Raw genomic sequence first — 68,350 nt, forward strand, 5'->3', positions numbered from 1 at the left:
GAGAAATTTTTGGAATGGTGTCTTCATACAAAATGAGTTTCAGTTTCAATTCTTTGAGACTGGGAGATAAAACTTTGTGGTTGTGTTACTTAGGGTTATTTCATTTATAGAATGCAATGCTTCTTTTGTTGATATTTGTTTTCATATTTTTAAACAAAGTAGAAAGCAGTAGAATTGACAAGTAAAGTTAAGTATATATAAAACAGAAATAGAGAAATCTTTTTTATTTAAAAAAACTGGCTGACTGATATTCTGTGCGTGTGTGCCTAAATTCAACTGTTTGTCTTTATTTTGAACAATAAGTGTTTGGGCCTGTGATAATCTGTTTATACTAATTTTCTGTATCATTAACTCATCAATTAGTCCTTAACAATTGGATTTCAATATTATCATTTAAATTACAGAATGGCGGAAAAAGCCTGATTGAACAGTATCACAAAACCCCTGCTGCCAAGTTCCTACAAGCACTTTACAACCAAAAAGTGAAAAATGCAGTTTTAAAGACATTTATATTAGACCAAAAAATAACCAAGGACATAAAAAGAGAAAAGGGTGAGACAGAGGAGGTGGAGGTTAAATCAATGTCCGAAATCTTCACAAAGGACGGAGTCCCCAAAATTCTGTATATGTTCTAGGAGATGCAGGGTCAGGAAAAAACTAGTTTTGGTAAATATCTGGTTAAACTGTTTGGTGTTTGGCACACAGTGAGGAACATGAAGCCTGACAATGAAGATGGCAATGAAAATGAAGATGGCAATGGTAAAGCTGAAGGCGAACAGTGAAACACATGGAGGTGATGGTGAAAAACATGGAGCTTGGCAATGCAAATGAAGGTGGCAGTAGTAAACCCTGAAGGCGACAGTGAAAAACATGGACGGTGATGGTGAAAAACATGAAGCTGGAAAATGAAAATGCAGGTGCAGTAGCTAAACCCTGAAGGCGACAGCTGAAAAACATGGAGGTGACGGTGAAAAAACATGAAGCTGGCAATGAAAATGAAGGTGGCAGTAGTAAACCTGAAGGCGACAGTGAAAAACATGGAGGTGACGATGAAAAACATGGAGCTGGCAATGAAAATGCAGGTGGCAGTAGTAAACCTGAAGGCGACAGTGAAAACATGGAGGTGACGATGAAAAAACATGAAGCTGGCAAATGAAAATGCAGGTGGCAGTAGTAAACCTGAAGGCGACAGTGAAAAACATGGAGGTGACGATGAAAAACATGAAGCTGGCAATGAAAATGCAGGTGGCAGTAGTAAACCTGAAGGCGACAGTGAAAAACATGGAGGTGACGGTGAAAAAAACATGAAGCTGGCAATGAAAATGCAGGTGGCAGTAGTAAACCTGAAGGCGACAGTGAAAAACATGGAGGTGACGATGAAAAACATGAAGCTGGCAATGAAAATGCAGGTGGCAGTAGTAAACCTGAAGGCGACAGTGAAAAACATGGAGGTGACGATGAAAAACATGAAGCTGGCAATGAAAATGCAGTGGCAGTAGTAAACCTGAAGGCGACAGTGAAAAACATGGAGGTGATGGTGAAAAAAACATGAAGCTGGCAATGAAAATGCAGGTGGCAGTAGTAAACCTGAAGGCGACAGTGAAAAACATGGAGGTGACGATGAAAAACATGGAGCTGGCAATGAAAAATGCAGGTGGCAGTAGTAAACCTGAAGGCGACAGTGAAAAACATGGAGGGTGACGATGAAAAATATGAAGCTGGCAATGAAAATGCAGGTGCAGTAGTAAACCTGAAGGCGACAGTGAAAAAAACATGGAGGTGACGATGAAAAACATGGAGCTGGCAATGAAAATGCAGGCGGTGGCAGTAGTAAACCGGAAGGTGACAGTGAAAAACATGGAGGTGATGATGAAAAATATGGAGGGGTCAATGAAAATGAAGATGGCAATAGTAAACCTGAAGGTGACAGTGAAAAACATGGAGGTGATGGTGAAAAACATGAAGCTGGCAATGAAAATGCAGGTGGCAGTAGTAAACCGGAAGGTGACAGTGAAAAACATGGAGGTGATGATGAAAAATATGGAGGGGTCAATGAAAATGAAGATGGCAATAGTAAACCTGAAGGTGACAGTGAAAGACATGAAGGTGATGGTGAAAAACGTGAAGCTGGAGTTGTCAATGACAATGAAGGTGGCACTGAGAAACAAGGAGGTGATTTTGAAGAACATGCAAAAAAGGGAAGTGACATTGTAAATGAAGAGGTAAAGGGGACACATAGTAGAGACATTGAAAACGAAGAGTGCAGTAAGACACATCAAGGTGTTAATGAGAAACGAGGAGATGAAAAATATGTGGGTGGCATTAAGAAAAATGGAAGTGACAGTGATGTCATTCAGGATAACAGTTTTGACTTAATACACTCCGAATCCCACAATGGTGACTCTGATATCTTATATAACTCCGAATCCGATAGTGACAACTCTGATACTGACTTAACAGACTCTGAATTTGACAGTGATGACTCTGAATATGATAGCAAAAATTATGAACTTAAATTCAATGGTGTAAAAGAGATGAAGAAATTTGATTTTGTATTTTACATCCCTCTTAGACAGTATCAGAACCTTGGCACTATCGATGAAATGCTTCAAAAACGTTATAAAATGAAAATGTTAAACACACTTCTTGAAGAAGAATCCTCTAGAGTTATGATTTTGCTTGATGGCTTGGATGAATGGTCCTCTGAAAATGTCCCAGAACATAGCATCTTTATGGAATACACAATATTAACTACTTCGCGGCCATGGAAATTTCATACATTAAGATCAAGTGATGTGGAGATTGAACAGTCACTGAATCTGAAAGGGTTTGATTTGGGGATGTAAATTTGGGGAAAGGGTTTAAGTAGGCAGCCCTCAAAAATTAAATGTAAATAACATGCTAAAAAAACCAACCCCCCAAGAGTGTAGGGAAAAGCTGAATAAAAAAGTCTCTAAAAAAGTTTAAAACAGGTCCCAAATTTAAAATGCTACAACAACTGTTTTATGTCTAGGGTTTTTGATGGTAAACCCCCGTAAAACCCCCCCCAAAGATGTCCCATCTACCCGGTTGTTAGAGTTTTTTTAAACCGGGGAATGACATAAAAAACTCCCCAAACAAATACTAAAACTCATGGGGGGGAAACCCAGAAAGAAAACCTTTCCCTAAATTTTTAAAGCAAATAAAATAAAAATTAAAATTAAAACCCCCATTTTATTTATAAAGGGTGTCACAGTTGGCTTTTTGAGACCCCTTTTTAATTTTGTCCGAAGGATAAATCCTTGACATTTGACATTTGTATGTTTTGATGAACTAGAAATATCAGATGAAGTAAGAGAAAATTGCTTGAAACTTGGAATAATGACCGAAGATGAATGTCCAAGTTTATCTGTATCAGAACCACCAAGCTCATTGTTCTCTTTTATTCACAAATCAATGCAAGAATTTCTGGCTGCAGTAAATATTGGTATAAATTTCAATGCAAAAATGTGTTCATCAAATAGTACAGGAAATGTTGAATTAGTCAAAAAGTTTATTTGTGAGGTTTTTCAGAAATGTTCAACAGTAAATGACATATTAGAGCAATCAAATGTTATCATTATGCTATCTGGTCTTGAACCTAGATTAGCAACACATGTTTCAAAATACATATATGATACTGTGTCAGAAGACTCTCGTGTTCAGGAATACAGGAGAACAATAAGTGGTGACATTTATTATGGGGATTATGATTATATTACTGATATTCAAAAGCTTATGTTTGACTCAATGGAAGAATTCAATGCAACATGTAGTATAGGAAATAATCCTGTGTTTTATATTGGAGATTTGGTCATTTATCATAGTGATGATTGTGATATTGTTTGTTCAAGTATTGATCAGCATCAAATTGTTCCTGACTCTGTTCTGTCTATTAATGTAGATAACATCAAGACACAAAATGTTAAATTTACAAAATATTTACCAATGTTTCATCATCTTGAAAAAATTGAAATAAGGCTTAGTTCACAGGGTAATACCAGTGAACAGATGATTGATGAGATAAACAATTGTGTTTCTGAGACAATTAAAGTAAATACTTCAACATTAAAATCTCTGTCTCTTCATGTCTATTACAATCGAAAGTATTACCCAGTGTGTAAAACAGTAGTTTGTAACCTACCTAGTATAGTCAATCTTGTAGCAATAAGTATGAGTCTTATAAGAATGAGTCATGGTGATACTACTACATTTTGTAATTTTCTTGAGGGAACCAGTCATCTTGAACAAATACGTCTTTATGAGGTTAAATGTGAGTGTATGAAGCAGCATGATGTAAATTTATCAAAACATCAACAACTTCAATACCTGTATTTGGTTAATACTGTTAGTGTGATAGATGCTGATACTACAAACCTTGAAATATTTACATTTAATGAATTGAAAAATAGTTATTATGAGAAAATATTTGATATTATTAGAAAATCTTACAAATTAAAAGAACTTGACGTATTGTATGGAGAATATAAACAATAAATCTTTCAATTATATCATACCAACATAACCCAAAAGACTTGTCCACAGTAATTACCATTGTTACAAACACAATCTCAAGTAGGCTTGAGTTAGGTTTATTGTAGGTTAACTTGACAATATAATACGGTTCATCTTTAGAGATGAAGAGTTTTTAAAGAAGCATTAAGCTTGAAAGAAGTCAAAATTGAGTTTGACATCATGGGCAAAATTTTGTTGATAGTCTTCCTGAAATATTCCTCATTACTGTAGAAATGTGAGTGTAATGGAATGTTCCTATAACAGAAGATGGTGAGGAGTAATAAATGTTGATAGGTTTAACATTGATATCAACTAGGAAAGGATTTATTAGGAGAAGAAGGGAAATTGATGCTAAACCAGTATGTAAAAGAATAAGGAATCAGTTATTTTCTGTTAAAACGTGATGATTATTATGAGTTTGGCTTTTCAACAAAAAAAATGATATAGGTTACATGAAGTTAGCATAGTGTTTAAACTAAATTGTTTTATTTTATTAAAAGGGATGATAAATTTAGCTTTTCATTTTTGACAAAAAAAAAATATCTGAATTTTTAACACAGTAAGAAAGAATATATACATGCAGCTATTATAGTGCTTAATCTAAATTATTCCATGATAAAAGACATAAAAAAGTAGTCCTTTTAATTTTCAGCAAAAAAAAAATAAACAAAAAAATAATACTAAAGTTGCTTATTGATAAGTTAAATAATGAATGTAGTGCAAACGGATAGATAACAATCATCAAAAACAGTTAAACTGTTTATTAGATATTAATTTTCTGATAATTGTTATAATATTTAAATTGATAGAAGTAATATTCAAATGTGTAGTTTAATAAATATATGAAAGAAATGCAGTGACATATAAAGAAAATATAGGTAACTGTTTTTTTAAAGATCAGGGATAGTTTGTGAAAAGTATAATTTGAAAAATTATTAGGTTCTTCTAATTATTAATACATAAATAGATAAATAGATTAGCAAGTAAATAAATTAATGAATAAGTTAATATAATAAGTAATTTGAATGGAAATATCATAAAACAGAATTTTAATGTACAAGGTCAGAAAAAGTAAAAGATATATATAACATTCAAATACCAGTTATATGATATAATATATGATAGGATAAGGGAATTGTATATGTAAATACCGGTTATATGAGAAATATGTCAAGAGAATGGTATATATCAATACCAGTTATATGATGTAATATATGATAGGATAAGGGAATGGTATATGTAATTACCAGTTATATGAGAAATATGTCAAGGATATGGTATATATCAATACCAGTTATATGATATATAAGACAAGGGAATGGTATATATCAATACCAGTTATATGATATATAAGACAAGGGAATGGTATATATCAATACCAGTTATATGATATATAAGACAAGGAAATGGTATATATCAATACCAGTTATATGATATATAAGACAAGGGAATGGTTGGTATATTAAAATACCAGTTATATGTTAAATATGCAAAGGAAATGGTATATATCAATACCAGTTATATAATGTATAGGACAAGGGAATGGTATATATGAATACAAGTTATATGATATATAGGACAAGGGTATATAGAAATACCAATTATATGTTAAATATATGGTATAAATCAATACCAGTCACAAGATATCAAGGAAAATGGAATGGTATGAATACCAGTTACATGTATATGTTATATAAGACAAAAGAATATTATTTAAATACCTGTTATACAATATTTAGACAATGGAGTTATTTATATTAATACCAGTTATATGATATATAGGACAATGGAACGGTATAAATAAATTCCATACATATGATATATACTAGTTATATGATATATAGGATAAGTGAATGGCATTTATAAATTCCACTTATAGGATATATATATATGACAAGTGAATTTTATATATAAATGCCAGTTATATATAGCCTAGGACAAAAAGGAATGGTATATATGATATAAAGGACAAGTGAATGGTATATATATATACCAGCTATATGTATGCATGAGTTGATGAGTGTAGGGGAACAGTACATTTTATTACCAGTGATATACCTTTTTTACATTGAAATGACAAACATGTACCTGTTATATTTCAGAGAACCATTCATTGTCAGTTTTATGTTGTTAGAATGGAAAATTATATGTTGTTATAATTATGCAAAGCGATTAATGTGTTAGTTAGTTTAATTAGTTAAAGGGACTTTACTGAGGTGTTTAGCTCATCTGTCACAAAGTGACATGGTGAGCTATTGTGATCGCTTTTCGTCCAACCGTAAACCTTTATTTAAACAAAATCTCCAAATAAACCTCAAAATTGGCCCCACCCCGCGGTCATTGATTTTCCTTATATGTTTATATTAAAAGAAAAAAAAAATTATTTTAAAAACCCAAAGAGCTAGAGCTTAGATATTAAGCATGAAACATCTTCTGGTGAGTGACTACCAAATTTGTTCAAATAAAGCCCTGGGATAAAAATTGGCCCTGCCCTGGGGGTACTGATTTACCTTATATGTCTATAGTAGAAACTTAAAAAACCCTCTTTTAGATAGAGCTAGAGCGTAGATATAAATCATGAAACATCTTCTAGCGAGTCTCTACCAAATTTGTTCAAATAAAATCTCCAGGGTCCATTGCCATAGAGTTTTATATTCAGGTGAGCGATTTCAGGGCCATCATGACCCTCTTGTGTGACATAATAGGATTATTGTTATTGTTTAAAATGACCTAAAATGAAACAAGAACAAAAAAATTTTAATGCTAATAAGTCAATTTGGTTTATATCTATATATTGGTTTTCAATTTAATTATGAGTATATTTCTTTAGTATCATTTTTATATTTTTTCCATATTAAGTACCCAAATTGGTCTGTTTTGGATTTTCTAGTTTAATTCTTTTATGCTTTTGCACCTCAGTGCAGCTGCTTTAAGGGATATATGCAAGTCTCAGCTATACCTGAGGGATATATACCAGTTCCCAGCATAAGTTAGTTCTCAGTTGCCCCTCAGTTATATATACAAGTCTCAGCTATACCTGAGGGATATATACCAGCTTTCATATGTCAATATGCTCTTTCACACAGACAGCCATGTTTTATAAGTTTATATACTATCAGATATTTATGTTCATAGATAATTTATGTAACGGTTCAATTAGAACTTTTTAATTAAACAATTGGTCATATTTTAGTACTAAGACATTATAACATTATAGGTATACATAAGTTATATTTCTGCTGATGTTAACATAATTATGATATGTTAGTTTATATGTATTGTAAAACATATGTTACATGAAATAACTAAAACAATATGTTGTAATATACTGTCTAAAAATGCATCCTGGGTAATTAAAGCACTGGATACACTTCATTTGTGATGAATGTAGTTCAGTCAAATCTGTATGTATGGGTTCGGACGATGCTAAAATGAAGTTTTATGCTTTCAAACAGTAATGATATAACTATATTTTATTAACGGTATGTTAGTCTTTATGCTTGCTGATGTTAGTATATACCAATATTAAGATATGTTATATACAAACATATTTTACACATGTCTGTTTGTTACATGAAATTCTGATTGAATGTATATAGTACATAATTTATGTAAACATATTAGTACATGTAAATAAATGTTTATGGGATAATTACATACTATTTCAATCCTTTTATGAAGATAAGCTTATATTATTTTATAACAATGAATGTTATGTGACATACATACATTTTAAACAGTAATATACCTGTTTGTTTTAAAGGCCCATTAAGACTGAAAAAAATGCAATCACTTTTATTTTTAAAAACTTTCATTTTTTGTTCAAAAAGTTCTAATTCATTTTTTGTTCAAAAAGTTTCTAATTGGCCATATATCTAAGCCATCTTGTTTTTGTTTTTGTTTTTGTTTTTTTTGCATTTTGGCAACTAGTACAGTTATGATGAATAAGTATTTTATATGGATGTGAAATAACCATTTTGTTTACATTTTGCGACACTAATCATATTTTCTTTTCAAACTCATTTTTGTCAGGGGATAAGAATATCACATGTTGTAAATCTATTATTACAACATAACCAAACACATATTATTCGCCCTTTTTACAAAAAATAAATATCTATACATTTCTTACTTGTAATGTGCCTTTAAACTTGAAATATATATGGAGTAAATTCATCTAGTATATAAATAAACATATAATTACACGTAATTGTTTAATTACTAGGTATATGGATGTTTTTGTTTATTTTATATTTAGGTATGTTATGTCTTATTAACATATGCATCAAACATGTTTGTTTGTGATTTGGAATATAGATTATATCATTCAAGTACATCTGTATACCTTTATGCACATGTATATGATGACAAATTGTCCATATTTATACTTAAGTTAAGTTAAGATAAGTTTAATGTGGAATATGTCAATGGTACATACTTATATATTTTACATGAACAATTAACTTGAAATGTACATTGTAAAGTATCTAGAAAAGTAGACATAATTCTGTTTGTATAAATATAAACTTGTCTGAGAGCACTTATCAATTTGAAATATGCACAATTCTATTCTCTTTATTTATCAGAACTTTGTTTGTTTATTAGAATAAGTTTGTTTAATGAAGAATTGAAAGTAAATAAATGATAAAAACTGTTTAATTTGTCATAAGCAAGATGATGAAAACTAGCAAATTAAACAGTTCTATTCGGTATTACATGTATATTAATTATAACTTTGTTAAAGTGTGTCTTGATTTGTAATTCTATTAATTGATAATTGATAAATTTATTGAGAACTATATGGGATTTAAATTATAGCAATACACACTTCCTTTCAGCCATTGATTGACTAAAGATTATTTTTTGTATCATGTACAACAATAAATATAGGTATGTTTTAACTTGTAGACTTTTAAATTTCCTCACTGTATTTAGAAAGAATAGATACAACAAAAAATAACAACATACTGTTCTATTAGTGCAAATATAGTATGAATGTAAATTGTTTTTGATTTATTAAAAAAAACTTAATATGTTTTTTTTTAAATGGTGGCATGCATATCAGGTTAGAGAAATGTTAACAATATATAACTATTAGATTTTGTCACATAAACTTTATAGAGCACTGGGATATGTTTTTAATGTAATAGAATGTACTTTTAAATTAGTAAAATGTATTTGTTTGCTTGTTTTGATAGCATGAGTGTGTGACTGTTCGTAATAAAAAATATACAGAACTCATTTGTGCAATTATTTGTTTTTCCCTCTCCTACAGAACTAAATAGGCATATAACTTGTTAAAATTTTACTTTCTGATTTTTGATCTTCAAACATGGTATATTGATTTTTCATGACCAGTAGATGACCCCTATTAATTTTGGGGTCAAAGGTCAAGGTTACATTGACATTGAAGGTAAAACATTTTCTAATCAATAACTTAAGAGCTTTTAGGCTTAGAAACTTCGAACGTGGTATGATAATTGTTCATGACCAGAAGATGAGCCCTATTAATTTTTGGGTCAAGGTCACTTTGACCTTGTAGGTAAAAAATGTTTCTGATAAATAACTAAAGAACTTTTAGGCATAGGAACTTCAAACTTAGTATGATGATTGTTCATGACCAGTAGATGACCCAAATTTTTTTTGGGATCAAAGGTCAAGGTCACATTGACCTTGTAGGTAAAAACGGTTTCCGATCAATAACTTAGACCTTTTAGGCACTTCAAACTTGGTATGATGATTGTTCATGACCAGTATATGATTCCGATTGATTTTGCAGTCAAGTGGTCAAGGTCACATTGATATTATAGGTAAAATCGTTTTCTGATCAATAACTAAAGAACCAATCAGCATAGGAACTTCAAACTAGATATGATGATTGTTCATGACCCCTGTTGATTTTGACGTCAAGGGGTCAAAGGTCAAGGTCATATTTAAATTGAAGGTAAAAACGGTTTCTGATTAATAACTAAAAAACGCTTATGCCTAGAAACTGATGATTGCTCATAACTAGTTGATGACCCTTATTGATTTTGGTCAATTTTAGGTCAAAACTTTCCTGATCAGTAACCTGACAACTCATTGGCTGTTAGCCCTCAAACTTCATAGGTGCATTGTACTTTGCTAGTAGATGACTCCTATTGATTTTTGGGTCAAGGGGCCAAGGTCATATTGACTTTGTAGGTAAAAATTGTGTCCGATCAATAACTTGACGAGCCATAGGCTGTTGACCCTCAAACTTTGTAGATGCATTGGTCTTGGCAAGTAGATGACCGCTACTGATTTTGTGGTCATTGCTATAATGTCATAGTCATATTGTCCTTGTAGCTAAAAACGATTTCTGATCAATAACTTGACAAACCATGGGCCTTTGGTCCTTGAAACTTCGTCTATGGATTGTTCTTGGCGAATATATGACCCCTTTTTACTTTGGAGTCAAAGGTCAAGGTCACCTTATCCTGGTATGTCAAGACGGTTTCCTATTAATAACTGGACAACCGATTGACTCTTGACCTTCAAATTTCAGATGCATTGCTTATAGTCCACAATGGTATTTTGGGGTCAAGGGGACAGAGGTCAAGATCACATTGACCTTATAGGTAAACACGTTTACTGATCAATATTTCAACAACTCATTGGTGAAATTTGTAACTCCCGAAGACAGCGAAAAACATCATTCCTTTTTTATGTGACCTGAATTGTGTTCGGTGCGCCAAAGTAAAGCATTTTTTTTATTCTATAAGTCGCTTATAATGGGCAAAACTGTATCTAGAGTTACCATGAAGCACAGCAGAACATCCATGTATTCTCATAGAGACTCGTCTGTGAACCTTCAGTCGGAAATAGGTAGGCTTATTGATGAGTCATTGACCGAGAATACCAGCAACATTATATAACACAGCAATTTCTTTCTTTTCAAAGTTTTTTTTTATGGCAGGCAGATCATTGCAGTTGCCACTAAACGTGAAACAAATACATGTAACATAATATATAACTATAGTCTTAATTCATGTCTTTGCAACGATGTGCTTGTGTGCTTGTAAGTTAATAATTAGCTACATATCCTCTATATGTTAAATCACTAAAATTAATGACATGGTTGCTAATTAGAAAACTTATAAGTATAGGTGAAACGTTTGAATGAAGGCTCAAGACAACAGTTGCCACTAAATGTGAAACAAACAACATAATATGTAATTATACTAATGCATTTCTTTGCAACGATATGCGTGTTAGACAATAATTAGCTACATACCCTTTGTATGTTAAATCACTTAAATCAATCATATGAAACATTGCTAATTTTGAGTCTTATAGGAGTCGATTGCCTTTGACAGTTGAGGCATCAAAATTGCAGCTGCCTTTCATCCCTGCATGATACTAAGAGGCGACCAATTGGGTTCGCATGACCAGAGTATCTGCATCTCTTAGCTCCAACAGGTGAGGTTGTTTTGATCCCGGGTTTTTCTTTAAGTTTGTAACTCCTTAGGTAAGCACAAATCATCTTTTCAGTTTGGCGCCATATGACCTAAGTTGTGTCGTTGCGCCGTAAAGCCAAACAAAAACAACAACAAAATATGTTAGCACAAAGTTCAGCTCAATTTCTGATTCTATAAGTCACTTATAATAGGCAAGACTGTATCGAGAGTTACCATGAAACACAGCAGAACATCCATGCATTCTCATAGAGACTCGTCTGTGAAACTTCAGTCGGAAATAGATAGGCTTATTGATGAGTCATTGACCGAGAACACCAGCAACATTATATAACACAGCAATTTCTTTCTTCTCAAAGTTTTTTTATGGCAGGCTGATCATTGTTGTTGCCACTAAATGTGAAACAAATAACAGAATATATAATTATAGCCTTAATTTATGCCTTTGCAACGATATGCCTGTAAGACAATCATTAGCTGCATATCCGCTATTAATATATGTAAAATAACAAAATCAATGACATGAAACCTTGCTAATTAGAAAACTTATAAGTAAAGGTGAAACGTTTGAATGAAGACTCAAGACGAGCCCGGGGTTCTAAGAATACACGTCATTCTAAAACAAACAACTTTTTGAAAATAAATTTCAGCTTTACAAAGTGTTTGTCTCTCTCAGTACAAGAACATGGTATTTGAAGCTGCTTTTTCGCATGCATACATTACAGTTCTTAGAAAAAGCTAAATGTCACCAGCTAGGCTAATTCCTAACAAAACAAGAGATTTTCATGTGTACTAGCAAATACTTTTGTGTCCTTTTCTCGATATCAGAATAAAATATTTAAGATACCATTGCACTTATCTAACTAGTATTATTTACATAGACCAGACCTTCGGAAGTTTTCCATAAAATAACATGTGATAACAGCATCATATAACATAACAGCAGGTAAATTAACAGTTACTTATAAAGTATGGTGCAAATGAAAACGGTTCTGGACAGTATTTATCGCTCAACGGAAAAAGAATGCGGTGTTTAAATTCAGTGTTGTACGGTGCTCCAATATTCGAGTCAATAGGCCTTTTTTAAACATAAATATTCCCTAAAATTTACAATACAAACACACAATTTTGTATGGAACTTGAATTTATGCCTAACCATAATGTATACACGAGCTCGTAGGGTCATAGAACAAATACATTGTTGTTTTAGCACATGTTTTTGTGACAAGTACGAGTCATGTTGAGGTAGACACGATCTTTTGTAAACACTATTTCTTCGAAGTATGTAATTTTTTGTGAATTGACTTTGTGTTGTGCTAGATTAACGATAAATTGTTTCAAAAATTCGATGGAGTACTTAAACAATTGAAAAAATTTTGCAATGTCCAGCAGTAAGATATTTTGTAAGCTATTACCTGCAATTTGGTTATCCCGCCATTAATATTTTGTCCAGAAATATACGATGTCTCGGTCAGAAGTATGATATTTTGACGTTGCGCCGAAAAGTTGTGGTTAACGCCCTATCACCGTGAATTAGATGATAAAAAATGATATATACCTGCTATTATTTTCTCATAATAAAGAAAAGGCACAATATTGCCTCAAATAATCATTCGCAAAGAGTCTCTTCCAGTTGTTTATTTAACCCTTTTTTTTAAGAAAGTGTAGGAAAATATTTAGTGTTGTGAAATCTTTCGATAATTTAGTAGTGTTCGTTTACAATACGCATGCGCTGTAAAATTGGAGTAAATCAATATGGCGGAAAATAGCCCCGGATAATATTTTCTCAAAATTTGAAGAAATTGCGGTAAGTATCTTGAAAAGCTTGTAACTAATAGGTAAATTATTTTTTACTTGAATGAAATGTTAACATACCAAGTCAAAAACAATTAACTCGCTTAGGTAAATTACCAATGTTTTATCAATTGAAAACGAAAGTTGGATTTTGGGGAATTTCCGCATGAGGCTAATAATCTTAAATATCAACACACATTAATTAGACTTTTATTAAGCTCTTCCTTAAATGAATTTACAATATTGATTAATAATTGCAACAGCTAGTCCTATTGTATGGGGTATGATTATTAAATTGTGTGTGTACCGAAAACGAAAGGGAGAAGTCGCTAGCCGTACGGGCCCGTACTGCTAGCCAAAAGTTCTAGCCGTACGTGAGTCACGTACGACTAGCCAGGACACACTGTACTGGCTAGCCGTACGGCACTTTTCAAAAATATATGGAAAGCGAAAGTGCATAATTATGTTAATAATGACTTTAAGCGAGGATTTTAGTCAAGAGTGTTTGCTTTTTAGAGATTAATCGACGTCTTGGCTACAGTAAAGAATTTACTTTGTCATCTCAAGACGTCGAGAAAAAATAGCGTTTGGTTGCAGTTAAATAACATCAATTGAAATAGTTTACAAAATTTTGATAATAATCCTTTTTTGTTTCATTAAGTTTGATTTTTAAATTGAAAAAAAAAAAAAACATAGAAAATAATTGTTGTTGGGCTCTGATAATTGCGCCAATTACCGACGGTATAGAAGTTTGTCCATCGTCCATTATAAAGAAAAGTTTGCATTATTAAATTATTTTTCCTTTTCACTTTTCTTTTAATATTCTTTTTATTTATTTATTTATTCCCCCCGATCATTATTTATTCGATCCATGTGCTTAATTAACAGATTGAACAATTCATCTTTCATAAAAATCATAAGCATGAAAATTAAGGACGTTATAATATGCAACTTTGACACTTAACTAGATAGATTATACAACGCTTACTCGTATTCATTTTTGTGTGTGCAAAATTGCGGAGTATCTTTATTAAAGTGAACACACTAGGACAAATGCGGAGATTTGATTAAAATCGTTGTTTAAAGACACAAAATAACATATGCATTTTCGACTTCCATATAATTTTGAAAAGTGCCGTACGGCTAGCCAATACAGTGTGTCCAGGCTAGTCGTACGTGACTCACGTACGGCTAGAACTTTTGGCTAGCCGTACGGGCCCGTACGGCTAGCCACTTCCAAAACGAAAGTAGAAATATGGCAAATTATCTCCCCTTTGTTTATACATTTTATTGAAAAATATAAGCAAAATATAAGCAAATAATAATAAGAAAATAACGGGAACTATACCCCTCTTAATAAACGCATATAATAACAACTTGATTCAAATATTAGGCCAGCAGGGCATTTTTTGTCAAAATTGTAAAGGGGCCTGCATACATGTGAACTTTTTCTGGTGCCAAGTAGGGAGATTTGACCCTAAAAGTAGGTAGATTGAGTTTGTTGGGAGGGAGATTTTTGGAAACCGGACTTTTTGCGTACAGGAAGGTCTAAACACACAATAATTAAAAGCATTAACTACAAGTTCTTTAAAAACATTTTATTTTGCATGATAACTAATTAACAACCCAATGTTATCATTAAAAAACTTTCTTTATAAAACATACATGTTTTTTTCCCACTGCACTTGTGTTTTGATGTTTATGTAATTTACTCAACTTTCACACTTTACACAATTAGAACTGTCTTTATATGTCATGAATACATGTTTTTTGACTTCACTGTACACAAGTGTTGGCTAAATGGCATACACAGCCCATATCAGACACATCAGGTTGCTTCCCAGACAGAGTTGTGACGGCCAACCATACCTTGTGATACCTTGTGATGTTTGGGAAACTTTATTAGTCCCCTAACGGACTATCATGACACTAGCGTTGTCAGACCCATACCCAATGCATTGCTTCCATGGTATATTCTGATCCCTGAAACAGAAAAAAATATCAATTATCATACCTAATATATTATTCATGATTTCAAAATTTAAAACAGTTTAAATTGATCCTTTCAATTAGATGTAAATCATAGCCTTACAGAATGTTACATTTTGTAGACACCTGTCGTGGATGAGTGTTAATCCCCATGACAATTAACAATTTTCATTCAAAGTTACATAATTGGCATTAATTGACAGTGTATTTGTTTAGCAATAAACGGTACTTACCAGATTTTAATCTCCCTCGCATGTGCCTAATTACTGTTATCAGCAATTATAAACCCCGAAGTCAAGCTGTGAAAAACTGACAATATACAAACAAATTTGCCGATACCAAGGTCAAGGTAATTAGACTGTGTTACATTTTTAGTGAAATAGACAGACTGTGGATGGGTAAAACAAATCGATATCGGTAAACCAGTCAATAAATGTTTACACTGATCATGATTACTGAAACGCTTGTGTTGTAGAATTTTTATTGCTTTTGAAATGAAATATCGGTAGTTTGTAAACCCCGAGCGGTAGGGGGGTCTTAGTTGGCCAAAATCGGTAGTCTACCGCCCAAATCGGTAGGGTTCACATGTATGGGCCTGGACCTGTTTATTTTGTGATAAAAAGTACGATATTAGAAAAAAAAACAAAAAAAGCAACATATAACCAGGTATGACTTTACTTTTAGAACATGTAAAGAATATAACTTGTAGGGTTGGATATCGTTCTTCATGAAACGGTCCGATACCGGTACTGACGAAACGATACGGGTATTTTATCGATACTGATACTGATACTTTTACAATACCAAACCCGTTGCTGCAAGTATAAGAACTGAAGAGATATAACATGTAGTAATAGAAAATAAATATGTTACATTACTGGTCTTTCTGAAATTTCATGCTGTAAAGCAGTGTTTTTTTTTCACTTTTGGGGGAAGGGGGTCGGTGCCCATTGGAGGGGGAAAAATGCAATAGGAGGGGGATTTTTATACGGATCTAAAATATTGATGTGTCACATGATAAACTTGTTGGGATACCAGGAGTAGCTCCCCTTACCTATATGAAAAACCTTGCTTAACAGTAAGTCTTACAGGCATAAAATAAAGCATTTTTCGGCAGTTAGTTGCAAAAAAATGATATTCATTGCAGGCAAACTTGGGCTGCCATATTATAGGGGGAAATTTCAGCTTTGAGGGGGGAAAAAAACATACTTTTTTGAGGGGGGAATGGGGAGAATTTCGCCGAATATTTTGGTGAAAAAAAACACTGTAAAGTCAGGGCTCAAGCTAGGTTCAAAATTTAGGGAGAAGTCACTTCTCCCTCCAGCTGCTTTAGGGAAAAGTGGGGAGACTTTAGGGAGAAGTGAGGAGATTCATTTATCGATGTTTGTTGTATGTTATTGCAATTATGTTGACTCACTGTACATATCTTATTAAATGAATTGGATTTGTGTTACAACAGAATATTCAATTTTAATTTAAAAGTAGTTTGAAACAAGTAATAATAAGAGTGAGTATCATGTAATGCAACCATTGCATTAAATGAAGATAAAAAAGACATAGTTGATTCCTATCATGGATCATATCATGGGTGGATTAACAGTTATTCCCTTCTGATTTACTATTAAAAAGCTTGCGCCGGACATTAAATTCATATTCACTTATGTTGTAAAGAAAATGAAAGTAGATAACGAAAGAAACGGTCTTTAATTTAACTACATTTGTAATAAATACATTGTAATACGCCGTCAATTTTATCAAATTTAACTCGTCAACAAAAAAGGTTATCATAACTTTCATTTAAAATTACCGTTACAGTTATATGTCGAGCGGTCCTCTTAATTCTGACAATCATTCGATAGTGAAAATTTAATTGACGTTTGATCCGTCCATCATAAATAATTGTTACTGGTAGTTGTATGTTAGCGATTTAATGATTGGTTTAATAATGTTGCTGATTGGTTTAATAATGTCGCCTCGATTGAAACGTGAATTGCGATTGGTTTCTCGCATGTATCGGTAATCTCGCCGTGGGCGGAGTCTAATTTTTCCTCCAGTGTCTGTTAATTAGACTTTTATGACATGTTGGTAAACAAACGGATTAATGACATTTCGTGTTGATTGAGATGCATGACAGTCCCTTTTTCCGGCGGCGAGGGTAACTTAAGCAAACACACACAACATATTATTCACAGTTATTGTTGGTAATTGTCAATAATGGATCAATAAAATCGGGCGACTTCATCTTCGCTTTCATGTAGGATGTCGGCGAAGTCAGACGGAATTCGGCGACTATTTCACCCGGATCGCCCAGTAGCTCGAGCCCTGAAAGTATACTTTTCTTTTGTTGTTTTGTGTTTACTCTTTTTACAACATTTACACATGTTAATTGTAAAATACTTCTACTTTTTCATCAAAAGAACATGACATAATTTAAACACAGCAAAATATCTTATGCAGGACAGCAGTCTGCAGCTGAGAAGTCTACAAATTATTGTTTTAATCTTGATATCTCTACATCTGAAAGAATTTAAGACAGTTGGTTATCTATTATTCTCTTACAGCTATTATTATTACTGTGTAGAAATTTTATTCTGATGCTGATATTCTTTTTAAATCACATTATTGTTTACTGTAATAAATGAAATCACTGGATTGGTTGGCTTACTTTGCAATTTGGAATTACATGTAAGAAATTTCTTTAGATGTTTTTTCAAAGTCACTTATGTTTCCAGTCTCTTCTACTACAACAGCACAAACATATTTTCCACCAGTAATTAACTTAGAAATTTTGAAATACATGTATATGCACAGTCAGCACAGACTGTTTCCAAAATGACTTGTTTACATTTTCATGTTAACTCATAATATGAAAAAGGCAAAGCCTCTAAGCGAGCTCGATGTACTTTTACGTGAAATAGAATGAAATAAACTCAAATGCAGTGACGAGTGCGTGTGACGTCACACGTACTGTGTTAAATGTGGCCCCGTCCCTGTCGTGAAATGAATGAGTTTTGAAAACGTTGATAAAACTTTGTTTATTTTATTTCACTCTATAATTTTTCAAGCGAAATAAAGATTATTTAAAGTGAAATAAATGTAAAACTTAAAACGTTTGCGACATTAAAATAGCGTACTTGATTTGTTTGTTTTGCACGTGCTGTTTGGCGCTACATTGTGACGTCACATAAACAATACTTTAAACGTCTGTACAGAGTTAACGACTGAATAAAAGATATTGGTGTTCGGTTTTATTTTCTTAGTTAGACCATTTTCTTTCATTCTAGATAGTTTTCACAACAAATTTCGACAAAAATTGTTTTTATTTATCAGATTTCAAACAAAATGGCGCCTTCGATTTTCATTTTTTATACACAGCTTCCGTAATTCTGGTTGCCTGTCCAATTATGGTTCCCATAGACGTGCGCGGGTGACCAGTCTACACATCCGTTTTCAGTCAGAATTCCTCAGTTTTTACCGTTATCTTTAAATCCGAAAGGTTGCGATGTGTCCAATTTGGTACTGTGGATGAAAGTTTTCAAAACCATCACTTAGCAGGTACTCGCGTTACCGTATAGCTCGCTTTGCGAGCAGGCCCTTTGGGCCAGCTCGTCGAGCTCGCTATTAGTCCTTGTAGAAGTCATAAAGCAAATACCTATGCTTTACAAATAATAAGGATTTGGTATTTATTAATATTGAATTTACCCTTCAATTTTATACATCTTTTATTTTTCAATAGCATGCACCGTGAACATCTTGCTACAGAAAAAAAGTATTGTCCTTACCAAATTGCATAATTCCATACTGCTCAGATACGCAAAAATACTTAGCCAACATTTGCAAAAAATCCTACAAAACACTATATGAAATATGTTTCAATTGTTTAAAGTATCACAGATCTAAATGTGTAATACACACAAGTTGACCTTTGACAGGTGCATAATAGGCTATCCAAAAGAATATGCCTCCCTTTGATGTTGTTACTCTATCACCATCAAAGAGCCGCCGACATTCACACTTTTTGATTGAAGTTCTGTCAGCATTCTTTTGTTAAGAAAATGTATACATGTTTAATAATAGTTAAGTGTTACACCAAAAACAAAAGGAGGCATATTGTATTGGAATATTTCGGCCTCATTTATGTTAAAATCGTAATTCACGTGTGGATTTGTACATGTGGTAATGGATGAAAAGAACCTGGAAACATTAATATGTATTCATTATGAGTGTTTAGAGACTTAAACTGAAAAATGGATTTAATTATTTGTTTTAAAGCATTGTTTGAATAAACAATTGTCATATGTTGAATTTACATTGTCATTGCGGCAAAAGCTGTGTGCGATGTGTTTGGAAGGACTGTGTGCGATGTGCCGATGATTACTCAAGTATTTGATTTGTTTTCTCGTTGTTTCTTTGACATTTAAAACTTACAAACTTTTAGCAAAATCAGTTCAAATAATTATATTTTCCTGCCGAGTACAAAAATATTATTATCTTGAACATATAAGCGGCACATTTTATACTTTTACAAAAATATCGCCGCGTCACAAACTTCAAGTTTGCCGCGAAAGCCGTACTCGCCGCATGATAATAGTAATTCATGGTTTGTTTTACGTGTTTTTAGGCTGTTTTTATTTAAAAATCTTTATTTTTTTTGACATATTGACTATTAAATTATTTTTTTTTTACAAAAGTATCAAATCCAATACCGGTATTTTACGAAACGGTATATACCGGTAATTTACGAAGTTACTATTCGGTATAGGACCGATACTGGGAACCGGTGTCCAACCCAAATAACTTGTTACTTTTTCATTTACGGGCATAATTTAACGATTTTTTGCATGTATTATTATTTAAACTTTTTAAATTATATGACAAAAAAATATAGTACTGGACACGCGAAACCCTCACTATTCGCGTATTCGCGGCGAGTCCTCATGCTTTATAACGCAAGCGAATTCGTGGCAACTTGAGATAATTCCTGCTAAATCAACTCGGGGCGATTTTGCCGTGAACATTTGCAGTGATTCGCCGTGAATACTACATGTTACTTTGTATAATAAATGTATGTTGTACTCTATGAACTTGAAACCATTAGTATTAAAATAGACATGTACATGTATGAAAATTAATTAGTAGATCTACATGAAGTTGTAGTAAGAAAATCTTGTAATTTTTTGTAATTAAATTATTTTATTGTCGACCAATCAACTTGCATCTTGCTACTCATCACCTACTCATATCATGCACCTTTCATTTTTTACTCGTGAAATAAAAAGTAAAGAAAGTCTCAATTTAAGTGATAAAACAGTTACAATTTTCAACAATTATAATTAGTGTATTAGACGTAATAATTAGTTACACCTGTGAATCGGTAATAAATGTCGCACTGTATTGTTCTAAAAATTAAATAGAATATATGCGAAAGTAAACAACGGATTTTAATTACATCTGTATTATTATCTAAGTAACAATTGAACAATTTGTTATCGTGTGTTCTTTGATGTTACAAGTTTCAATTACATTTTGTAATTTTAATCTCGTTTTGTTATTAACTAATTTTCATCCAGCACCTGATTGCTTTGTTTTCGAATACAAAATTTATACGCTGTACACTGTACATGTTCAATTGCTATTAATAAATATACATGACATTCACAAAATTTTTTCGAACTTTTTACTATTTGTATATAGTGAAAATTAAAGACCCCCAGGCGGGACCAAGTAGTACATGACTGTACTTTCTAATACAAAAATTGCTGTAGATTCGCCGCAAATTACTGCGATACATCACGGCGATTTTCTTGAACTGCCATGAATTTGGCGAACTTGCACGCGGCAATGTTTTACTGCATAATGTCTCGTCACGTCATAGACTACACTCGCGGCATTACGCGACTTTTGCGGGTTTCGCATGTCCAGTACTGTACCAAAAAATAAATAAAAAAATAAATAAAACAAGTTTGAAAACAGCAAGTCATATTTGGTATCTTCAATTCGCCACGGATATGACTTTTATACAAAGCGTGCAATATATATAACTTAAAAAGTCATATTCCGTATCTTCTTTCTGCTACGGATATGACTTTTATTAGCTCACCTGTCACACAGTGACAGGGTGAGCTTTTGTGATCGCTTTTCGTCCGGCGTCCGTCCGTCCGTCGTCCGTCCGTCGTCCGTCCGTAAACTTTTACTTTAAATGACATCTCCTCATAAACCACAAAGCCAATTTCATCCAAACTTCACAGGAATGTTCCTTTGGTGGTCACCTTTAAAAATTGTTCAAAGAATTTAATTCCATGCAGAACTCTGGTTGCCATGGCAACCGAAAGAAAAAACTTTAAATATCTTCTTTTAAAAAACCATAAGAGCTAGAGCTTAGATTTTTGGCATGAAACATGTTCTAGTGAGTGTCTACCAAGTTTGTTCAAATAAAAGCCCTGGGGTCAAAATTGGCCCCGCCCCGGGGGGTCATTGATTTTCCCTATATGCATATAGTAAAAACTTAAAAAATCTTCTTTTAAAGAACCCAAAGAGCTAGAGCTAAGATATTTAGCATGAAACATGTTCTAATGGGTGTCTACCAAGTTTGTTCAAATAAAAGCCCTGGGGTCAAAATTGGCCCCGCCCCGGGGGTGTCATTGATTTTCCCTTTATGCATATAGTAAAAACTTAAAAAATCTTCTTTTAAAGAACTCAAAGAGCTATGGCTAAGATATTGAGCATCAAACATGTTCTAATAGGTTTCTACCAAGTTTGTTCAAATAAAAGCCCTGGGGTCAAAATTGGCCCCGCCCCAGGGGGTCATTGATTTTCCCTATATGCATATAGTAAAAACTTAAAAAATCTTCTTTTAAAGAACCAAAAGAGTTAGAGCTAAGATATTTAGCATGAAACATGTTCTAATAAGTGTCTACCAAGTTTGTTCAAATAAAAGCCCTGGGGTCAAAATTGGCCCTGCCCCGGGGGGTCATTGATTTTCCCTATATGCATATAGTAAAAACTTAAAAAATCTTCTTTTAAAGAACTCAAAGAGCTATGGCTAAGATATTTAGCATCAAACATGTTCTAATAGGTGTCTACCAAGTTTGTTCAAATAAAAGCCCTGGGGTCAAAATTGGCACCGCCCCGGGGTCATTGATTTTCCTTATATGTGCAAAGCAAAAACTTAAAAAATCTTCTTTGAAAAAACCCAAATAGCTAGACTTAAGATATTAAGCATGAAACATCTTTTAGTGAGTGTCTACAAAGTTTGTTCAAATAAAAGACCTGGGGTCAAAATTGGGCCCGGGGGGGTCATTGATTTTCTTTATATGTGTATAGCAAAGACTTCAAATCTTCTTTGAAAAAACCCGAATAGCTAGAGTTTAGATATTAAGCATGAAACATCTTCTAGTAAGTGTCTACAAAGTTTGTTCAAATAAAAGCCCTGGGGTCAAAACTGGCCCGGCCCCAGGGGTGTCATTGTTTTTAACTATGTGTATAGTAAAAACTTAAAAAAAATCTTCTTTTAAAAAACCCAATTAGCTAGAGCTTAGATGTTTAGCATGAAACATCTTCTTATGGGTGTCTACCAAGTTTGTGCAAATAAAAGCCCTTGGGTTAAATTGGCCCTGCAACGTTGGGGGGGGGGGCCTATATACAGGTGAGCGACCTCAGGGCCATCGTGGCCCTCTTGTTTAAATTAGAACATGCAACGAATATAACGTGTAACATTTTTAATACAGTATCAAATTTAACCATTTTTGGCATGTAATTTCATTTTATTATTATAAAATATCATATGAAGAAAAAACTTTATGAACTATAAGTCATATTCGGTATCTTCTGTCCTTCACGTTAACCCATGTACTGAATCAACCGTTTCCAAATGTCGCGTATTGCCAGGTAATATGCGGTATGTCTTAATACCGGAGATGACTCATATCCTCAGATATGACTTTATAAATATGACTTATATTTTACAAAGTAATTATTTTTTTATTATATTTTCTTGATAGTTTTATAATAATAAAATGATTTTACATGCAAAATATCGTTAAATTTGGTCCATAAATAAAAAAGTTATAAGTTATATTCGAAATACGTTCTATAAAAGTCATATCCGTAGCGGACAGAAGATACCAAATATGACTTATATTTTATAAATTGATTATTTTTTTTATTAACTTTTCTTGATACGGTGTTTTATAATAATAAAATGATTTTATATTCAATATATCTTTTAATTTGGTTCATAAATAAAAAAGTACTTACATAAATAACCACAAACTAGAGAAGGGATTTTCTGTGTGTCACGCAGTTACATGTACTGCATGTGCGTGGAAATAACTTATTATAGAACATAGCAAATGGAGGTGTGGAAACTGGATAAAAAATAATGTTTGTTCAATTAATGAATTTTTGTAAATCATTTATATGGTCACACGTTTACAATTGATTCCAATTATTTTAAATACCGGGTATTGAATACCAACCATAGGTGCTTGAAGCAAACTTTTTTATGTTCTATATGGGCTATATATACTGAGTATATACTATAATCTTAATATACATAATTATATATAATATAGGCCGATTATGTAAACTATTTGATAAAGTGACTAGCCCCTGTGATGCCAAATGTTTTCAAACATTTTTTTTCCAAAATGAAAATCACACCAAATTACCTCCCTGTGTCTCTAACAAATACTGCCGAATTTCGTTGTAATCTCGCACGTCTGCTAAGTGGGTGTTAACCCTTTCCCCATGAGCATATTGTGAAAAATGGCCAGTTTCACTGAAAAGCCTCCTCTTACAAGTCCAAACTGCTATGAAACTATGAAAAATGCTTCAATACTAATCAAACTTGGCACAAATGTTGACTGGAATTGCCTTTGTAACGACATGCTCAGTCTTAAATTTACTGTTACCATGGCAACGAGGGGACATCTCAAAATTGCCAAAAATCACTATTTTGCCTCGATTTTTTCCATCAAAATTTATTTCAAAGTGCTGCAACTTCTCAAGGGATTGAGATAGAGTCAAAGGCTTTTCAGCGTTGGTTACACGTTACCTTATGATCGACCTGGGGCCATTTTAAGCCTCTCACAAGTCCAAAATTTTCTTGGCGATAAGGGGGACTTCGCCCCCTTCAAACCCCCCAAACAGAAGGGGGTACATCCCCCTTCTGGCAACCCCCTGGTGTATTTTTTGGATGCGGGCGGCGCCGAAAAAGTGGTCCCTTTTTGAGCAACATTTCTCAAACAAAAACATGTTTTCGGCCCAAATAGGACATTTTTTCACTATTTCAGGCCTAAAAAAGGGGAGTGGGGGGTCGAAAGTGCGTTGTTTCGCGTATATATGAGGTAAAGGGTTAAGACCCCTCAATTCAGATTTTACAAGAAAATTTGTGTCAGTGTTTCTTTGTATGAATTAAATTATGATTATAAAATGTTAAACTATAATAATTATTCAGGTTGTAAACACTATAATTTGCTTATTAAACCCCGGTATATTTTGAACGGCAAGGACGGGATTTAACCTAATCCGTAACCTCATAATTGCAACAACAACACTGAAATTAGAATGGAAAATGCTTTAAACTTTATAGTTACTAGTCATTAGTTGTCTTTTATAGTTATATGATAAAAGAAATAAACAAATTGTTCAGTTTTCATAGTTTATTAGTCCCCTACCGGTTTACCGGAGGGGACTTTAGGTTTACCGTCCGTCTGTCCGTCCGTCCGTCCGTCTGTCTGTCAGTCCGCACTCACAGGACAGTAATTATGTGGCTAGAGGGACAATAGGTAACTGTTCTTTCTCTTTGATGTCATTCATTCCGTAATGCTTTTATGTGGCTATTTTCTTTTGTGTGGCTAAAAAGAACAATAGAGAGAACAATAGAGTAGCCACATTATTACTCTCCTGTTAGAACGTCCGTCAGTCCGTCCATCCGCAAAACTGGATCCCGCGATAACTTGAAAAGTACTGAAAATATTTTTATGAAACTTGGTATATGGATAGATGGCAGTATGGAGATTATGCACGTCATTTTCTTTTCTTCCTATGTTGAAAATTCTGGTTGCTATGGCAACAAATAGGCTGAAAATATGGCAAATGTTACACATAAACTGGATCCAGTGATAACACAAAAAGTACTGGAAATATTTTTATGAAACTTTACATATGGGTAGATGGCAGTCTTGAGATTATGCACGTCTTTTTCTTTTCTTCCTATGTTGAAAATTCTGGTTGCTATGGCAACAAATTGTCCATCCGCAAAACTGGATCCCGCGATAACTTGAAAAGTACTGAAAATATTTTTATGAAACTTGGTATATGGATAAATGGCAGTATGGAGATTATGCACGTCATTTTCTTTTCTTCCTATGTTTAAAATTCTGGTTGCTATGGCAATCATAATAAGATAGACTGAAAATATGGCAAATTTAACACATAAACTGGATCCAGTGATAACGCAAAAGGTACTGAAAATATTTTTATGAAACTTGATAATTTATGGGTAGATGACAGTCTTGAGATTATGCACATGTTTTTCTTTTCTTCCTATGTTGAAAATTCTGGTTGCTATGGCAACACATAGACTGAAAATATGGCAAATTTTTTTACACATAAACTGAATCCAGTGATAACTCGAAAAGTACTGGAAATATTTTTATGAAACTTGACATATGGGTAGATAGTAGTTTTGAGATTATGCATGCCTTATCTGTTCTTCCTATTTTGAAAAAATATCAGTTGCCTTGGCAACAAATAGGCTTAAAACATGGCAAATATAACAATATTTGTGATTAGTCAAAAAGAGCTGAACATTTTTATGAAATTGCATCTTTAATTCAAGAGTTATCTCCTCTTAAAGAATTTTGCTTTTAAAATGGTATATTTTGGTAACAGGGATGTTTCAAATATTAACTTAAGAGTGTCTTTCAGTCCGTCTGTCTGTCTGTTCATAAAAACTGTATCCTGTGATCACTTTTAAAGAACTTTTCCAACAAATTTTCTTAAAATAGAGAAAAATTGAAACATTAGTGAATGGCCAATGGCCCTTTAGAATGTTGATGGGGTTCTAACCGGTAGGGGACTTATGGATTGCTTGCAATACTATGATAATTGCTTGTTTATCTATAATCCTGATCGATGACACCACTAGTTTTTATACCCCCACAAACGAAGTTTAGGGGGGGTATATAGGAGTCAGCTTGTCGGTCGGTCCGTCGGTCGGTCCACATCATGGTTTCCGGACGATAACTAGAGTTTGGAGTGAGGTATTGTAATCAAACTTGGTATATAGCAACCTTATGTGGAAACCCTGGTTGGTATTGCATTTGGACCCCCTGGGGCCAAGGTCAAGGTCACCGTTACTAAAAATAGAAAAATGGTTTCCGGACAATAACTAAAGTTAGGAATGAGATATTGTAATCAAACTTGGTATATAGCAAGCTTACATGAATACCCCGGTTGGTATTGCATGTGGACCCCCTGGGGCCAAGGTCAAGGTCACCATTACTAAAAATAGAAAAAATGGTTTCCAAACAATAACTTAAGTTAGGAATGAGCTATTGTTATCAAAGTTGGTATATAGCAAGCTTACATGAAGACCCCAGTTGGTATTGCATGTGGACCCCCTGGGGCCAAAGTCAAGGTCACTGTTACTGAAAATAGAAAAATGGTTTCCGGACAATAACTTAAGTTGAGGAATGAGATATTGTAATCAAACTTGGTATATAGCAAGCTTACATGAATACCCCAGTTGGTATTGCATCTGGACCCCCTCGGGCCAAGGTCAAGGTCACCATTACTAAAAATAGAAAAATGGTTTCCGGACAATAACTAAAGTTAGGAATGAGATATTGTAATCAAACATAGTATATAGCAAGCTTTCATGAATACCTCATTTGGTATTGCATGTGGACCCCCTGGGGCCAAGGTCAAGGTCACCGTTACTAAAAATAGAAAAATGGTTTCTGGACAATTTCTAGGGTTAGGAATGAGATATTGTCATCAAACTCTGTATTTAGCAAGCTAACATGAATACCCCGGTTGGTATTGCATCTGGACCCCCTGGGGCCAAGGTCAAGGTCACCGTTACTAAAAATAGAAAAAATGGTTTCCGGACAATAACTAAAGTTAGGAATGAGATATTGTAATCAAACTTGGTATATAGCAAGCTTACATGAATACCCTGGTTGGTATTGCATGTGGACCCCCTGGGGTCAAGGTCACTGTTACTAAAAATAGAAAAATGGTTTCCGGACAATAACTTAAGTTAGGAATGAGATATTGTAATCAAACTTGGTATATAGCAAGCTTACATGAATACCCTGGTTGGTATTGCATGTGGACCCCCTGGGGTCAAGGTCACCATAACTAAAATAGAAAAATGGTTTCCGGACAATAACTTAAGTTAGGAATGAGATATTGTAATCAAACTTGGTATATAGCAAGCTTACATGAAGACCCTGGTTGGTATTGCATGTGGACCCCCTGGGGCCAAGGTCAAGGTCACCGTTACTAAAAATAGAAAAATGGTCTCCGGACAATTTCTAGGGTTAGGAATGAGATATTGTAATCAAACTTGGTGTATAGCAAGCTTATATCAAGATCCTGGTTGGGATTGCAATAAATTATAATAATTCTTTGTACACAGTGCTGTTGATACTTTATATTCTGTAGGTTGAGTTCAAATTTTTCTTCAGACCACTAATTTTTCAAGAGTCAAAAGTTGCTGGTGGGGGTATTAATCACCTTCAGTGATAGGTCTAGTTTTGTCTTTTTTGGAACACTTATCATAATTATTATTTACCCAGTATTTTTGACTTTGAATTGCAATCCAAGACCATAATTACTTATTTATATAAAATCTAACATAATCTTTTTGTTTGATTTGTTTAGATATTGATAGAGTGTCAGGATGGCACATCAACTTCAGTTAGAGAAGGAAAAATACAGACAGTGGGTAAAGGCTGGTTTAGGACTTGGATATTTAAAGGAGGGACTGGTACCATTCTGTAATGACATAGCTGACCAACAACATAAGGATATTTTACAAAACATTCGGTCTACAAAGTCACTACCATCAACTGTGACATGTGGGGGCTGTCAAGTTGAAACTCTCAAGCCAGACCATAAGCCAGTACCTGGGAATGCTGGAAACAAAATCTGTCCTCTTGGGCAAGTAAAATGCAGCTGTTGCTTTAAGGGAAAAATTGCTTGTCCGAACAACATATGTGGCGCCATCTATGACTTTATTGTGCAGCATCATGCCTCCACGCCACCTGCACCTAACTGGAAAAACAGCGATGCTCTACAGTGGGTGACAGATCCTTGGAGCATTTGTAAGTGTTTTATAAATGCTCCAGGGTACGAGCAGAAACAATCTGCTGGTGAAACTGATTGCACTGGGCTATTACATCTAATGATAAATAACCAGTATTTTCATAGCCACATTGGATGTGATGTCACAGTAACAAACAATCTTTTTACAAAGGTAAATTATTAATAAAGTGTCTTGTTTATCTTTTATTAGCTGTATTGTAATGTAAATGCTGTATATTCAGCATCCAAAGTAAAATTGAAAATGAAAATCTAAAGATTCACAACAAAAGTATACAAATTTACCAGTCTTCTTCAATGGTTTCAAAGGTACCACCTTTTGTACTTGGTGTGGAGGTTCTGAAAATTGCCGATATGTTTTAATTTCTGATCAGTTTCAATAAGATTTATTAAGCTTTGTTAAAAGAATTTGAACATCTTGAATGCTGGCATATTTTCCGAAATGATAAATTTCATAATTATTTTTTATACTCGCCGAAAAATTTCGGGGGAGCACATAGTCGCCGGGTTGTCCGTCCGTCAGTCTGCACTCACAGGACAGTTATTATATGGCTAGAGTAACAATAGGTAACTGTTCTTCCTCTTTGATGTCATTATACCCCCACAAACGAAGTTTAGGGGGGGTTTATAGGAGTCAGCTTGTCGGCCGGTTGGTCATTCCGTCGGTCCGTCGGTCGGTCCACATCATGGTTTCCAGACGATGACTAGAGTTTGGAGTGAGGTATTGTAATCAAACTTGGTATATAGCAACCTTATGTGGAAACCCCGGTTGGTATTGCATTTGGACCCCCTGGGGCCAAGGTCAAGGTCACCGTTACTAAAAATAGAAAAATGGTTTCCGGACAATAACTAAAGTTAGGAATGAGATATTGTAATCAAACTTAGTATATAGCAAGCTTATATGAAGACCCCGGTTGGTATTGCATCTGGACCCCCTGGGGGCAAGGTCAAGGTCACCATTACTATAAATAGAAAAATGGTTTCCAGACAATAACTAAAGTTAGGAATAAGATATTGTAATCAAACTTGGTGTACAGCAAGCTTATATGAAGACCCCGGTTGGTATTGCATCTGGAACCCCTGGGGCCAAGGTCAAGGTCACCGTTACTAAAAATAGAAAAATGGTTTCCGGACAATAACTAAAGTTAGGAATGAGATATTGTAATCAAACTTGGTGTTTAGCAAGCTTACATGAAGACCGCGCTTGGTATTGCATTTGGACTCCCTGGGTTCAAGGTCACAGTTACTAAAAATAGAAAAATGGTTTCCAGACAATTACTAGGGTTAGGAATGAGATATTGTTATCAAACTTGGTGTATTAACAAGCTTATATCAAGATCCTAGTTGGGATTGCAATAAATTGAAATAATTCTTTGTACATAGTGCTGATGGTACTTTATTTTCTGTAGGTTTATTTCAAATTTTTCTTCAGACAACTTATTTTTTCAAAAGTCAAAGTTGCTTGTGGGGTATTTATCACCTTCAGTGATAGGTCTAGTTCATTCCGTAATGCTTTTATGTTGCTATTTTCTTTTGTGTGGCTAAAAAGAACAATAGAGAGAACAATAGAGTAGCCACATAATTACTTTGAGAATATCCGTCAGTCCGCATGTCAGTCCGAGCAAACATTTGATTAGAGCTTCATTACGTAGTTAAATAAAGAACAAAAACTCATAAAATTCAAATTAAGAACTATTTTTTTGTTTTTATGAGCTTATTTTGCTTATGGACTTTGGTCCAGGTGGTGTTTATGAGCTGGTTTGCCTCATAAACATCAAAAGTAACAATGGTATGTCCGTCCGGACGTACATACGTCCCAAATTCATGTCCACCCAATAACTTTGTTATTTGAAGTCGGATTTTACAACAATTTCACAGAAATGATCACCATATTGAGACCATGTGTCACACACAACATTTGGGTCGCTACCCTGAAGGTCAAGGTCACAGCATGACCTTGCAGCAAAATCGTGTCCGGCCCATAACTTCGTTACTTGAAGTCGAATTTAACGACTATTTCACAGAGATGATCACCATATTGAATCAACGTTTCGCATGTAACATTTGGGTCACTACCTTGAAAGTCAAGGTCACAGCATGTCCTTGCAGCAAAATCGTGTCTGGCGCATAACTTTGTTCTTTGAAGACAGATTTTAAAACTTTTTCACAGAAATGATCACCATATTGAGATGATGTGTCGTGAGCATCATTTGGGTGGTTACCTTGAAGGTGAATGTCACAGCATGACCTTGCAGGAAAATCCTGTCCAGCCCATAACTTCGTTATTTTAAGTCTGATTTAACAACTATTTAACAGAAATGATCACCATATTTAGACGACGTGTCATGCGCAACATTTGGGCGCTACCTTGAAGGTGAAGGTCACAGCATGACCTTGCAGCAAAATCGTGTCCGGCCCATAACTTCGTTATTTGGAGTCGGATTTTAAAATTATTTCACAGAAATGATCATAATATTGAGACGATAAGTCTCACACAATGTTTGGATCACTACCTTGAAGGTAAAGGTCACAGCATGACCTTGCAGGAAAATTGTGTCCGGCCCATAACTTCATTTTTTTAAGTCCGATTTTACAACTATTTCACAGAAATGATCTCCATATTGAGATAGTGTGCCGTGCGCAACATTTTGGTAACTACCTTGAAGTTCAAGGTCACAGCATGGCCTTGCAGCAAAATATTGTCCGGCCCATAACTTCGTTACTTGAAGTCGAATTTAAGGACTATTTCACAGAGATGATCACCATATTGAATCAACGTTTCGCATGTAACATTTGGGTCGCTACCTTGAAAGTCAAGGTCACAGCATGTCCTTGCAGCAAAATCGTGTCTGGGGCATAACTTTGTTCTTTGAAGTCAGATTTTAAAACTATTTCACAGAAATGATCACTATATTGAGATAATGTGTCGTGGGCATCATTTGGGTGGTTACCTTGAAGGTGAATGTCACAGCATGACCTTGCAGGAAAATCCTGTCCAGCCCATAACTTCGTTATTTGAAGTCTGATTTTACAAAGTTCTATTTTACAGAAATGATCACCATATTTAGACGACGTGTCATGCGCAACATTTGGGCGCTACCTTGAAGGTGAAGCTCACAGCATGACCTTGCAGCAAAATCATGTACAGCCCATAACTTTGTTATTTGAAGTCGGATTTTCCAACTTTTTCACAGAAATGATCGCCATATTGAGACAATGTGTCATGCGCAATATTTGGGTTGTTTTTACACTTTGAACTTTGTCTGTAAAATAACTCTGACACTACAAGAGGTATACCTTTCTGTGTCCAAAACCTATTTGGGGAGCATCACCCGGTTCAACTGGCTCTTGTTCGAATAGAAAATTAAGACACAATTATCCCAAATTTGCTATGTGACATTTTTGTAAAATATATGAAAAATGCCTGTATAATTCATGATAGCATCTTATATGTAGGTAAGTACCCAAACAATTTTTTACAAAACAATTTTGATTTACTCATCACTGTATATTTATGCATATAATAATGTTGAAACTGTGTTTTTTATTCAATAGGTTCGTCACTATAGAAATGCTATCTTTCACTCAAGCAGCATGGAATTAGAAGAAAGTGAGGCAAATACTTACTTAGACGATATGATAGCAGTTTTACAAGATGGTAAAGAGCTATTACACCGATCAGATGCCCAGATAGCAGTGAAGAAACTTCAAGATGTAAGTGTAAATAATGAATTATATCAGTTTGAAATCTTTATTGAGTCAACTTATAATGATTTAAGAAAACAGCCCACTAAATTCAGGACAAAATTTTGGGAACAGAATTTGAAGCAATATAATTTTGAAGTTATAGTCAAATTCAAAATGATACTTCCCATAAGTTGATTGATAAAGACACATAAAATACATATATACCTATCAAAAGTTAAACTATAATGATAAAGATTTTAGTTTGCAATGTTCAGGGTCCCGAAATTCTTTATAATTCTTACCTCTGAAATTGAGGAATTCTAAGTTCTGATATTGTGGAAAAGTTTGGATTATATCAAAAAAAAAATTAACTTTAAATATCTGAAAATTGAAAAAGCGTATGAAGGATATTTTACTTGAGATAATAAAACCTGCAATATGTTTGTATATGATAGTATCTCTAATTATCTGTGACCCACATATATCTTGACCCCTATTAGAACCTCAACATGTCATGCATGTCCAACCCTTAAGTGTGAAATTAAGAAAGTGAGAAATATTAAGAATTCTGAAAACTTCTAAAACTCTTCATTTTTTGGCTAACCCCATAGGCTACAATGAAACAGATAAGAAAAAGGTGAGAAAATAGTAATGTCTTAGAATCAGATAAGTACATAGGTTAGTGTATACTGCCTTAAAAAGGGATTTAAGAACAAAGTATGAGAGTTTAAATAATAGAACAATTGGGATAATTTGAAATAAAGTTTGACCTTATATATTATATGTTGTATAGAAGAGTCAATATTATAAATTACATAACTGCATTTTTTATAATAGAAAATATAACAAAACTGTTTTCTTTTTATCAGCTGAAGAACAAAGATTTTATTATTACGACTGAAAGTTTTGAAGAGATTCTTAGGCAAATCAAAGAAGAAATGGCAAAAGTTTTGAAATCAACAGAAAGTGCTGCAACTAAAGAAGAATATGATGATCTGAAGAAGAAGCTAATAGATCTTGAAGCTAAAATGTCTGATGAAAAGAAGGGGAAACTGGAAAATGAAAAAGAACTTGCAGAACTAAAGAAAACTAGTTCTGCCCTGAAGAAGAAGCTATTAGAACTTGAAGCTAAGATGTCCAGAGAAAATGACGAAAAACTTGAGAATGCAGAATTGAAAAAGAAACTTGGCGTCTTGGAGACTCTTGTTTCAGAACAGAAAAAGGTAAAACAAATTTCCTTCTGCTTATTTTCTAAATGATGTATGTCACTGTTTAAACCGAAAGTTCTGTCATAGATAACGGTAACAGCCGAGCGCTCCCACTGATAATAATATCGGGGACACGTGGGTGCTCACTAATGATTGGTTGGTATTTTAAATGCCGACATTAACTAGCCAATTAACTGACACGTTACTTTAAATACCAGTTTGTGTTTCCCATGACCTTCACCTTTAGATATCGTAAAATACGGAAAGGAGAGTTCCTCTAAACAATTTTTATGTATTTATTTTAAAATATATAAATGACAGTTACTTTAGACAATTTTTCAGTGTCCATGTGTACGCAGAATTTATTTTTTGTGGGTACAGAATGGCATTTTATGCGTATATGACGCAGGATCCTGCGTCCGGTATATCCCTGCATAATAAAAGGTTAAATGTTAGCTCTCATGGTGAAGGTCATACTTAAAGGTTTAATGTTAGCGCTAATGGCTCATGGTGAAGGTCATACATGAACATAATTATATGTAAATTCAAACAAATTTGAATTATGTAAAGTATAATACTGTTTTCTCTGAAATCAATTTTGTGTGTACATGTGTTTTCAGCTGAAAGTTTATGCAAACTTTTAAAATGCTTTGATGTTAAACAATATCTCGGGGGTAAATGTATAAACCGCCTGCGACAGTAAAGCCGTGATAATCGCACGCATGGTTTAATATTTAACCAAACATACATATGTACTTAAAGGTTAGATGTTAGCTCTTATGGCTCATTGTGAAAGTCAAACTGAAAGGTTAAATGTTAGCTCTAATAACTCATGCTGAAGGTCATGCTTAAAGGTTAAATGTTAGCTGTAATGGCTCATGGTGTAGGTCATAATTAAAGGTTGAATATTAGCTCTAATGGCTCATGGTGAGGGTCATAATTAAAACTTAAATATTAGCTGTAATGACTCATGCTGAAGGTCATACTCAAAGGTTTAATGTTAGCTCTAATGGCTTATGCTGAAGGTCATACTCAAAAGTTAAATGTTAGCTCTAATGGCTTATGCTGAAGGTCATACTCAAAGGTTTAATGTTAGCTCTAATGGCTTATGGTGAAGGTCATACTTAAAGGTTAAATGTTAGCTGTAATGGCTCATGGTAAAGGTCATACTCAAAGGTTTAATGTTAGCTCTAATGGCTTATGCTGAAGGTCATACTCAAAGGTTTAATGTTAGCTGTAATGGCTTATGGTGAAGGTCATACTCAAAGGTTTAATGTTAGCTCTAATGGCTCATGGTGAAGGTAATACTGAAAAGTTAAATATTAGCTCTAACGTCTCATGGTGAAGGTCATACTCAAAGGTTTAATGTTAGCTCTAATGGCTTATGGTGAAGGTCATACTGAAAGGTGAAATGTTAGCTCTAATGGCTCACGGTGAAAGTGATACTCAAAGGTTAAATGTTAGCTCTAATGGCTCATGGTGAAGGTCATACTTAAAGGTTAAATGTTAGCTCTAATGACTCATTGTGAAAGTGATACTTAAAGGTTAAATGTTAGCTCTAATGGCTCATGGTGAAGGTCATAATTAAAGGTTAAATGTTAGCTGTAATGGCTCATGATCAAGGCCATAATAAAGGTTAAATGTTAGCTCTAATGACTCATGGTGAAAGTGATACTTAAAGGTTAAATGTTAGCTCTAATGACTCATGGTGAAAGTGATACTTAAAGGTAAAATGTTAGCTCTAATGGCTCATGGTGATGGTCATAATTAAAGCTTAGATACTAGCTGTAATGACTCATGCTGAAGGTCATACTCAAAGGTTTAATGTAAGCTCTAATGGTGAAGGTCATACTTAAAGGTTAAATATTTGCTCTCATAAATCATGCTGAAGGTCGTACTTTAACGTTAAATGTTAGATCTAATGGCTCATATTGAAAGTATACTTAAAGGTAAAATGGTAACTCTAATGGCTCATGGTGAAGGTTATTATTAAAGGTTAAATATTAATTCTAATGGCTCATGGTGAAGGTCACATTGAAAGGCTAAATGTTAGCTCTTATGGCTCATGTTGAAGGTCAAACCTTAAGGTTAAATGATAGTCCTAACAGTTTGTGCTGAAGGTCATAATGAAAGGTTAAATGTTAGCTCTAATTGCTCATGGTGAAGGTTACACTTAAAGGTTAAATATAAGGTCTAATGGCTCATTTTGAAGGTAATACTGAAAGGTTTAATGTAAGCTCTAATGGATCATGGTGAAGGTCATGCTAAAAGGTTAAATTTCAGCTCTAATGGCACATGGTGAAAGTCTTTATTAATGGTTAAATGTGAGCACTGACGGTTCATGGTAAAGTCATACTTAAAGGTTACATGTTAGCTCTTATGGCTCATGTTGAAGGTCATATTTTATGGTTAAATGTTAGCTCTAATGACTCAAGCTGAAGGTCATAACTTAAGGTTAAATGTTAGCTCTAATGACTCAAGCTGAAGGTCATAACTTAAGGTTAAATGTTAGCTCTAATGGCTCAAGCTGAAGGTCATAACTTAAGGTTAAATGTTAGCTCTAATGGCTCATGTTGAAGGTCATACTTAAATGTTATATGTAAGTTCTAATGGCTCATGGTAAAGTTCACAATTAAAGGTTAAATGTTAGATCTTATAGCTCATGGTGAAGGTTATACTTAAAGGTTTAATGTTAGCTCTAATGGCTGATGTTGAAGGTCATAATTAAAGGTTAAATTTTAGTTCTAATGGTTCATGGTAAAGGTCATACGTAAAGGTTAAATGTTAGCTCTAATGGCTCATGGTGAGGATCATAATTAAAGGTTTAATGTTAGCTGTAATGGCTTATGGTGAAGGTCATACTTAAAGGTTTAATGTTAGCTGTAATTGCTCATGATGAAGATCATACTTAAAGGTTTAATGTTAGCTCTAATGGCTCATGTTAAAGGTCATAATTAAATGTATAATGTTAGCTGTAATTGCTCATGGTGAAGGTCATACTTATGGTTAAATGTTCGCTGTAATGTTGATAATTTGGCTTCAAATTTTTACCACTCAGAAATGCAAGTGTTAACAAAATTATTATTTCAGGATTTAAATTCTGAGCTAATGACCTACTAAGCATAAGTGATAAAATGGGGCAATTATGGTGGTTATTATGTTAACGTACATAGCTACACGTAAAGTATCAAGTATATACCGCCTCCGTGGTCGTGGGGTTAGAGTCGATGACTTCTAATCCAGTTACCTCTCTGGCGTGGGTTCGATCCCCCGGAGATGCTTTGGTAGTTTAGCGCGGAGGAAGGTAGTCTAGTACTGGTGTAACTCTCCAGGAACGATGGTTAGGAAACTACCCGCCTATATGACTATAATACTGTTGGAAAAAGGCGTAAGATGAAACAAACAAACAAACAAACAAACTATTTTGTACATACTCCTATGAATTTTAATTCAACTTCTTAATAATAAATTGTTGATTATTTTTGTACTATAATTATTGGAGTAAATAAGATACGTTGTTTTTGCAGGAGATAGCAAAAATAAAGTCGGAAACTTCTTCAGGTCAAAGTCAAAATTATGAGCAAACCAAGTTAGGTGAGTAAATATTTGTGTTGAACTTGATAGTGTACACACCTTGACATGTTTATTTCTACAGATCTAATTGATGGATAATTACCAAACTTTGTCAGTAGCATTGTTGGGTAGTCTTTTATCAAGTTTGCTCATATTAATTTGATTGGCCCCTTTTAGGGGCCTGTATAGCTAAAAATAGAAAAAAACCTTTAGATATCTTCTTCTACAGAACTAACTGATGGATAATCACCAAACTTTGTCTGTAGCATTCTTGGTACTTTTTATCAAGTTTGCTCATATGAATTTGATTGGCCCTGTTTGGGGGCCGCTAAAATTAAAAATAGAAATATGTTTAAATGTCTATGGCTTCAGAACTAATTGATGGATGATCACCAAACTTTGTTTGTAGCATTGTTGGGTAGTCATTTATCAAGTTTGCTCATATTATTTTGATTGGCCCCTTATAGGGGCTGCTAAAATTAAAAATAGAAATATGTTTAAACGTCTATTGCTACAGAACTAATTGATGGATTATCACCAAACTTTGTCTGTAGCAATATTCAATTGGGTAGTCTTTTATCAAGTTTGCTCATATTAATTTGATTGCTCCCTTTAAGGGGCCGATAATATTAAAAATAGAAATAATTTTAAACATCTTCTTCTACAGAACTAATTGATGGATGATCACCAAACTTTGTTTGTAGCATTTTTGGGTAATCATTTATCAAGTTTGCTCACATTAATTTGATTGGCCCCTTTTCGGGGCCACTCGAGCTTAAAATAGAAAAACCTTTAAACATCTACTTTAAAACCAATTGATGGATGATCACCAAACTTTGTCTGTAGCATTCTTAGTTAGTCTTTTATCAAAGTTGCTCATATTAATTTGATTAGCCCCGTTTAAGCTAAAGCTTAAATGCCCAAGGTCATGGCATTTCTTCAAATTATTGTTTAAACTTATTCTATGCTTAAATTTAATATTAGGAAATATTAACATTCCAACACTGAAAAGCAGTTGTTTCTGGTGAGCGACTCAGGGCCATCATGGCTCTCTTGTTTCTTTTTTTCATAACTGAACACTTCCATGTACCCATTTATCGCAAGTTTCTATAACAAAATAACCAATAATGTGAGTCAAGGGCTTGAAAGGACAGCATATGTGTCGTTCAACATTTCTTGTTTCTATATTTAGTAACAAGTGTAGTCATAATAGTGATATACATGTATTAAAGCCATGACATTATAGTTGATCATTTAACTAATTATGATTATATAACAGCAAACATGTGGTAAGAGCATTCTTCAATTTTTGATCTTTTAATTCTTATAGTCAATTTAGCAACAAAACAGCTCCTAGGTTACTTTTAACCTAATATGTTATAGTTTGCCAAGGGTAATTGTTTTGTTTGTTCATGGTTAATTATAAATCTGTGAGTCACTCATTTGTGTGTTAACAGCTTAATGTTATACTATATTATAATTTTAGAATGGCAGAAAGAGATGATAGCATCATACTGTAAGACTTTGCTAAAAGTACCAGCAATGCCTTTACTACCACGAGGTCAGAAATGTAACTTCAGTGAGATTTATGTTAGGCCCACTATAACAAGAGAAATAAAAGGAGAGAAAGGGGAGACAAAGGAGATTGAGGTCAAGTCAATGTCAGAAATCTTCATAAAGAATGGTGTACCTTTGAAACATATATATGTTCTTGGAGATGCAGGGTCTGGTAAGAGTAGTTTCTGTAAATATTTGGTCAACTGTTGGTGTATTGCACACAGTGATGCACAAAATGTAGATGATAAATTTGAAGGAGTCAAGGAAATGAAGAAATTTGATATCATGTTTTATATCTCCCTAAGACATAATCAAGACATAAACAGTGTCCAGGATATGATTAAAAATCAGTATCATATTGACATTTCAAGCCCAGTTCTCAAAAAGGACTCTGCAAAGATTATAATATTGCTTGATGGCTTAGATGAATGGTCTTCTGAGAGAAAGTCCTACAATCAGTTCCAGACAATGGGTCTCCCAAAACAGGATGTTAATAAAGACTACACAATCGTAACTACATCACGGCCATGGAAAGTTCACACCTTAGGAATAAGTGAGACAGAAATTGAACAAATACTGAATCTGAAAGGGTTTGATTTGAGATGTGAAAGGGAAATGGTAGATAGAACAGTTTCTCAATTAAATTTCAGCAGGCATGCTAGTAAAGATGCCAGGGTTTGTAAACGAAAGCTAACAGAAAAGTCCCTGGAAAGTTTAAAACAGCTACCAATTATGCTGCAGCAACTGATTTGTCTATGGTTTGATGGTAAACTCGATAAAACTTCAAAATGTGCCATTTACACCGGCATGTTAGAACTTTTCTTTACCTGGAATGACATGAAAACTGCAGGAACAAGTACCCGACTCATGGAGGGTGCTCAGAAAGTAGATCTTCCTAAAACCTTAGCTGATAAAAACATATTAAAATTAAACAGCCATCTCATTTATTATGTGTCAAAGTTGGCTTATGAGACACTATTTAATTGTCCGAAGGATAAATCTTTGGCATTTGACATTTCTATGTTTGATGAACTAGAAATATCAGATGAAGTAAGAGAAAATTGCTTGAAACTTGGAATAATTACAGAAGATGAATGTCCAAGTTTATCTGTATCAGAACCACCAAGCTCATTGTTCTCTTTTATTCACAAATCAATGCAAGAATTTCTGGCTGCAGTGAATATTTGCATCAATTTCAATGCAAAAATTGGTTTGTCAGATAGTACAGGAAATGTTGAATTAGCCAAGAAATTTATTAATGAGGTTTTTCAGAAATGTTCAACAGTAAATGACATATTAGAACAGTCAAATGTTATCATTATGCTATGTGGTCTTGAACCTAGATTAGCAACACATGTTTCAAAATACATATATGATACTGTGTCAGAAGACTCTCGTGTTCAGGAATACAGGAGAACAATAAATTATAGGGATTATGATTGTATTACTGATATTCAAAAGCTTATGTTTGACTCAATGGAAGAATTCAATGCAACATGTAGTGTAGGAAGTAATCCTGTATTTTATATAGGAGATTTGGTCATTAAAAGATGGGGTCAGTATTGTGATATTGTTTGTTCAAGTATTGACCAGCATCAAATTGTTCCTGAATCTGTTCTCTCTATTTCTGAAGATAACATCAACACAAAAAATGATAAATTTACAAAATATTTACCAATGTTTCATCATCTTGAAAAAATTGAAAGAACAAATGAATTTGAATTAAGTTTATTTAGTACACAAAGTGATAGTACACAGAGCAATGAACAGTTTATTGATGTGATAAACAATTGTGTTGCTGAGACAATTAAAGTAAACACTTCAACATTAAAATCTCTGTCTCTTCATGATGTCTCGAACACTAGCAAGTATTACCCAATGTATAAAACAGTTGTTAGTAACCTACCTAGTATGATCGATCTTGTAGCAATAAGTATGAGTGGTATAACAATGAGTCATGATGATACTTCTACATTTTGTAATTTTCTTGAGGGAACCAGTCATCTTGAACAAATACATCTTGAGTCTGTTGAATGTAAGTGTTGGAAGCAGCATGATGTAAATTTATCAAAACATCAACAACTTCAGTACCTTTATTTGTGTTATACTGTTAGTGTGATAGATGTTGATACTACAAACCTTGAAATATTTAGATTTGGAAAATTGAAAGATAGTAATTATGTGAAAATATTTGATATTATTAGAAAATCTAACAAATTAAAAGAACTTGAATTGTATGGAGAATATACCAATAAATCTCAATTATATCATACCAACATAACAAAGAGACTTGTCACAGTATTACCATTGTTACACAATCTCAGTAAGCTTGAGTTAGAGTGGTGTAGGTTAACTGACAATATAATACAGTTACCTTTAGAGATGAAGAGTTTAAAAAACATTGAGCTTAAGTATGTCATAATGAGTTTGACAACATGGCAGAAGTTTGTTGATAGTCTTCCTGGTATTCCTCATACTGTAGATGTGAGTGTAAAGTACTGGTATATATCAGGAGATGGTGAGGAGTTAAATGATGATAGGTTAACATTGACATCACTAGTACTTAGAGGAGGGAAGGGAAATGATGCTATACAGTATGTAAAAGACCAGGATCAGTTATTTCATGTTAAACGTGATTATGATTATTGGTTTGAATTTTCAACAAAAAAGTGATAAAAGTGTCCATTTAGTATACATGAAGTTAACATATAGTGTTAAAAGTAAATTATTGCGTGTTAAAAGAGATGATAACTTGGATTTTCATTTTCAACAAAAAAATGATCTGAATTTTTAACATAGTGAGAGAGAATACATACAGTGCTTAATTTAAATTATTATTTCATAATTATTAAAATAAATATTATCAGCAAAATGAAAAAAAAATACAAAAGTTACATATTGATATGTTAAATAATGAATGTAATACAATATGATAGATAACAATCATCAAAAACAGTTCATTAAATATCAATTTCTGATCATTGTAGTAATATTGAAATTGATGAAAGTAATATTCAGATGTGTATTTAAGTAAATAATTGAAAGAAATGCAGTGAAATATAAAGAAAATTAAGGTAACTTTTTTTTTTTAAAGATAAGGGATAGTTTGTGAAAAGTATAATTTGAAAAAGTGTTAGGTTCTTTGAATTATAAATACATAAATAGATAAATAGATTAGCAAGTAAATAAATTAATGAATAAGTAAATATAATAAGTAATTTGAATGGAAATATCATAAAACAGAAATTTTATGTACAAGGTCAGAAAATGTAAAAGATAAGTATAACTTTCAAATACCAGTTATATTATATAATATATGATAGGATAAAGGAATGGTATATGTAATTACCAGTTATATGAGAAATATGTCAAGAGAATGGTATATATGAATACCAGTTATATGATATAAAGGACAAGGGAATGGTATATATGAATAAAAATTATATGATTTTTAGGCCAATGGAATGGTATATATAAATACCAGTTATATGATATATAGGACAAGGGAATGGTATATATGAATACCAATTATATGACATTTAGGCCAATGAAATGGTATATATAAATACCAGTTATATGATATATAGGACAAGTGTTTGGTATATAAAAATACAATATATGTATATTATATGTTAAATATGCAAAGGAAATGGTATATATCAATACCAGTTTTAAGATGTAAAGGAAAATGGAATGGTATAAATGAATACCAGTTATATGTTATATAAAGCAAAGGAATGTTATATGTAAATTCCTGTTATACAATATTTAGACAGTAGAATTATTTATATCAACACCTGTTATATGATATATAGAACAATGAAATGGTATATATAAATACCTGTTAGATGATATATAGGACAATGAAATGGTATATATCAACACCAGTTATATGATATATAGGACAATGGAATGGTATAATAAATACCTGTTAGATGATATATAGGACAAGTAAATTGTTTCATTGAGATGAGGACCATTTACATGTTATATTTTAGACATTCCTTCTTTGATTGTTTTATATTGTAAAGATTGTAAAAATTTACAAATTGTAATTATGGAAAACCATAAATGTGTACAAGTTAATACTGTTAGTCAGTATTATTCAAACAGTATCGTTAAAGGGACTCCACTGAGGATAATATTTTCTTAATTTCTTGACATGATAGGACGGGAGTTATGTTGTTGAGGTTTCATACTATTTGAAGAAGATAATAAAATTATTACTTTTCATGTATAAAATTTGTATGCAAAATTTCAGATTATTTGCTCACTTTGTTTTTCCAAAATACTAGTAATCATTTTAGCTCGACTATTCAATGAATAGCTAATGCTATAATAGTACTTACCGCATTGGCGTCAAACTTAGGTTACTTTTATGTGTGCAAGTTCGTATCTAAAAAACTACTGAATGAAAATTTCAATTTACATTCTTGTTCTTTAACATGACTAACACAAATCCCATACCTCTGATATTTTTTTCCCTCATATTTATTCCCCTTTTACGACTTAAAAAATCTTGGTTAAGTTTATACGTATAAGAGTGGATTAGAACTTCACACACACACATGAGAGTAATAGGAAGTTACTGTCTGAGCACATAGATATTTGACAGAATTATTGCCCTTTTTGAGGTTAGAAAATTCTGCATTATCCATCACTGTGGATAGTCAAGCACACTGTCCTGTCGACAGTGTTTAAATGTTTATAGCTAAAGTCCGTCTGAAAATTACACTTCATTAATATTGCTTTTCAATTTTATTCCGGGTATATCTCTTTAATAAAAACATGTTATACACCATAGATGTAAATATGAATTTTAGCTCCCCTCACCTGTCACAAAGTGACATAGTGAGCTATTGTGATCGCTTTTTGTCCAGCGTCCGTCCGGCGTAAATTTTTACTTTAAACGACATCTCCCCATAAACCACTAAACCAGTTTCATTAAAACTTCACAAGAATGTTCCTTTGGTAGTCAACTTAAAACTTCTTCAAAGAATTTAATTCCATACGGAACAGCCATGGCAACAGAAAGAAAAAACATAAAAATTTTCTTATAGAAAAACTGATAGATATTAACTTATTATTATTATTAACTTCTTAAGATAGAGCTTAAATATTTGGCATAACACATTGTCTAGTCAGTGTCTACCAAGTTTGTTCAAATTATTCCCAACGGTCAAAAATATGGGGGGGAGTCATTGATTTTCTTTATACATACCAGTTCTCAGCTGCCCCTTGGGAATATATACAAGTTTTCAGCTGCCCCTTGGGGATATATACCAGTTCTCAGCTGCCCCTTGGGGATATATACCAGTTCACAGGTGTCCCTTAGGGATATATACCACTTCACAGGTGTCCCACGAGGATACAAACAAGTTCTCAGCTACCCGTCGGATAAGTTCTCGGCATAAGTCAGTTCTCAGGGATATATACCTGTTCTTGACTGCCCCTAGGGGGATATATATAAATTCTCGGTTACCCCCAGTGGGTGGAATGTATTCCAGTTTTCATCATAAGTCACTTCTCAGTTGCCTATCAGGGATATAATAAGTCTCAGCTATACCTGAGGGATATATACCAGCTCTCGGATGCCAATATGCTCTCTCACACAGACAGCCATGTTTATTAAGTTTATATACTATCAAATGTTTATTTTCATAGATAATTTCTGTAACGGTTGAATAAGATTTTTTAGCTCACCTGACCACGAAGTGGTCATGGTGAGGTATAGTGATGGGGCTATGTCCGGCGTCCGTCGTCGTGCGTCGTGCGTCGTTCGTCGTCAACAATTGGGTTGTTAACAGTCTAGCAGTCACAGTTTTGATTGGATCATCATCAAACTTTGTCAGAATGTTTGTCTCAATGAAATACAGATCGAGTTCGAAGATGGGTTATCTCGGGTCAAAAACTAGGTCACAGGAGCTAAAAATAGAAAAAGCTTGTTAACAGTCTAGAGGCTGCAGTTTTCATCCAAATATTCTGGAAATTTGTCAGGAAGGTTGTTTTTGATGATATCTAGGTCAAGTTCGAAGATGGGTCATCTCCGGTCAAAAACTAGGTCACAGGAGCTAAAAATAGAAAAAGCTTGTTAACACTCTAATAATTGGGTTGTTAACAGTCTAGCAGTCACAGTTTTGATTGGATCATCATCAAACTTTGTCAGAATGTTTGTCTGGATGAAATACAGATCGAGTTCGAAGATGGGTTATCTAGGGTCAAAAACTAGGTCACAGGAGCTAAAAATAGAAAAAGCTTGTTAACACTCTAGAGACTGCAGTTTTCATCCAAATATTCTGGAAATTTATTAGGAAGGTTGTTTTGATGATATCTAGGTCAAGTTCGAAGATGGGTCATCTCTGGTCAAAAACTAGGTCACGAGCTAAAAATAGAAAAAGCTTGTTAACACTCTAATAATTGGGTTGTTAACAGTCTAGCAGTCACAGTTTTGATTGGATCATCATCAAACTTTGTCAGTATGTTTGTCTCAATGAAATACAGATCGAGTTCGAAGATGGGTTATCTCCGGTCAAAAACTAGGTCACAGGAGCTGAAAATAGAAAAAAGCTTGTTAACACTCTAGAGGCTGCAGTTTTCATCCAAATATTCTGGAAATTTGTTAGGAAGGTTGTTTTAATGATATCTAGGTCAAGTTCGAAGATGGGTTATCTCCGGTCCAAAACTAGGTCACAGGAGCTAAAAATAGAAAAAGCTTGTTAACACTCTAGTGGCTGCAGTTTTCATCCAAATATTTTGAAAAATTGGTCAGGAAGGTTGTTTTGATGATATCTAGGTTAAGTTCGAAGATGGGTCATCTCCGGTCAAAAACTAGGTCACAGGAGCTAAAAATAGAAAAAGCTTGTTAACACTCTAGTGGCAGCAGTTTTCATCCACATATTCTGGAAATTTGTCAGGAAAGTTGTTTTGATGGTTTCTAGGTCAAGTTCAAAGATGGGTCATCTCCGGTCAAAAACTAGGTCACAGGAGCTTAAAATAGAAAAAGCTTGTTAACACTCTATAGGCTGCAGTTTTTATCCAAATATTCTGGAAATTTGTCAGAAAGGTTGTTTAGATGATATCTAGGTCAAGTTCGAAGATGGATCATGTCTGGTCAAAAACTAGGTCACAGGAGCTAAAAATAGAAAAAGCTTGTTAACACGCTAGTGGCTGCAGTTTTCATCCAAATAATCTGGAAATTTGTCAGGAAGGTTGTTTTGATGATATCTAGGTCAAGTTGGAAGATGGGTCATGTCCGGTCAAAAACTAGGTCACAGGTGCTAAAAATAGAAAAAGCTTGTTAACACTCTAGTGGCTGCAGTTTTCATCCAAATATTTTGGAAATTTGTCAGGAAGGTTGTTTTGATGATATCTAGGTCAAGTTCGAAGATGGGTTATCACCGGTCAAAAACTAGGTCACAGGAGCTAAAAATAGAAATAGCTTGTTAACACTCTAGTGGCTGCAGTTTTGATTAAAATATTCTGGAAATTTGTCAGGAAGGTTGTTTTAATGATTTCTAGGTCAAGTTCGAAGATGGGTCATGTCTGGTCAAAAACTAGGTCACAGGAGCTAAAAATAGAAAAAGCTTGTTAACACTCTAATGGTTGCAGGTTTCATCCAAACATACCACTTGCCCCTCACCGCTGTGGGTTCGAATCCCGACAGGGACTTTGGATTCTTACATGTGAGGAAGCTATCCAGCTAGCTTACGGAACGTCGGTGGTTCTACTCAGGTGCCCGTTCGTGCCTGAAATAATACACGGAAGGGCACCTGAGGTCTTCCTCCACCAGTAAAGCTGGAACGTCGCGATATGGCCTATACTGTGTCGATGTGACGTAAACCCCAAAACAAACAAATCATCCAAACATTCTGGAAATTTGTCAGAAAGGTTGTTTTGATGATTTCTAGGTCAAGTTCGAAGATGGGTCATCTCAGGTCAAAACTAGGTCACAGGAGCTAAAAATAGAAAAAGCTTGTTAACACTCTAGTGGCTGCAGTTTTCATCTAAATATTCTGGAAATTTGTCAAGAAGGTTGTTTTGATGATATCTAAGTCAAGTTGGAAGATGGGTCATCTCCGGTCAAAAACTAGGTCACAGGAGCTAAAAATAGAAAAGCTTGTTAACACATTAGGGGCTGCAGTTTTCATCCAAATATTCTTGAAATTTGTCAGGAAGGTTGTTTTGATGATGTCTAGGTCAAGTTCAAAGATGGGTTACCTCCGGTCAAAAACTAGGTCACAGGAGCTAAACATAGAAAAAGCTTGTTAACACTCTAGTGGCTGCAGTATTGATTCAAATATTCTGGAAATTTGTCAGGAAGGTTGTTTTGATGATTCTAGGTCAAGTTCGAAGATGGGTCATCTCAGGTCAAAAACTAGGTCACAGAAGTTAAAAATAGAAAAAGCTTGTTAACACTCTAGTGGCTGCAGTTTTTATTCAAATATTCTGGAAATTTGTCAAGAATGTTGTTTTGATGTTTTCAGGGTCAAGTGCTAAGATTGGTCATGTCCGGTCAAAAACTAGGTTACAGGAGCTAAAAATAGAAAAATCTTTTTAACACTCTAGTGGCTGCAGTTTTTATCCAAATTTCCTGGAAATTGGTCAGGAAGGTTGTTTTGATGATTTCTAGGTCAAGTTTGAATATGGGTTGTGTCCAGTCAAAAATTAGGTCACATTGCCTAAATATGGAAAAATCTTTATAACACACTAGAGGTCACATGTTTGACTCAGTCGCATCAAACTTGGTCATGATGCTTGTTTAAGACATTGCTTGGATGCGGTTGTGTCAGGTGAGCGATCCAGGGCCATCATGGCCCTCTTGTTTAATTAAACAATTTGTCATATTTTAGTACCAAGAAATTATAACATTATATGTATACATAAGATATATTTCTGCTGATGTTAACATAATTATGATATGTTAGTTTACATGTATTGTAAAACATATGTTACATGAAATTACCCAAACTGTATGTTGAAATCTTGTTTTTTAAAATACATCCAGGGTAACCCATGCATACACTTCATGCGTGATGAATGTAGTTCAGTCAAATCTGTATGTATGGGTTCGGACGATGCTAAAATGTAGTTTTATGCTTTCAGACAGTAATGATATAACTACATCTTATTAAAGGTATGTCAGCTTTTTTTTGTTTGCTGATGTTTAGTATATACCAAGATTAAGATATGTTATATATAAACATTTTTTACACATGTCTGTTTGTTACATGCAATTCTGATTGAATGTATATAGTACATAATATTACATGTTAAAGGGACTCCTCTGAGAATTCTTGACATGCCGGGACTGGAAATAATTTTTTTGAGATTATTACTCCATTTGATGTAGATCTATATAAATAACCTATAAACAAATTTTTAGATCATTAGCTCGCTCCCTTTTTCCAGAATTATTATTATAATAGTGAAAAATGACCCAAAATTGAAAAGTGTTTAAACGCTTTCAATCAAATCGGACTGAGAATAGCCCAAACATACACTTTTCAGTGTATTTCTTGTATATTGCTTTGTTATATTTAATTTATATTTCTGTTTAAAGTGCTTATGTTTATTTATGTGAAAATTAGAATGTTATGTTTTTAGGCATAAAACTTAAGTGGAGTTCCTTTAATATTGTTAATTGTATAATTACAAGGTATTGCAATCCTTTTATGAAAATAAGATTATATTATTTTATAACAAGTTATGTTATGTGACATGACACTATACATACATTTTAAATTGTTGTACCTATTTGTTTTAAAGGCCCATTAAGCCTTACAAAATTCAATCACTTTTATTTTTCAAAAGCTTTCATAATTTTTTATCCAAAGAATTTCTCATTATCAGAGTCATCTGTTGTTGTTTTTGCAGTACAGTACAGTTATGATGAATAAGTATTTAGTATGGATGTTAAATAACCATTTTGTTGACATTTTGCTACACAAATCATATTTTCTTTTCAAACTCATTTTTTTGCCATGTGATAAGAATATCACATGTTGTAAATCTATTATTACAACATTATAAAACACATATTTGCCCTTTTTTACAAAAAATAAAAAAAAATAAAAATATATTCATTTCTGAGGCATAATGTGCCTTTAAACTTTAAATGTATATAATAGGGTAAATTCATTTATATAGTATCATAGTTAACATAATTATGATAACATGAAAATCATGTTATGAATTGTTTACTAGGTATGATAACATGAAAATCATGTTGTGAATTGTTTACTAGGTATGATAACATGAAAATCATGTTATGAATTGTTTACTAGGTATGATAACATAAAAATCATGTTGTGAATGATATTATTATTGTTTACTAGGTATGATAACATGAAAATCATGTTATGAATTGTTTACTAGGTATGATAACATGAAAATCATGTTATGAATTGTTTACTAGGTATGATAACATGAAAATCATGTTATGAATTGTTTACTAGGTATTTGAATTTATGTGTATTTTATGCTTATATTTGTAATCCTCATGATGACAAAACTATATTGGCCATGTTTATACTTAAACAATTCTATATGAAGTTAAGATAAGTTCATGCTGGAATATGTCAATTACACATATACATATATATAAAACATGACTGTTTAAAACTTGAAATGTTCATTGAAAACAATATTCAGCTATTTTGTTAGTATCAATAAAAACTTGTCTGAGTGAACTAAGCAATCGTGAAACTTTTTGAAACAATTCTATTCATTTTATATAGAACTTTTTAAGTTTATTATAAGTAGCTGGTTTTATTGAAGAATTATAAGAAGATATCAGGCAGTGGTTGACCAACATTTTGTATAATAAATAACATGTCAAGAACATTATGTATTTTATAAAAAAAAATAAATTCAGAATGGATACACCAGGTCCATATTTATTGAATTGATCCAACAATGGTGACATGTATATCAGCATAGAGAAATGTTAACAAAATGTAGGCAATATATAAAATTTGATTTGGTCATAGAAGGTTTATGAAGCATTGTTATTCTGCTGCTTTTGTTATAAATGTAATACTTTAAATAATAAAATACATCTTTTTGATTGGTTCTGATAGCATGTATGTATGACTTTTCATAATAAAGAATTGTACAAAATTGATTAGTATATTATTTGTTTTCCCCTCTCTACATACCTAGTTATGCTACCAGAAAAATTTCGGGGGAGTATATATTCGGCGCAATGTCCGTCTGTCAGTCCGTCTCTCCGACCGTTGTCTTGTCCGGAGCAAAACTTAAATACCCTTGGAGATAATTTGTTTAAACTTCATACAGTGGTAAAGGGCATTGAGGGGAGTACAGTGTCAAAGAACCATAACTCTATTTTGCTCGTTTTTTGAATTATCTCCCCTTATAGAAAAATCTTGTCCGGGACATAACTCTAAAACTATAAGAGATATCAACATGAAAATTTGTAGGTAGATATATCTCAATGGGTTGATATGCAGTGCACAAGAACTTGAACTCTGCCTTGCCAAATTTTGTAATAATTGCCCTTTGTTCATTTTTACATTTTGAAGTTGTCCCGGACATAACTCGGAAACCATAAGAGATATCAACTAGAAACTTTGTAGGTTTATAGATTGCATTGATTACAAGTGCAGTGCAAAGAACAGTAACTCTGCCATGCCTAATTTTGGAATTATTGCAATTATTGCACTTTGAACCTTTTCCAGGGAAATAACTCTACAGTACAAGAGGTGTACTTTCCTGTGTTCAAAACCTATTCGGGGAGCATCACCCGGCTCAAACCGGGCTCTTGGTTAAAACTTGTTGGATACATACTTCCCACATTTTTCTTATAAAATAAAGACATCAACAACGTTATGTGTAATAAATGCACACTACTAAGAATGAGACTCTGACCTTTCCACTTTATCCATATTACAATGACTAAGATGCAATTTCATAAATAACGCCATATACAATATATGCACTGTACTAAGATTGAGAGATTGACTCGTGAATAGAACTGGAATTGAAGCAATTACCGTTTTAACATATGTAATATCACCTACAGTAACAATTTCGCAACCAATAGTGTATTTTTTAATAAACCGTGACTAGTTTGTCAAATGCATAAATATACAATATTATATTCAAGGTGTACGCGTGTTTCCCGTCATATATGACGTCACATGATTATGACGTTATAAAAATCATACCGTTGAACACGAAATTGTTACTGCATGTGATATACTAGTAGCCCCAGTTTTCTCTCTTATGTGTTAAATTAAATTTATTCTTTGGCCCAGCTTCATTGTTCTATTAAGTTTGCCTGGTGTTTATATTCTTTTACCAATCATATTTGACGTTACGTACAATGTATGACATCTTACCATTGGTAACCAAATTGGGAGTAGAAAATGTAGAAATTATTGATCGTTTCCAATTGAAATATATTAAATTAGTTTTCGGACTGAAGCAATCTTCCCCATCATGTATGATTTACGGCGAGCTAGGAATATTGCCTTTGTCATTGCAAAGTAAGTCAAGAGTTTCTGAATTATTGGGGCAAATTGATTAATGGTATAAAAGATAAAATTTGTATTGCATGACAAAAGAAACTATACTTTGATTTTGATGTGGATTTTCCTTGGTTGAAATTTGTGCATACTTCTTTAGATTCTCTCGGTTTGTTATTGGATTTTTGAAACAGTCAATTCCGTTCATATTTTAAGAAAATAAATTCTGCTAGTATTAAGGATCAGTTTATTCAAGGTTGGCAAACTTATATTTATGAATACAGTAAATGTTTGAATTATAAAATATTTAAAAATCATATTTATAACATTTTACCATCACATTTAGCGTTTTTCAAATTTTCCCACATGCCCAATTGACCTTGAGATATCAATAAAAACTTTTGAGACTTTGTTACTGCACGTGATATATTCCAAGTTTTCCGTGTGTTATGTTCATTCTATGACCCGGCTTAATTATTTATTAGCATGTATAGTTCCATAAAGTTTGCCTGGCCTGTCTTTTCATGTTTTGTACACTTTTTAGTTCTAAAATGTGAATGTTGGTAAGATACAACTCATATAATCATCATTACAGTATTATTTTAGTATTTTAGGTTTACAACATGTGTCAAAACATATATGGAGAAACATATATACTGTGACTTCGGAAAAAGACGCTAAAGGTCACTTACAGATTGGGTTATTGTGAGTCCAGCAACGAGTAAATGTAACGACATGTAGCTGTGTTTATTTTATGATTTTTCGATGTTAACATACACATAAATACCTTAAAGCATGTTATTTAAATATTAATTAATTAATTAATTATAATATTAATAAGTGAGACACTGAAATATGGCACATTATATATTGTCCATTTAAAACAAAACATCTTGTTACGGAGATAAAACAAGAAAATATGCAATACATGGATTGACAGAGAGAGACTCTAATATTGTAATTATATCAATCTACTGAACAGAATTTATTTCTCTTTGATAAATTGAAATTTAGTTTGTGTAAACATAACTCATTTCGGAAAGCCGTCATATTAAGGGGAGACAAATCAACAGTGTCATATGAATCCTCTTTACAACGATCGATACTTTCCCTTTATTAATTATTATCATTAATCAGAGGCATTACATATTCAATAAATTAAAAAAAAATGTAGCAGCTATATAACAACCTTTTTTGTCATTTGACTAATTAGCATTCATAAACTGTAAACTTGCATAGGTGTTACATTTTAGAATATAACGTTCAGTATCATAATATATAGTTCCTAGCGCTATTTTTGATGATTTTGGAAATGTCATTTTCATTATTAAACTGTAAGTTTAAACTTCGTCTTATTCCAACTTTAACGGAACTTAACTGAAATTAACTGAAATTTGTGCGTAATGGGATCCGAATTTTCCAATTAAAGCAGACTAGCGTTATTTATAAATACAGCATGGCACGGATGATTTTCTGTCACGCAGATACGTCATTATACAGATTACATATGATATACCAGAACGTGTTAAAACAAAAGTCTTGCAGTGATTTGAAGACATTAAATCCGCATATTTTGATATTTGATATTCTTATATTGGCAATTTGTTGCCATGTTTGCATGCGAGTTATAAACCCAGATGATGGATAATACCTCGTGATCTGATTTAGGCATTTTTATGAGCAAAATTAAATTTTAACTAAATATGTTATTTATTATTTTCCATATATATCGAATATGGCACATATTTTGTCGTAGTATTGGAAAGAAAAAGAACAAAAAATGAAATTAAACATTCCAGCAAAACGTCGGAATCTGTACGGAAGCTTACACTTTAAATAACAAGAAACGTAAAGAGGTTTTTTTTTCATTTTTTAGCATTGATAGGTAAGGCAACGTTCTCTTTTAAACAAAGTAATATAAACATATTATGAAAATGCAAGAAATGTCCGAAGTCTTATCATTACTATAAAATATTACGTTTTATAAATCCTAAACATTTATTTTCTCATTTTCAATGGACCTGATGAATATGTGTTTTATATATCTACTTTGTTTAGATTTGCATTAATATTTCGTGTTTAAGGTAGAACGCGACACTTTGCGAACTTTCGAGTAGCGTCTTGAAAATTGGCATGCAAAAAGTTGACCATATTTCTGATTAGGTTCCGTTGATTTTATTTCAATAGTTTCAGCCAATTTTTGTACACATGGCGTCAAAGTTGACCATCAAAGCCCGTTTTTGAACATGACGTCGTTGCGTATCCTTGGCAACTGTTACGGGTATTTCAACGCCATTGGCATGATTTGCGGACAAAATATCTTAAATTCTACATCATTCGACGAAAATTATTGTTTTCGTAAGCTGATATAAAATTTATCGTTTTACGCCGAAAACTGTTTGAAAAATGGTAAGAAAACTGTCAATTTTGTGTAAAATTTGACGTTCAGTTTAGTCGCAATTTTCGGCTTTAAAGCGGCTTATTTAAAAATTCCTGAAATAATTTTTTGATTTTTTTCTTTAAACGTCCTTTAAAATGTATACTTAGTTAAAATAACTAAAAACATAGGGGGTCACCGACGGTCGTAACTGCGATCTTATCTTACGACTGATACTTACGACCAAGCTTACGATTTCCACATGACCGTTTTATGAACACGGTCGTACGCCCTCAGTCGCAGCTAAGACCATTTTTGGTCGTATGACCAAATCTTAGCTACGACCGGGCGTACGATCGTTGATAAAACGGCACCCAGGTTTATTCAGTAATGTTTAGTCTATTCATCGGAATGAATATAAATTTGTTACTCTCGCATATGGAGGGCTAGCATTTTGGATTTCAGGTGGAATAAAAGATAGGAAAAAAAGTTCCCTGACTGTTAAATAAAAGTACCCGAAATTTTTTTTTCCTGTCGTCGCCAAATTTTTTTTGGGGGTTTTGAAGACTCCCCAAAAACGGCTTAAAAGGCCTTTTGGAAAAAATTTTTCAAAAAACTTAAAAAACCTTTAAAAAAATTTATAAACCAATAAGGTCTTAAAACCTTTTAGAATAATTTAGTTTTTTAATGCAGTGAAACTTTAAAAAAAATTTCCCAAAAATTTTTGAAAATTTAAAAAATTTAAAATCCGAACAAATTTTCAGGGGGCCAAAAATTTTAAAAAATTTAAATTTTAAACCAAATTAATTTTAAGACTTCTAAAAAAAATTTTAATTTGTTGTAAAAATAAGATTATTAAAATAAAAAAAAATTTACTTACCCCATCCCGAAATTTAAAAAATTCTGAAGGTTAATCATATTGTTGAAAAATAAAACCTGGTAAAATGTAAAAATCTTCAAATTAGCTTAGACCATATATTTTAATCCCTATTAGAACCTCAATATGTCAAGCATGTCAAACCCTTGATTTATGTGTGAAATTAAGAAACTGAGAAGTATATTAGGGATCATTGATGCCAGCACTATTAAGTTTTGAGAATTGAGTACCGCTCAAGCCGGTGCTAGGGGGCGTGAGGGATGTTGCACTTTATATTATCCCTCATGTACAGACCAAATTAAACCGAGTCTGCAGTTCTCTTGTAATTTTGTAGTGATTGATGCTTCCGAGGGATCACTTTAACTTGTGCCCAGATTTTTGTGCTTCACATCGGCGGGTGTCAAGTGCCGTGTGACAGCTGTAAACAATTGCTCAATACTTCACTTCAGTGTTGTTATATTTTTCTGGTCCTTCGTGATCATTGATGCCAGCACTATTAAGTGTTGAGAATTGAATACCGCTTAAGCCGGTGCTGGGGGGGGGGCGTGAGGAATGTTGCACATTACATTATGCCTCATGTACAGATCCAATCAAGCTGCATCTGCAGTTATCTTATAATTTTGTTGCGATTAATGCTTCCGAGGGATCACTTTGTTTTGTTTTTTTTGTGCTTCACAACGGCGGGTGTCAGGTGCTGTGCGACAGCTGTAAAAAGTTGCCCCGTTCTTCACTTCAGTGTTGTTATATATTTCTGGCCTCCGGGATCATTGATGCCAGCACTATTAAGTGTTGAGAATTAAGTACAGCTCAAACCGGTGCTAGAGGGCGTGAGGGTAGTCTCACATTACATTATCCCTCACCTCATGTACAGACTCAATCAAACCGAGTCTTCACTTCTCTTTAAATTTTGTTGTGATTAATGCTTCCGATGGATCACTTTGTTTCCATGATGATTTTTATAAGAATTCCGAAAACTGCCCTCAAATTCTTCAAAGTCACTAGGTTAGATCGAAATATATAAGAAAAAATTTAAAAAATGTCTTAGAATCAGATAAATATACCATAAATCATGCCTTAAAAGTGGACTTTGATAGCACACTGAAAAAATATGATCGTTAAACACCGGGGAAAAACTATAAAAGGGCCAAACAGTTGGTAAATGTCTACTTTTCAGTTATGCAGAGACCAGTGAAGAGATAAAATGTTGAATTAAAATCTTAATAATACCCCTACAAACGATGGTAAGGGATATATATCGTAGTCAGCTTGTCGGTCGATCTGTCTCTTTTAATGCACTCAATAGTTTTGATATGTTAACAGATTTTTTCTTTCCCAAAACCTGTGTTTTGTATTTTTAACACAGCTTAACAATACAAAAAACTAGATACATTGTTTTTATACTCACGATTGAGTAATGTTTTCAAAAATAATTTCTCTAACATGTAGATTTGAGATTGTTTTAAGTTTAGATTAAACATCAAACATCTTCCTGCTAAAGATGGAGAAATTGACATTATAGATCTGAGTAGAAGCTATCCTTACTGCAGGTTGTAACAACTAAACAACCATAGCCTATGTGGTCTTTTGTTGGCCAGCGCCCTCAACCATGGTCTTCTTAGTGATCAGAAGCAGATTTATGCCATGACATACAAGGAAGAGCGAGAACAATATGAAGGTACCCTTCCTTTCCAGTTACTGCCTCTGATTGGCCGTCTCGCTTAGCCAATCGCAACGTTTCTGCCGTTTCATAACTTAACATTAGATATAATCAAGGAAAAAATGCTTTAAAAATTATCTGTATGACGATAATACAAACACAAAAGCTTAAATATTTTAGTGTAACAAAATGTTATTGCATTTATAGCTTTAATGTTGCATCGCACGATTAATTCGATCTCTTAAACAATTTTAAATGCCTAGTATGTCAATGAAGAAAATAATTATTGTCTTTACCAGTTTTTCTTCTCAACTCTACTCTTTTAATTTTCATTTTGAAATGTATGGTAAAGTATAAATAACAGTGAAAAATAAAAGGGGTATTTAATGTTAACAACGATCTTTTTTCAATAAAAGACACTTTTAAAAACTAAGTTGATGATATACTATTTTAGTCGTATGTCAAAATATGTCATTTGTTTCACGCAGTATTTGATGTGTAGATTTATTTTAAACACATGCTACTTTAACTGTTAATTTATGCAACATTTTACGTGTCTTATTTTCCAACAAGGACACTACAGACATCATACAGAAGAAAAGGACAAGGGAAAGGAAAATTAGCGAATTTGATAACAGTTATGTCAGTTGCATTATGGTGGAACATTAGTACATTAGTCACATCCGTGTGTTCAATCATGATAGAAGTCTTCGGATTCTTATCATTAAAAAGTCTTTTGTACCTGACCGGATGTGTAACTCCGAGTGGAACAGAAAAAGTATAATAAGATGCGTGGTGCAAGTAGTGGTTTTCATACATGTTTACATATCCCTGGTCAACATCACTCACACACTGCATGTAATAATAACAAACATGTTACTGAAAGATAAACATGATAAAAAAATGTTTAAAAATTGTTTTTTTAAACATCGAAAAAACGTTTGAAAAATATTTATAAGGCGTAACTTGTAAATACAGCCTTTTCTAAATTTTATTTTTATACATCAGTTTTTCGAATTCTTTTTTAATTAAATTATAATATTTATCTTCCTTTCAATTTCAAGTTCAATTTTCATTGTTGTTGTATTTTATAAGTTTAAGTTTATAAGTGTATTATATTTATTTCCTTGCATAAACGTTTCCCTTTTTTCTTTTATTGAGGATTTTAGAGAAAACAGTGTAGAACCATTCACAAAGGGTGTGTTGAAGTAAGTATTAAGCTAAGTTTTTTTAATGTTAAGGCGGATAACTCTGTCGGCCATATTGCATAACAGTTGTCACAAATTACTTTTATGACATGTTTTAATCTCCCTTTAAACGTTAAGACACCGTTTTAGTATTTTGATTCAATACACAATTATTTTGGTATAATAAACCACTGAAATTTATACTATGCTCATCTTTGTTTATTCCAGATTTTTTTTTAAATCTTTCAAATTCTGACTCAATATGTCTAATTTGAATGATACAATGAATGCACAATGTATGCTCACGAAGCTGTATTCTCTAATACTGGACAGAACAACATGTTCTATTTAAAACACCTGTCATTTTTTCTCAATGACATGATGTTTACATAATGTATATACCTGTAATCTGGAGAAATTTTTTTCTGTGTGGATTTAAAAAATGTTTATCTTTTTTTGAAAAAAATACTATAAAGCGTTATAAATAGTCAATAACCTTATATTTTTTTGTTTAAACATTTTGAAGTTAACATATCTTGTCTGAATTATGCTTAATGAATTATTATTATAAGTCAATTGCAATTATATATGGAATAGTCCAATAAAAACAAACGCATTTCTTTAGCCTTCTACGTTTTGTCTTATTCAAAAGAAAATGACGTTATAGAATAACAAATGACGTAACGTCCGTTTAACTATACGCTACACGGAACGTGACGGTAACGCGGAAATGAAACATTTATCAAATGAAAACAGAACATTGCCATTTAACATTTCTTCATGAATTCAGCTATATACAAAACTATATACAGTACTATATACAATACTATATACAATACTATATACAATACTATATACAATACTATATACAATACTATATACAATACTATATACAATACTATATACAATACTATATACAATACTATATACAATACTATAATATACAGTACTATATACAGTACTATATACAATACTATATACAGTACTATATACAGTACTATATACAGTACTATATACAATACTATATACAATACTATATACAATACTATATATAATACTATATACAATACTATATACAGTACTATATACAATACTATATACAATACTATATACAATACTTGTATATCTATATACAATACTATATACAATACTATATACAATACTATATACAATACTATATACAATACTATTTACAATACTATATACAATACTATATACAATACTATATACAATACTATATATAATACTATATACAATACTATATACAATACTATATACAGTTCTATATACAATACTATATACAGTACTATATACAGTACTATATACAGTACTATATACAATACTATATACAATACTATATACAATACTATATATAATACGATATACAATACTATATACAATACTATATACAATACTATATACAATACTATATACAATACTATATACAATACTATATACAATACTATATACAATACTATATACAATACTATATACAATAATATATACAATACTATATACAATACTATATACAATACTATATACAATACTATATACAGTTAGAATATAGATCTACACATGAGGTACAAAATTACAAAACAAAATAAACATTTGTATGAGAGCAAACACTAGCACTATATGTATACTGGTCGTATATATATAATAAACATTTGTATGACAGCAAACACTAGCACTATATGTATACTGGTCGTATAATATGATTGACAGATGTTATGCAAAATTATAAAATATACACACATTTTGCATTCATACAAATACGTACGAGATAAGTTCTCAAACATATGAATCCAGTACGATTCTTTTAAAAGGCGTTCCATATTATCGAAAACAATATATATCGGCATAAATTAAAAATAGCTTAGACAATAATAGCTTTCATAAAATGTGTGTCGTGACATATAAGTACAAAATAAAGTATCGGAAAAAGTGTTGTTATCAAACCTATGTATATTCATGCGTTTTAATTGTTGTTTCTTCGTTTACTTATTACATTTATAAGCTGTGACATGATAAATAACAATTTTGTAGAACAATCACCATTGCTATTAGCCAGATAGTTCTTTCCAGGAATATGAGTAGTTCTTTATATATTTCTTTCAATAAAAGAGCTGCAATATGTACAACAACTTCTATCACATTCTGTAAAATACATAACATTATAATTAATAAGAATGTCTTTAAGATATTTCCGCCTTTTAAATGCAACCAAAACTTAACTTTCATGAAAAGTTTGACTGGAGAAAATTTGTTTAAAAGTTAAAGTAAATCCAAAAACATTTTAATGATATTTCCAATGTTTGAAAAAAAAAGTTTTGTATGAATAACGCTGTCGTTAGTACACTTTGACTAATATTGTATATGACATGATACCTTCCTAAGTATATTATCAATAACATCGATAGAATAATGTCTTTCTTTAAAGTATGTACTATAATTGTGTAAGTCATCAATGGAAGTATCATTGTCCGAAATGATCCGACAATAACGTTTCCCTTGTCGGTACGGAATACCTTTTCTTCAAAACTTTATGTGATAGGATGAGTGGGTTCGATCCCCGGGAGATGCTTTGGTAGTTTAGCACAGAGGAAGGTAGTCTAGTACTGGTGTAACTCTCCAGGAACGATGGTTAGGAAACTACCCGCCTATATGACTGAAATACTGTTGAGAAAAGGCGTAAAATGAAACAAACAAGCAAACAGACAGGATGAGTATTCTAAATACTGATGATTATCTGTCTCTTTATTACGTATATAAGTGTGTATAATATTGTTTTCGTCCAATGTAACAATTACATCTACAAATGATAGACGAATGAGATTAAGAAATATTCGCTGCAAATTTTATACATGGATGTAATTTATTCAAACTATCAATAAAAGCATTCGACGTAGAAAGGAAAAGACTCTATATACAAACATATCGTCAAGAAAATGGAGCCACAAGTAGGGAGTTAAAGAACGTTTGCTTTGAAATCATATTTAGATATACCCAGAAAAAATCGAAGCATATTAAGATATGATGCCATAGAACTTCACATTGCTGTGCTTACAATTTTTTGTAGATAATGTTCACCGGTAAACTGAAAGTTATTATGTTCTAGAACTAAGGCAAGAGGTTTACATATTTCTTTATATGAAAGTTTTCGTGCGTGGATTTTTCTTAGGAATGTGTCTACAAGCTTCTACTTTCCCTGTATGTGGTATGTTCGTAAATAAATATGAAACATGTATAGTTACGAAGTTCTGTACTCCTGATCCTAGAGAAGAGGTTTTAGGTTTAGCAATAATAAATAATTTCCTGATATAGGAAAGTAGAAGATATGTGTATGACTTTAAAATGGAATATTAGTACTTGTATGTACTACACATTTTCTATTCTTGATTTACCACTGGACAATTTAGTATAATACCGGGGGTTAGTATGATTTCTATTAAAATCTGCTTTGTAGTTTCCCTTGTTCATTCATTATCTCTATAGTACTTTATTTATCAGCCCTTTTATCACCAGTCATTAATCGGCCTTTTTATCACCAGTCATTTATCGGACTTTTTATCACCAGTCATTTATCGGACTTTTTATCACCAGTCATTTATCGGACTTTTTATCACCAGTCATTTATCGGCCTTTTTATCACCGGTCATTTATCGGCCTTTTTATCACCACTCATTTATCGGCTTTTTTATCACCATGCTTTCATTGCTGGATACACTTTTCAATGATTAAAGATAAGGTTTTGATTTTTCAAGACAATAACAATTAATCAATTATTGCCCTCATAACGTTAACTGGAAAAGAACACTTGATCAAATACCAACAAAGCTTAATAACAAAAACATATAATCTTTTGATCAAATGACATGAAACTAGTTACACCAGTAACCGTTATAAATTTTCACGTTTTAAAAAGAATACACTTAATATCTAATTTTAATGATTATCGCGTAGTAATTTGCTCTAATGAAAATAAGTGATAGATAGAGCATCGAAACACGAGGCTATCTGATTTGTACGAGGGGGCTTAACCACCGAGTATTATTTAGATTGCCGATAGTGTTTTGATGTACTTTCTCTTTTGCATAATAGTCAAACATAAAAACACGCTCCCTTTTGTCTCCATATGAAACCCCGGAGAAAAGTACCCAATGAAAGAGCATCTAAATAAGATATTTCTGTCGCTTTCCCTTTCCCAATGGGCATGCTCTGGAGTGCGGATAACAAATACATGCACTCCAGTTAACGCATTGTACATGCATATGTAAACGCTTTAACTTGGACACTTTTTCTACAGAAATGTCCCAAAACTAGGACACAATAACTTATAATGCTCCCATATTTGCAAAATAACCAAACACTTTACTATAAAAAAATAATTGTCAGTAATAAGTAATTCAATTCTTTTGTATGACGGTTTTAAGACTTTGGGGACAATCTACATCATTAAACAACTCTTCATTTATAAAGTGTGCGTTAAGATTTATTTTAATCCGAGGATGTCAAGTTAGGCAACCTACATTATAGTGGGGGTCATTTCAAGATGAACAATAAGCACCCTAAAACTTTATAATTAATGTAGGTTTAAATAATGTTAAACATTTTATTGAACATTAGCAGTGATTTTATAAATACAAGACAATAATTTTGATTGAAAGAAATGACATTTGCCTTTGAAATTGTCAGCGAAAATATTCATATATACATTGAGAATATCCCCATGGTTTCGAATAAATAGATTAGTCAATAGAGTTAAGCAAATTGAAAGAATGTTACTTATCCTATTTAAAGACTACATTTGTTATGTTAAGTATTTCAGCCTTAACCTACAGTATAAGGTTTAAAAACTTAAAAAATTTATGCCCTTTTGGGATACCATAAGAAACAAGAGCGATATTTTTTGTACTGAGCGGGATAAGAATTTAAATTAAAAATTTTAAATTATTTTTCTACTCCGCTTGAAATAAAAATTTGTCCATTTTTTGACAAAAAGGGTAGGTTAAAAAAAATTTTAAGATTAAAAATTTTTTTGCTTTAGTAAAATTTTTTAAATTTTTAATTTGTCCCCAAATTTCCCAGTGACATACTACTAGGTACGGCGTATTGTTATCGAAATATCGCAGGTTCGAATACTCGTTTATCTTTCATTTCGTAACTCAGCGGCATTATAGTATAAGTTCAGAGGGCAGAAAGTGGTGAGCTACAGCAAATCAGAATCAGTATGTAATCTAAATCTGGAGTACTGGTTCTTGACCCATTTCTAAAAAAGGAATTTTGAAGAAATGTTTTACGAATGCTATAGAAATATGCTACATCTTTCAAAATATACACGTCCTGAAACAGATATATTTTAAAATTTTATCTCAGATCCTGTATGATACTAAGAAAACAATAATATTCAAAGTTGTTTTGCGTTTTTTAACCTGTCGCTTTTCGCCTTACTGTAGACATGTCTGAGCCGTGGAAGATTTTCAGAAATTTATTTTCTGCCGTATGAATTATTTCAATTATAATCATAAGAAAAGTTGAAATCGTTAATTCAGAAAGTTTAAATCTAGAGCAAAACAGTATCGGTCTGTGTTTGGACAACCTGTACTTATGTGGATTATTTCAAGATACCTTTAAACCACAGCATATATTTATTTTAATTTGTTTTAACATTAACAATTCTGAAAAGCAATAAAATTTAAGTTTTAATATATAAAAAAAGTCATAAAGAAACCCTGTTTTGAAATTAGCGAAAAAAAATTCATTCTATCTAATAAAGGTCAAAAATTTTTTGGGGTTTTGAATTGAAGATTTAGTTTGATAAATAAACCCCGCTTTTTTTTTATTAAGACTTTTTCTACGTATCTGCAGTCAAATACTTTTTTCAACAAATTAACTAAGTGGGGTTGTGAAAGGGGTTAATTATAAAGGTTTGAATACTTTAACTATCTCTTTAGAAAACCCATGCTTTATGTTCCTTGTAGTACAAAAAACATTTTCAAAATTACTATAAAATTATGAAAAGGGAAAAAGTTTACTTTTATTACTTTTTCTTTCCTGGCAAGGTTCACGCTTTGTATTTGTAACAATATACAATCAAGAAAAATCCAATGTGCATAGTTACATATTAAATTTTAAGTTGGGGATCTATAAATCACATGTTTGATTTGATATATTTTTTTGTATGATTAAGCAATAATATTTGATAACTTCTTTTCTGGTACTAAAATTGTAGCCAAAACCTTATAAGCTTAAGTTTTTTAAAAAACTGGTTTATGATGTTGTTTTTGGTTTAAAATTTTGCGTGTTTAACCAAATACTTTTTTATGTCTCAAACTGTTCAAAAATTACAAGCGTTTTGTTAAAATTTGTAAAACATATGAAATTTTAAAAACGTAGTCACGTTTTTTGCTTTTTTAATGGTAAGTTAAACATTCCATTTCCCCTTTGATAACTTTTATTAAGCAGGTGTCTTTTTAAAGTTTTTTTTGCGTGTTTACATCTACAAATGTTCCAAAACGAAACCTCAGATTTTTTTTAACCAGGCAGTGGATATTGAATTTCAAGACACTTACTCTAGTTCAAGCCTGTAATATAGCTATATAAACCATTTATCATATAATTGTGGCTACATATATTTTGTCTAATAAGATCGGTCCTTCTTTCAATGTTTTGGTAAATTGAGTTTATGATCTTTGAAATAGCTAACAATGAGTTAACGTTTAATCAATAGAAATATTAACTGAGGTATGTGGCCCAACATTTTACGTTTTAAATGGAACCTTTTTTGTTATTATATCTTACGATAAGTAGCAATTATTTTAAATCAGTACTTGAATTTCCAAAAAAAAATATCACTTTTACTATGCCAAATATATGTGTAGGTAACATGTTTTTGTAAGCATCTTTTCATGTTACTAAAAGACAGGAAAGTTTCTTTAGTGTGATGTCTTTTCAAGATGAAAATTGATATTTTAAGCTTAAATCTTTGTTCAGTTCAAAAACAAATGTCTTCTTCATGTCATATATATGTGTGTATAAAGATACAGCTTATTCTTAAGATAAACTACGGAATACCGTTAAGTCCATCGTGGTTAAACTTTATTATACAGAGGGCAACAGTGCGATAGTGCGATGACAACAATACGTCAGTGCGATGGCGACAGTGTGATAATGCGATAGTGCGATGGTGACAGTGCGATAATGCGAAGGCGAAAGTGCGATAACGTGATGACGACAGTGCGATAATGCGATGGCAACAAAACAAAAGTGCTATAAAACTATTGCGTTTGTGTAATAATACTTAATTGTGAATATTGTTTTCAAAGTATCGGGTAACGATAGTAGTAAGCTGTCAACTATATCATCCTTTTCTCAAATGCTGAGCAATTTTTTCTCCTATAAAAGATAGAATGATACCTGTAAAATACTCCAGACAATTTGCTGAAAATTTTGTTCTTTAAACCGTTTAGTTTTTTTTTACAACTTTACAAAATTATGGGAGGATGAAATGTTCATTTTATATAACTTTATTTCAGACTAGTACCTCATTTTACTCTACAAAATTCACATAAAAAATACGCAACAGAACATTGATAACCACTTATATGTATATATTATGTATGGTACATACATGTTAATAATGGAGGGTGTCTTAAAGTTTTGTGTTAACAAGGTGCTCACAAAAATTAGTTTTATTTTCAAGATGTAAAATGTGTCTGTATCAAATTTACTTTAGTGAAGCATACAACACCTTTTATCACATAGACAAATAAATATATTAGATAAATTGAATATATTCGTTTTATAGTTAGGCATAACATGATCTTCATAATCAAGCCTCAAAACAGGGCTACCGCTATCATAAATTACGGGAAAAGTTTATCGAAATTTTGACTTAATTTGAAAATTTAACAGTGATTTAAAACACCTGGGGACAAGGAAATTAACCACCTGTTTTTTTGGCGAAGTGTTTACAAATTTGAAAAATTTTTGGTCATTTTTAATTTTTGTGCTGTTTTTTTTTTCTCTAAAAATAATTTAAAAGTTTATTAAAGAAATTTCCCATCTTTTTTAAGACATATGCATGCTAGTGTTCACCCTTTTCAGTTTTACACCGCTTTTTTTTTTGATTTCATCTGAAAGAAAACAAAATGGGATATCTACATAAGGACTGTTTAAGGCCTTTTTGATGAATTGCCTAAATGTTCGTCTTCTGCCTTTCTTCGTCGGGCCCCCTTGTAGGGATTTTTTTGTTGCCTGTCTTTCCTTAAGACATTAAGTACTTTTTGTTAGGCCTTTAGTTTTCTTTTTTATTTTTTACAGTCATTTTTGGTGTTTTTCTTATTTCACCTTTGTAACTATGACAAAAGAAAAATTTCAGTCGCTTTTATTCTTTTTTATTTACACGGGATCGTTTTAGGAACATAGTGGGGCAAGTTAAATTTGGGCACCATTAACCGGTTTAAAAAACCCCGTTACTTATTCCGCTACCGTTCAAGGGCGGCGCCCCCTTTTTTTTTCCTAAATTTTGTCTTGTTTTTTAAAAGTTTTAAAGACACTTTTGTTTGTTCCCCTTTTTGTTTTTTGTCTTTGAAGATCTTCCTTTACCCTATTTTGCTTCTTTACTTGCCCCCCTTTAAATCCCTTTTGTAAAATTTCCCCCTAATCCTTGGGGCTAGTTCTTGTTCTGATCGCGTGGAATTGCGTTATTGACGACTCTTTTTTGATTTGTTTTTTAAAATTTGTACACAATTTTTCAAAATATAACTAATTGGCTTGGCTACGTTTTATTCCCAAAAAAAATATAAAAGAAAGGTTAATGAACGAAAAGGCCGCGATTAATGAACGCAAACCCCCACAAGACCCAGCAACACAGAACCCAGGCAAGGAGCCAAAGGACACCAAATATAAATAGGGCAGGGTACAAAGGCAAAGCAAGGATTGGGTAAATCCAGGTCAAATTGTACTTTTTTCTGTTGAGTATTTAGGATGATGTTAATAAGTAATCAATTAATAATCTATTTTCTATATAACCAGCATACTAATTAGTTATCAACAGGTTCAGATTTAATATCTGGAAATCCCTCGGAACCACAGAAAATAAACTTTTTTAAATATATACATGTATACCTAAAATTTTCTCACCCTTTTTCACTTTTATCAGACTGATAAAAAAAATCTATATGTTTTATATCTACTTTTTGTGTAAGTTCACCTAATTCAATATGTGTTTAGCATTGATAATATACTCTAATCTACAATCAGTTAGTAATTTATTTTGCATATAAACAGCATGTTTATTCATTATCTACCAGCAGGTTCAGATTAAATATCTGAAAATGGGTAATCCCTTTGAAGCGCTCAACAATTGACAGTTTTTGCTTGAAATATATACCGAAAATGTCAACATTCACATTCTCTTTTCTTTTCATCCGACTTACATAAATTTATCTTTTAATATATTTTATATAGTATTACATTTTATGTTAGCTATGTTTAAAGGAGCTCCGCTGAGGTTTAAAAGCCTAAAACATAACATTTGAATTTCTTACATAAATGATCTGGGGCATCTTAAAGAAATGTTTGCAAAGATAGTTAAGAAATACACTTTGAAATAAATTGAAAATCGTAATTTTATGCTTTTCATCGCTCGATTTGAATGAAAAGCGTTTAAAAGTTTTTCGTTTTTGGGTCATATTTTACAATAGTTTTTATATATTTCATATTTTCATTGTATGTTAGCTATAATTCAGTTCGCCATATTACATTAATCACTTGTATTTTTTTTTCATGGCGTATCCGCACTGTGATATTAAGTTATATTCATTCCATGTCGGCGATATTTAAGTATCGTATTTATATTCAAACAAATAAACGCCGTAAAGGGTTGTCCTATTTACTAAATGCGCAACGATTGGTCGATTTTTTATACAATAAAGTCACGAGGAGGTAGTTTTACATCCAATTGCAAAAGTTTCGAAATACAAAAAAGTATCAATTACATGTTAACCTGAAGGATGAAAACCTTTTCAAAAGCCATTACATTGGAGACACGTCAAGATGGCTGCAGAGAGCCCAGGATAAACATTTAACACTACGGAGAAGAACTTATGGTATGTTTTATATTATCAGAAATATACGCATTTTGTGATGAAGATATTGTAAAGATTTTATAAAAAATAAAAGACTTACCTGAAAATTAACTTATTGAATGTTTGATGAACAAAAATGTAGAAAAGAAGTAAAAATAAATTGACAATTTACAATTGAGTGTGACATTAACCGATTTACGATTCAATTATAAAAGGAACATATGCATTTCGTTACAACATATGTAGTATCATTTCTGAATTAACATACGTAATGCTTAAATGTAGTCTTGACATGTACATTTAACAACTTTTTAGGGTTAAGAAGTCTGCTCTGACATTGGTTTGCCTTAGACATGCGAGCGTTTTAGTTTGAATAATTTTGATCTACAAACAATTGCATATGACATTATACCGGGGAATATCATTTCATATTTAATTGATTAATAGTCAATAAGTGTAAAGTACAAATAACAATAGTTAAAAAGTATAGCACGAATTGATAGACTAGTATTGACTATTTATTACTATAAGTCAGTGGATGTTTTTGTTTTTTTATGAATAGAA

The 68,350-nt window shown here is 32.6% G+C and overlaps 2 protein-coding genes and 1 long non-coding RNA gene across 3 annotated transcripts; 2 read left to right on the top strand and 1 right to left on the bottom strand.

The window, feature by feature from the left end:
* Positions 1-955: 955 nt before the first annotated feature.
* Positions 956-1,552, top strand: LOC132721517 (uncharacterized protein DDB_G0290685-like). Its single transcript, XM_060705834.1, has 2 exons — positions 956-1,148; positions 1,329-1,552. Exons 1-2 carry the CDS (start codon positions 956-958, stop codon positions 1,550-1,552), a joined length of 417 nt encoding a protein of 138 aa, XP_060561817.1.
* A 12,120-nt stretch (positions 1,553-13,672) lies between these two features.
* On the top strand, positions 13,673-42,733 carry LOC132721516 (uncharacterized). Its single transcript, XM_060705833.1, has 6 exons — positions 13,673-13,776; positions 28,647-29,241; positions 32,643-32,801; positions 33,644-33,997; positions 37,510-37,576; positions 39,042-42,733. The coding sequence occupies exons 2-6, from the start codon at positions 28,666-28,668 to the stop codon at positions 41,783-41,785; spliced, it is 3,900 nt and encodes a 1,299-aa protein (XP_060561816.1). The 5' UTR covers positions 13,673-13,776; positions 28,647-28,665; the 3' UTR covers positions 41,786-42,733.
* LOC132721515 (uncharacterized) lies at positions 15,347-16,341 on the bottom strand. Its single transcript, XR_009624473.1, has 2 exons — positions 15,986-16,341; positions 15,347-15,746 (listed from the first exon to the last, which is right to left on the bottom strand). It is a non-coding gene; the product is annotated as an uncharacterized LOC132721515 (long non-coding RNA).
* Positions 42,734-68,350: the final 25,617 nt, after the last annotated feature.

Source organism: Ruditapes philippinarum, unplaced genomic scaffold, assembly GCF_026571515.1.
Source record: "Ruditapes philippinarum isolate M1 unplaced genomic scaffold, ASM2657151v2 ctg9883_1_1_1_1, whole genome shotgun sequence".
Taxonomy (NCBI): Eukaryota; Metazoa; Mollusca; class Bivalvia; order Venerida; family Veneridae; genus Ruditapes; species Ruditapes philippinarum.

What these genes read in the sequence shown, in the direction of transcription:
- LOC132721516 (XM_060705833.1), top strand. Translation starts at nt 28,666, where the DNA reads ATGGCACATCAACTTCAGTTAGAGAAGGAAAAATACAGACAGTGGGTA. An exon ending in CAGTGAAGAAACTTCAAGAT is followed by an intron (nt 32,802 to 33,643) that starts GTAAGTGTAAAT and finishes TCTTTTTATCAG; the next exon opens with CTGAAGAACAAAGATTTTAT. An exon ending in TTGTTTCAGAACAGAAAAAG is followed by an intron (nt 33,998 to 37,509) that starts GTAAAACAAATT and finishes TTGTTTTTGCAG; the next exon opens with GAGATAGCAAAAATAAAGTC.
- LOC132721517 (XM_060705834.1), top strand. Translation starts at nt 956, where the DNA reads ATGGAGGTGACGGTGAAAAAACATGAAGCTGGCAATGAAAATGAAGGT. An exon ending in GATGAAAAAACATGAAGCTG is followed by an intron (nt 1,149 to 1,328) that starts GCAAATGAAAAT and finishes ATGAAAATGCAG; the next exon opens with GTGGCAGTAGTAAACCTGAA.